The following is a 72,089-nucleotide window of genomic DNA, read 5'->3' as shown; positions in this document are numbered from 1 at the left end:
AGATGTATAGAATGAACTGGTGCAAAACATTGTGAGACTAAAGTCTTAGGGATTGATAAGTAAAACACAGAGAAAGACCATCTGCCTGCCACCTCCTCTGGCAGACGTAACCTGCTGTGCTATCTACGTCAGGAAATCCCAGTTTAAATCAAAGTCCTCCAGCCAAGTTGCTAACTTTGTGCATGGTGGACAATGGGACATTGAAATAATTGCTCTCTTTGGCCCTGAACCTTCGCTGCTGATAGTAGTTGGGGATCCCACGAACATCGATGAGGCTGTCCTGTGACACTGTAAATTGGAGGGTTGAAGGATCCCTTGAAATCAACCTCTTGATACCTTTTCCACCTTCAGATCTGCATTTTCTTACCTCTGTATTTTGCCTCTAGAAGCAAATAAAGCCACACCAGCACTCTACATTGTTGTTTTACAGAGTATGTTTATCCAAACTGTGCTAGGAGGCCAGGTGATATCCCCAGCTGACATACCTGTGAGCTGAAAAGAACAGTCAGAGGTATGGTAGAAGGGAAGGGTGTCAGTATAAAAAATGGCAAGCACTGCAGAGTGAGAAAAACCTATACCTCTTTACTTCCAATTCTATTGTAGGAAATGGGAATGGAATGAAATCTCCAAGATAGAGATTAAAAAGCAGTTGAAGATGCTTCAGAACCATAACAAGAGTAAAGACTATAGTCTTGAAAAAATTTGCTTGAACTAATTTTTAGGATGATTGGCAACATGAAGTTAGCAATAGATAGGATAAGCTTTTAAAATTGAGAGACAAATGGAATCCTTTACCAACCCTCATAGTTCATTCCTCCATTGAGTTCTCCTGTCAATAGGATTATAAGTATGTTAACTGTTAACTGAAAGAGTTTATTACAAATTTTTATTCAGCTGGATTGAATATCCAGTGAATTCAACTGGACTATAGAGCTCAGGGATTGAATTTGAATTCTCTTTGAATTACTGTTTAGAAGGAGCAAAAGCTATCAAGATTTGAACAGTCTTAAGGCAAATATTCCTCTAAAAAGACAAAGAGATAGAAAATGAAAGGAGCAGCAGTTGCCTCCACCATGACTGCATAATGTAGGCATTACATAACTACTAAGGTATTATCTTGTCTCAGCTTTCCAGGAAGCTGATGATGTCATGTATGTGGGAAAGGCAGAAGCACAAAAGGGTCAGACAGCAGAGAAATGGAAATGACCATGGTCAGGGAACTTGTGGGCTCAGCTTGGATAATCTCTGTTCTGGAAAGGAAATGGCATCTGTGATTCTGCCCAGAGGCAGCAAATCTGAGATGTTCTGGGTGCATCAGAGGAATGTCACATGCTTTACTTGGCAGAAAACAGATATTATGAATTTGTTTGTATATGAAGAAACTGATTAAAAATGACTCAATCATCTTTTAGTATTGTGTGAATAGCTTAGACAATCCCAAATTTATTTTACTGAGTAAATTGCAAGAGGAATTTACTGAGTAAATATGTATGAGAGGAATCAAGGGAAATTGTAATTTGTAATCAGTAACTTAATTGAATGAACTCTTCCCACATCAACAAAAATGAATTTTAAATCACCAGATTAGATAACAACAACCTTTAAATATGTAGCTGAATATTTGCTCGAAGTTTCTGGTGGAAATGTTTTGTGTTAGCCCAAGGATGAATATGACCTGAAATATTTCAACACCAATGCATGCAGCATGAAGAACAAAGAAGAGGAGCTTGAAGTTTTGGCCTAGTCCCAGAGATCTGATCTCACTGCCATAAGTGAAACCTGGTGGGATGAGTCCTATGGCTGGAGTGCCCTACCGGAAGGTTACAGGCTCTTCAGGATGGACAGGCAGGGCAGAAGAGGCAGAGGGGTATAATATTACACTGTGTGTAATAGAAGCGTTAGAATGTATAGATCTCACAACTGGCAATGTCTCTGGTAAGAATCTAGGGGCAAATAAATAATGCAAATGTCATTGTGGAAGTCTACTTTAGACCTCCCAGCCAGGATGATGATGCCAACGAATTATTCTTTGAGGAATTAAGGGAAACTTCCAGGTCAACTGCCCTTGTCCTTATGGGGGACTTCTACTTGCCAGAAATTAATGGAGCACCACACAGCTGGTACAAACCGAGCCAGAAGATTCCTAAAAATATGGATGACATTGTTATGGAACAGGTCCCAAGGGAAAGATGCCCTCCTTGATCTACTGCTTGTCAACAGAGCGGATCTCGTGAGCAAAGTGGAGATTGGCACGCATCGTGGTTACAGTGACCATGGACCAAATGAGTTTAAAATCTCTTTTGACAAGGCAAAAAGTGCCAGCAAAACATCAGCTCTGGACGTGAGGAGAGCAGGCTTCAGGCTCCTCAGGGAATTAGTAAGTAAGGTCTTGTGGGAAAATGTTTTTGCAGATGCTGGGGTCCATCAGTGATGGTCACTTTTTACATATCACCTCCTAAGGGCATAGGAGCAGGCAATTCCCAAATGTTGGAAGTCAAGCAAGTGAGGCAGAAGGTCAGCTTGGCTAAGAGGAATCTTCTGTTGGAAAAAAGGCAAAAAGGATGCCCAGTGGAAGCATGGTCAAGTGACACGGGAAGAATTCAGAGATGCTGCTTGTTGCTATAGGGAGAAAATTTGTGCAGCCAAAATTCAGCTGGAGTTGAAGCTGTCAGAAACGTGAGGGACAATAGAAAGAGTTTTTTTCAAATACATTAATGGCAATAGGCAGTATAGAAATATCAGTAGCCCATTACAGGATGAGGATGGTCACCTCAAAAACAGGGACAGACAAAAGCAGAGGTGTTTAACACATTCTTTGACTCTGTTTTCAACACAGATGATGGACCAAGGGGGTCTCAGTGCCCCGAGCTGGAGGACCATGACTGTGAGAATGACCAGCTCCAAACTGACCCTGAAATTGTGTGGGATCTGCTGCTCCTGCTGGCTCCCTACAAATCTGTGGGGCCTGATGGGGTTCATCCAAGAATCCTCAAAGAGTTGGCTGATGTCATTGCAAAACCTCTCTTGATAATTTTTGAGCTGTCTTGGGAATCCAGAGAGGTCCCAGCTGACTAGAAGCTGGTGAACATCGTCCTGATTTTCAAGAAGGGCAAGAAGGAGGACCCTGGAAGCTACAGGCCCATGAGTTTCACTTCAGTGCCTGGTAAACTTATGGAGAAGATTATTCTCAGGGGTACTGTAAAACACCTGAAAGACAACACTGTCATGGATCATAGCCAGCAGGGCTTCATGAGAGGGAAGTCCTGCTTATCAAACCTGATTTTCTTCTATGACAAGGTAACCCACTTAGTTGATCAGGGGAAGCTAGCTGATGTAATCTTTTTGGATTTCAGTAAAGCTTTCAATACTGTCTCTCAGAAGATCCTTCTGGACAAACTGTCCAGCACACAGCTGGATAAACACATAATGGGCTGGGTGATCAATTGGCTCATGAGTCTAGCACAGATGGTAATAGTGAATGGGGTAACATCAGACTTGGGACCTGTCACTAGTGGGGGTCCACAGGGCTCCATCTTAGGCCCTGTGCTCTTCAACATCTTCATAAATGGCTTGGACAAAGGAATACTAAGCAAGTTAGTAGATGACACTGTGAGGAGCTGTTGACTCCCTCGAAGGCAGAGAGGCCCTGCAGAGAGACCTCATCAAATTAGAGGACTGGGCAATCACCAACCATATGGAGTTCAACAAGGAAAAGTGCTGGATTCTGCACCTGGGATGGGGCAACCCTAGGTGTATGTACAGACTGGGGAATGAGAAGCTGGAAAGCACTGCTGTGGAAAGGTACCTGGGGGTCCTGGTCAAAGGCAAGTTGAATATGAGTCAACAGTGCCCTGGCAGCCAGGAGACCAACTGTGTCCTGGGGGGCATCAGGAAAAGCATCGCCAGCCAGTAGAGGGAAGGGATTGTCCTGCTCTGCTCTGCACTGGAGTGGCCTCACCTTGAATATTGTGCGCAGTTTTGGGCAGAGCAATATAAGAAAGATATTAAGCTTTTAGAGAGCATCCAAAGGAGGTCAATGAAGATGATGAAGGGCCTTGAGGGGAAGCAGCATGAGGAGCAACTGAGGTCACTTGGTCTATTCAGCCTGGAGAAGAGGAGACTGAGAGGAGACCTCATTGCGGTCTCCAACTTCCTCATGAAGGGAAGAGGAAGGGCAGGCACTGATCTCTTCTCTGTGGTGACCAGTGATGGGACCCAAAGGCGTGACCTGAAGTTGTGTCAGAGGAGGTTTAGGCTGGATATTAGAAAAAGATTCTTCACTCAGATACTGGAACAGGCTCCTCAGGGAAGTGGTCACATCACCAAGCCTGTCAGAGTTCAAGAAGCATTTGGATGATACTCTCAGGCACATGGTGTGACTCTTGGGGATGGTCCTGTGCAGAGCCAAAAGTTGGACTCAGTGATCCTTGTGGGTCCCTTCCAACTTGGCATATTCTGTGATTATGTGATTCTGTGACCTGGTAATCCAGAAAAAAAAAATAACTTACTGGCATAATACAGGGACTGGCCACCACCACCAGCATATCCCAGTCACAAGACATCTCAGAATTAAATCTATAACTCCTTTAAATTCAGATAGTGGTGTATTGAGTTCTTGTTTAAGACTAGTGATTCATGCCACTACTCTTGGAAATAAAGCAGAAGCTCAGACCAGAAATTACTATTTCACTGGTGCCTTTTACCAGGCACTAGAGCGCCTCTAGGACTGTTAATTTATAAATTACACATATATATAAGTATATCTTCATAGATGACACAACTCACATGAGAGCACACAACCCGAGTTTCAGAGAGCTATGGTTGGAAGTACATTCTTTGGAAAAATGTTTCTATTTGAAGTGGTAGAGTCACCATCCTGGATGTACTAAAAAAAAAAAGTGTGGATGCGGCACTTGACGCCATGGTTTAATGGTGGACATGGTGGCAATGTTAGATTGACAGTTGGACTTGATGATCTTAAAAGTCTTTTCAAACCTTTACAATTCTATGAAAATTCTGTAAATGACTTTAAAAGGTGGGGGTTTTTGTTTGAAATGATGAATCTACTCACCCACTTTTACGTATTTGCAGTTAAATAAATGCTACAACATATTTATGATATATGTTTATTACATGTAGCACTTTAAATATATTGAATGCATCATTGCATGTGTTATATTTATACTCATGTATGTGTTATAAAATTACTATTTTCTTGTGGTTGGAGATATACGTATGTGTGTGTTTCTGCAGAAAGAGTGCAGAGATTTGGGTCAGAATATCATATGAGCACTGTTGTCTTTTGACACTTTTCCTTTAAAATACCAGCAAATTATATTTATTTTCTGAACAGATTCAACACAGACTTTTCCTTTCTCCAATATTAATAATCTTGACTCCTACAGCATTTCAAAATTCTGCCAACTCTCTAATCGATGTGTTGAAAGGATTTTCCTATTAGAATTTTATTTGTGTTTCTTGGTGAGATGTTTGAACCTTAGCATATAATCAACAGTTTGCCAAAACATAAGTTCGGTGGGATATCTTAGTTTTATACAGAAGCTTTTCTGGATTCACACCTTTTTTTTTTTTTTTTGTCTATGCCTTAGTGAATTTAAAATAAAATTCTGATGAACCATGCTGACAAAAGTGAATATAAAACTTATGATCCTGTGCCCTAAAAATAAGTATCCTGCTTTATAATAAATTCGAGATTATGGGGAAAATGTGCTGGAGGATAGTATGGAGCTTGGAGCAGGAAGATGTGTTCTGAAACAATGTAACAGTTTATTTTTAAATTACAAGTTTTTTCTCTACAGAATTACAAAAGTTGCTGTACTTGGATTAAGGAAAGACGCGATACATTTTGGAATAGATTTTTTATTTAGAATATTTCTCCTGTAATTTGCTTCGATCTCATCAAGACACATGGGTAAGCATTGCTAGAGGGGGATCCTCTGTCTCAATCCCATAAAACAACATTATTTGCGAACATATTGGAAAAAACTAAAAAATCAAAAAATTACAAAAAGCTGCATGTCCATCTCTCTTTGCAATAATGTCCATCTTCAAGCAACCAGTGTCACGTGTCAGTATCTGCCAGAACTTCATTTTAGGGACAAAACCACAGATAAGGACTTCTTCCCATGTCCAAGCTCAAACTAGTAAAATCGAGGTGGGGGGTTTGATCTCTGGATGGGCCATTCACTAAGAGTTGAACTTAATGATCCTCGTGGGTCCCTTCCAACTCAAAAAATTCTGTCTTTCTATGAGCAGTAGTTTTGACACCCCCAGAAAAAAAAAATAAATTTGGAGAGAAGTAGAAAAGCTATTGGACTACCCTTTTATTCTGTGAGTTTTTTTCCTCCTCACATTTGTCTGTATGTTCGTATTTCACTGCCTGGTCTCCCTAATCCTTGTGCTGGTGACTGAATGGTTTTGTTGATGGCTTTGCAAGCAGCACTGCGGTGGACAGTTTTATCAAGTAAGGATATGTGTGAGAAAGAGGGCAAGGAGGAAACAAGAAGCATTTTTCTGAACCCCAGTATATTGTCTTTGCAGCCAGACAGTTTTTGAAGGACAAGATATCTGTGTAACTGATGAAGAAAGCATTGCTGTTTAATGGACACTTTGTAAAGAAGCGTAGGTCATTGACAAGGTATGCTGCTGACTCTGGCTTCTTCCGTTTTCTTTATGATGGTGGATCATCTAATACATATGTGTCATCGTAGCTCCTAAAACAGTGATTCAGTTTACAATTAGAATCAAGGGCCTCTAGCTTGGAGGTATTTTTTAAACCCACATGTCTGGATTCACAAGTACAACCAGTTATGAGATCTGTTGAAAACACTAGAATAAAAGCAATATTTTAATTTCAATAAGAAAAGGAAGAAGGGAATGAAGCTTTGTGAAAATATCTAGAATTTGCTAGCCTTTGCCTTCAGCTCTGTTTCTAGAGACTGCTTAGTGAGATGACACCTAGCAGGATGATTACTCATGGTAAGAGGGAAAAAATTCTCACCCAGGGGGCATTATTGTGTCCTGTATGCATAAAACTGTTGGTCCAGGATAGCTCTGATGCTACAGGTTTCCTGACCTGACTGCTCAGTGGGGGTTTCTTGCATTGCTACATAGGAAAGCTACTCTCTTCTAAAGGCAGCATTTGTCTCTGCTTGTGCTCTGTTTTATTAGTCATTAGCAGTAAATGCATCAGTTACCACTTCTTGGGCAACAGCAATGACTAAGCCTACAATGGAAATCCAGTCTTCTCACAGTTCCTTCCTTCTCAGCTTTTGCTACACAAGATTTCATGAAGTTCATGATGTGCAATCTTTCTTAGCTTAGGTTTCTTTACAGACAGCTGACTTAGATGTGAGAAACCCAGAACTCATTCATTTAATAAAATTTGGCAACACTTTATTTCAAGAAAGAGGTAAAATAGAAATTAATATCCATTTTGAAATAAATTATACAGGATCTCTTCTTGTTTTTCATAGGTTTCTCTGCTGGCAAAAGGAAAGCAAACCAATGTCTCTTGGTTAAAGTACATAATTCTTTAAGCTTCTCCCTCCATCTCTTCAAAGACACATGATGCTAGGTAAATTACTTGGAACTGAAATAATCAGAAAATAATTTAAGAAGTCTTAAAAAATCACAATAAACCTAAAAAAAATAGGAGATTTAACTTGACTTAACAATGCTCCTGAAATACTCAAGCGCACTTATTCCAGGAACTCAGTTTATCCTCTTGCATTGAACTATGCAGTTTAGGTATAATTATGGAAAAAATAATAAATCACCAGGAGTTAACAGTAGTTATTAAACCACGTGCTCAACTAGAATCATGATTTTGGCTCCTCAGTAAGCAGGCAGCTTCAGTTAGAAACAAACCTCAAAACACTTAAAACATGCCACTCTAAATCAGAAAAGCTGAGAGAACAATGTCATACTAAGTAAGGGAGGGAATAAAACTACCTGCTTGTTGTCCACAGCCAAGCAAGGAGAAACAGATAAGTCTCTAATGCCCACATGTTAACTATTACCTTGACAAAAATCTCGCTTACCCTCTCAGTGCACAGGCTTATTGACAAATAGATGGAGCACACGAGCTGACTGCAAAACTCCCTGTACTCTTTCTCAGAAAAGTTACTCCTGTGGTGTAAATTTCATCACCTTTAAACATATGGGTGTGGCAAATCAGGTAATCTAAAAACACTAACCCAGAACTTTCAAAACTCTTAAGTTGGCAATTGCTTCATGGGCTGGGAAATCTGGAGGTTGAGGATCACTATAGTTCCCTGGGGCTGGACTTACACAGAGCCTCAGGGACTTTACAGCCAAAGAGAGGAAGTAGTTTTACTAGCAGTTTGCTTCTAACTTTCTGATCCTTGGAGAACCACTGGGTTTTCAAGAGAGAAGAAATTCTTAAAGTCTGTTTCCCCCCACAATGCAACGTCACAGGAAAATATTTTTGCTACAAATGTTTACACAAGTGTAAGTGTCTGAAAAAAACACACCAAAAAGAGGGGGTACACTGTGAGCAGGGATTGCAGAAGCATGGAGTGTCCGCAGCTCGTATTGTGCAAAGAGAATAAGCCATTCACAGTTGAGACTAAATTTCTGTGTCCTAATGGCAAGTTATCCCATAAGCTTTTTACTGGGCAGCCCTGCCAGCTTACAGATCTGTGCCCCAGGATGGCAGTGTGCTATTGTAACAGCATGGCACACCCCCTCAGGGCATTGCGAACACAGCTAAAAATATTGCCACAGAATAAACAAACAGGGATCAGTACACAGTTTGCGTACCAATAGATGTCAGTGTTGCATATCTTATGTAGCTTTACAGTTCTGGCAAACGGGGAAGGTCTGTATATGTGTCCTGTTTAATTTCATGGATTCTTGTCTATGCTTTTTTTATATCTAAGCCTGTCCATAGAAAAAAGGGCAAGTAAACTAGGGCATCTGCTGTCTAGGGCTTCATCAGTTACATAGTTATAAATAAGTTTTGTCTGTCAAATAACAGTAAAAACAGACCTTTACCATTGATCTGGTTGAATTTGCAGGCTTGACAATTAGTAATACCATCTGCAATCCAGTTCCTAATCAGACTTCAGAGAGAGCACAGAGGTGAAATGGAGGAGCCACAGAGCTGCACAGAGCAGCCCACAGCTGCTTCAATGTCACAGTTGGTGCTGAGATACTATCTGCTCATGTGCCATATTGTTGTGGGCATATGTAACTGAGAACAGGACTTGGCATGGCTTTTTGGCAACCCCTGCATCTGACTAATGCTCTAAGAGAAATACCAGAGCACTCCTCTGCTAAAGCACTGAGAAAAGGTGCCTCTTCCACACCAGATACATCAGCTGGAAACTCCACTCTGCAGCAAGGAGAATTTTTCTGGAGTTTTTGTTTCCTCATTAAGGGTTTGTTTTCCCTTCCTTACCAGATCAGTCTTCCTGGCCATCTCCTTTCACTGCACCCCCCACTCGTGCTCTGGTATCTGTGGTTACGTAGCAGGGGAATCACAGAAAATGTTACTATAATTAATGTGCCACTGCAGGATCCTGCCCTGCCTGTGTTTTCATTCTTGGCTAGTGACTCATCTCCTCTTTTATTCCCCCTTATGGCAATCAACATGCATCAGTGCCTTTACCCCAAATGGTAATGTTTTTATTAGGGACAGTAAACATAACCCCTTGCTTGGCGATGCCAGATAGAAGACAAGAGGTTTTGATCCTACCACCATCACCAGAAAATCTGAAGAGGTTTTTTTGCCTCTTGAATTTCCTGCATCTTATTAGACTATCCAGTGCACATCTGTAACAGCTCACAACCAGGCCTGTCAGCACACGGTTCATTAAAAAGCCGTGGCTGCCAGCTTCTTTTGGCTGAAATCTTTCCCTTCACAGTGTAATACAAACACCAGTCTGTGCACTGAGTACCTTTGTGGGAGCTTGAGGGGAATGAAAGCAATCTTATCTGACAGTTCTGTTCTCTGTGGGGGTCAGTGTATACTGATGTGCAATTGCCTCTGTGCTCCTCAAGAGTGGGAAAGTGGAAAATCCCCATGGATGAGACTCTGACCTGAGGAATTTGCTTTGTAAATTACATGGAAGTGTCCAAGGGGAGAGAAGGTTTTGTTCTCCTGTACTTTTTTTATTATCATTTTCTCTCCTCCCCCTATCATATCGTATCATGTAATCTCTGCAACTTTCAAGGTATATACTTAAAAATAACAAAAAAAAAAAAAAAAAGGAAAAATATATGAGGATTTAAGTCAGGGCTGTTATTTCCAATTCCTCTTTTCTATGCTCTAAATAAAAATCCCTTCTGGCAAATTATTAGAATTTAATTCTTGGAACATGTGAGCTACTAAACTTACATCAAAAGCCAGAATACCTCAAACTTAAGCTGCCTTGAAACCTTTGTCATCCCAATAACAAAAGTTGGAGATGCAGACCGAGTATCATCACCTTGCTCTGCTAATACTGCTCTTCTCCAGGAATCTCAAACATTTCCTGCATTGGGGATCCAGAGAATTTCTCATGAAAACATTGCTCAAGACCTGTTTTGGCTAAAAGCATATTAATTTATGGTGACTTAAAAATATATGACTGTCTGTTAAAGCATTAAAAAACACTGAGAGTTTTGTGAGCCTATATTAAAGAAAGAGGAAAGGTGGCTTTTTTTTAATACTTGGAAATTGGGTGGTTCTTTTGTAATTTTTTTTTAAATAGTAAAAGTGTTAAAATCAGGTAATCAAATCAAATAGGGATGGAAACATAGGTGACACTTTTCCTCCTCCAGACCCAATTTGTCCCGTAAGAAAGAGCATCAGAAGGGCAAGGCTTGCTTAGAAGGCCCACATAAGGTACTGCCAGTAGCCCTGGACCACAGTGGTCTCCTTTGGGAGAAGGGACTGGAAGAGGTGTCCCATTCGAGAGAGCACTGCAAAGGATTCCCTGGGAGGGTGCAGGTGCTGGCTGTGCTGGGCAGGTGCAGAGTGGCACACACATCCTCATCATGACAAAATCAGCAAGCACTGGGAGAGGCATGTTGAGGGTGGGCAGTGGCTGTGAGCTGTCACGGCCAGAGGTCAGGGCAGCACCAGACAAAGCACAGGGGACCAGAAGCTGTGGCTTCCTGTCATTGTCCTCCCTTTCCTCTTCCACACATCTATGTCCATCCACTTTCCATAAAACTTTCTTTCGCATCCTACCTGAGCAACTTGGTAAGTGTAAGTAGGGTGATCATCAGGGTGCGAGGTGCTCTATGGCTCTGCCTGACAAGAAGGGCTCTGCAAATTGCACAAGCTCTTCCTGCTGCTAGCTTTAGATGTTGTGGCCTCAGCCCACGTTATTAAGCCAAGCGCTTTTCCCTCAATGAGACAGGCACACCTGGGGACAGAGCAGTCTCACTCAGGGGGTGAGATGGCTCTATGTAATGTGCTGCAGAGAATAACCAGCACATTTTACTTGCATAAATTTTTTTAAATCAAGAATTTTAAAAACAGAAATAAATCTTTCAGTTTTTGCTTGAACAAAATATTCAAAATATTTGGCTTAGATGAAATGATTTTTTAGTAGTTGCATTTTCACTCTGGCTTCCCCCAAAACAGTTTGGGAGAGAATGTATTTGCAATGTCTTTGCAATTGCAATTTGTTAGTGAAGAAATTGCCATGGGAGAATTAATGATGTCAGGTAAGACACGGAGTGAGTTTTGGAAACCTTCTGATCCACATCCTGGCACTGATCCCAGTGTATCTAACAAAGTAACTACTCCTGCAGACACAGACTGTAGTCTTCTCAAAGCTTTGGTGTGGTATGGCAGACCGTCTTACTTCAAAACTTGGAACCTTTTCATGTGTTTGAGACATTATTGTATTTCATGTGCTTGAAAGTATTCAGGCAGGACTGAAGTTGGAGGTGCTAGTCATTTCATAAACAACTTTGGGAAATACCTCCCCCTCTCTTGACAGGTTTACCATTTATTCTGGAGCAAGATAGGACAAGAGAATGTGATGAGCTTAAAGAAGGAAGGCCACATGAAAGACAGATGGCTAATGTCCTTGTAGAACATAATTTACGCCTTGAGTCTCATGAAATATTTCCAGAAAACACCCACATCTGACTATCACTCAGTTCAATCTTTAATGGTTGCCAAGTTTTTTGAAGGTTAAAATAGTGCAGAGTCCTGAATAAAGATTTGGAGACATTTTTGTTCGTGTATATTCAGCTAACCATGTCCTTCACGTGTTTAAAGGTTTGGGTTTTTTTCCTGTTTTATTTTTTGCTAAACTGATCTCATTTGGGAACAGGATTCTCCTTGTTTCATCAGAAAGAGGCTGGCATATTTTAGAGGCAATTGTCCAAATAATAAATATGGTAACAATTAGAGTAAAGCCCCATCTGACTTTGACTTGCCATCAAACTAGGGTTACACACAGTAACTGCATCTCAATATTGAAAGTTCCCAAACCTTTCTAGTTCTAACAGTTGATCCGGATAATTTTATCTCTCTCCCTCAAAAAAATGAAAGACAGCAAGCCCACTTTTTGTATGACTCTCTTTCCAGGGAAACATTATTTCAAGTAATATGGTCTCCCTAAGTGAGGTCTTGCTAGGTTTAGTGAAGGATGGAAACACCAGGGTACCATAGTTTCTTTCTCCATTGCAGCATCTGCAACTGAGACATTGGCTAAAATCTGGGGCAATCTGAGAAGAAATAGTTGAAGTGAAGGAAATTCCATCAAGTTTTGGGGAAAACAGAATTACTGGGCTAAAAAAAAAATAAAAAAAATATATAATGCAATAGATAGTTTTTAACAGTGTACTTCTATTTATAAATCACTTGTAATCAAATAACAGAACCTGTTGTATTAACAACATTAAAAAAAATTTATCAAAGCCTGTGTGAGACACTGAAATGATATTTGGCTTAAATATTGTTAAAATCACTGAAGGACTTTTGTCCACTGTAGCAAACTGTGTAAAGAAGCAACTGCTCACCAAAGCTGTGAGACACTGGATTATTCTATGAATTATTGGCTTGGACCAACTCAAGGTGGGGAGTGGGGGAGGAGGAGGGACAGGTCGAATTTCACAGAGGTCAGGTAATACCCTATTCCAAATCCCAGACCCTGTAAGGGTCCTGGGGCATCCCCGGGAGAGCTGTCAGTCAATGGACACTGGGAGCACTGCCCAGCCACACGTCATAGCCCCTAATCCAGCCTCAGATTGGCTAGCACACCTGAAGTCCTGCCTGGGTGCATAGGGGGGCCAAAGCAAATAAAAGCAGCAACATGTGCTTTCAATCTTTGTTCGAACCCTGCCACCTGGACACATGGAAGCTGGACTCTCACAGGACTCTGGTGGCAGCTATAATTTTCTCAATTTCTCTCTCTTTCTTTACTTCTCCTAATCTCTTAATATTTTGAGTAATTTAGGACCGGATGGACTGGATTTTGCTAAATTGTATATGTTAGCATGTGCTAAGTCAATGCTTTGTGGAATGCTTTATTTTGGTTGTATGTTGCCCTTTAAAGTTTTGCCAAGTTCCCTTGTTTTCTGAAGTTTACTGGTAAAAGTACCCCCTGAGAAAATGTGTGCAGCTTTTCTTCTTTGCGCTCTCTCTTAAGATGTTAAAAGACCTGAAGGCTCTTCTAATAATCCAGAGGGTGGATATTGCTGGAACCTTGTATATTTTTAAAGTAAAACCCTTTGGTGAGCTTGTAGCTTGGGTCTTACAGAAGCCTGCCTCTACTAAATTGGACTGTGAGGGGACCTTGAGGCAAGATAAAGGTGGTACTATTGTTCAGATATCCCAGGAGAAGAATGTATCCACAAGTGTGAAAGACTGGAACGCTAATGGCTCAGACAATAAAAGTGCAAGCTGACAATGTGTAAAGTAATTACCCAGGTGCTGAGGGTGTGCACACCAGACAGCTCAGGCTACAAGCTGGGTGTTGAACAAGATAAGGAAAGAGGCAAATCCTTCGGGGCGGGGTAGTGTTTCTTTGTCCTTACACAAATGACTCAGCTGTGATAACTCCCCTACAGGGAAGCATCGAGACAATTCATGCATAGCCTGAAGATATTCATCTCCCCTCACGGGCCATAGTGGACACTGTGTGTATCTGTAATTTCTTAGAAGTCTGAGAAATATCTCTAGTTAAAATTTAGAAGATGGTCAAATACAGTGAAAAAAAGAACTTTATTAACAGTGTGCTGGGTGCACGAACTCATGACCTGGTTCGAGAGCACATCTGGATAGGAGGGATGAGCCCTTTTAAGACCCTTCGATTAGCATAACCACTTCCTCGTTGCTCCCATGCCAGGCCTCACTCTTTTCTTCCTTAAAAGGCAGTCTTTGCTTTCTGGTGCCGTCCATTGGTTGTCCTCATCCGTCAGGTTGTTTCCCTGCCCCCCGGCCGCATGGTTCCCTGGCAGTGAGCCCAGGCTGGTCTCACCACCTTACATTCTTCCCGGTTTGCCTTGGCACAGTAAGCAAACAGAACAGTAAGTAACAATAAGTAGCAGTAAGCAGGCAGAACTATAAGCAGAGCAATAGGCAACACCAAGCAGAACTGTATGTAGCAGCAAGTAGGCAGCAGCAATAAGCAACTTCAAGTAGAACCACAAGCAGTCCACTAGTCCTTGACCACAAATTAGTTCTCCAATCCTTTAAATAAAACGGTTCCCAAGTGCCCCAGCATGAGGCAGCCATGAAAACTCCTGCTTGTAATAAAACCGTCTTATTTATTTCCTACAGAAGGTGTCAAAGACTCATGAAATATCCCATAATCCAGTATGACATCATCTACTGTAAGACTCCCCACCCTACGGGGTGGTACCAGGGGTGTTCTCACCTAGCCCAAACCCAATGAAAGCCACACTTGGGCTTCTTCCCTCATGGCACAGACTTCACTCATCACACGTTCTTCTTTTCTCACACACACGAGCTTCTTCCTTCATCACGCAGACTTCTCTCACAAAATAGACTTCTTCCTTCACCATATGGGACTTCCTTCACCACCACTGGCTTTTTCCCTAACTACCCTCGGCTTCCCTCAACAGATCCAGACTTCAGCCACCACTTTGACAAGAGTGGGACTCTCATCTCTGAGAAGACCACATGAAGAGAATCCATGGGACGCTGTCAGAATCCATGAAGTGGTAATACTTTTTCTGCTTAATCTGTCTCTCTGTCACTCTTTTTCTCTCCCCCTTTCTCTCTTTCTCCTATTTTTTCTATCTCTCTCTACCTTACATTTACTGTTAAATAAAATATGTACTATTTATTTTGGTATATGGTCTCTTTGCACCTTAATTCAGGCAGAAGCATCTCTCTAATGTTAAAGAAACTGATCATAACAGCTTGTTTTCTTTTCCTTGTGCTTTTGGGTTTTTTAATTAAAAATCTGAGACTCAGCTTAAATATGACGTGTTAGCAAAGTTTAATATAAACACGTGTGAATGTTTACTTGAATATGTCACTGCTGGTGGTATTATGTTTGAGTGTATTTAACAGGAAAGAGGATAAAATGCAGTTTTAGATGTACTATACTCCCCATAAAGATGAAGAGAAGCTAAAAAATGTCGTGGCAAAAGATGAACGTCAGTGAAATGCATTTTAAATGTCACCACATAACACAGTTCTTGACTGATGTTTGGCAGTAACTATGTGATAACATCTAAGGCAGGATAAGCCATGCTGCTGTTGGCTTGAGGTAGTTTTTAAGGACACTCATTGTGGGGGTGTTGGCCTGTGGTGGGTGGCACTTCTGGGCTCCTTCAGTGCTGAGCGTTTCCTAATACTGACTGGGGTCCTGACCAGCAGTGGGGCACTACTGCCCCTGTTTTTCTGAGAATGTTGTGCAACTGTGGGATGGCTGGGGCAGAATGAAGATCTGAAGCCTTCAAAGAGAAACTATACCTTGTGGAAGAAAGGAAGCCTCTGGTAAAGCAGTGAGATGAAGAAAGGTTTAATTTTGCTGTAAGTATTTTCAGAGAAGCTGGTTTGAGTTGTGTACCTTTTCGTAACATCATCTCTTATGGAAGCTGGGGGGCAGCCTGTGGGGTCCAGACAGACCTGCTGCTGCTTTCATAGCCTGAGCTGTCTGAGCTTTTCAAGTGCAAGGAGTTCAACGGCTTTCACCAGAGGTATGGCTAGAAGGCCTAGACATAAAAACGAACGAAGGTTTATCTACTGACAAACAGAATAAATACGTGTGAGTAACTGACATCATGTGGACATGTGCAGTCTGTGAGTCAAGTGAGGGCTTAAGTGTCCAACTAAGCTGAAAAGAGAAATTGCATTATGATGAATGTCAGAATAAAAAGCTACTTTCGACTCTGCAAAATGGAACTAAAATGCTGAAAGCAAATGGAATTTTCTCATGGTTCATTCCATTTTTTGCTTAGATTCTTTCCAAACTTCTTATCATGAAGCAATCTCTAATGTATCTAAACATACACTAATATATATTTTATAAATATATAATTATATATCCATTTAAGTATACTTTCATTTATATATTCAAAATTTATGCTCTCGTCTGTTCTATAAATGAGGCAGATTAGACATTTTCCTCTGAGAAAAAGCACATCTGTAACTGTGTTAATTTGTGAGAAACAGTTAAGAAGTGATGCAAAGATTAAATATTGGTGGTGGATGCAGAAAAATTTATCAGAATCAAAATGCACTGTCACACAGTACATCTAAGTTTATGAGTGTAAAATAATTACAGCAGGGCACTAAGATATACCCTAAATAAAAAAGAAAAAAAAAAGAGAGAAAGAATGCATTAAAACAACACTGGAGGAGTCCCAAAAGAATCGGCATAAATACATGGAAAAAGTTGTTCCAGATCTCAAAGTACACGTGAAATAAGAAATTGAAGAAAATAGACATTTAAGTCTTTATTGGGAATCCTATTTATTCCAACTAAAACTATGTTACTGAATATTAAGAAGTAAGTCACATTACAGATATCTCTTCACATTGCTCTAGCATCACAAAAGTAACCCACTAAAATTTTGTTTTCATATTCAGTGTTGCTGATATACACTTCATTTACAGTAAATAAAACACATGTAGTGGGTTTATAACCAAGAATATTAGTGTTACATAAAGTCTTAGTTGTTTGGTTGAGTTTCCTCTGAAGAAACACACACACTGCATTGCCAGGTGTATGTTCATATGAATAACAGATGTGAAAATGGGAACTCTACTTACCATTTTTAGTGTGATGTCACAAAAAACAGGCATTGTATGAGAATGTCAGAGACATAATTTATTTTGATTCCTGAAGATATTAACTCTTAGTTTAAAATTCCCCTCATGACCATCCAAGAGTGAAAAAAACCACCGGATTCTCCTAATTCACTCATTATTGTAAGCCATTTTGGATGCAACCTGTACCTTTCTTTTCTCTTTTGCACATTCAGGATAAATATTTCCTGTTTCCTTAATGTTTTTCCTTCACTCCATACCTTGCACTGCTAATACCTAGACGAAGAAACTCCTTTGCTTCATAGGCTCTTCCTCTTTCTTGAGAACTCCTTGTCTGCAAGGGTGGGCTTCCCAGTGCCTTTCCAGTCAGGATCTCCAAAAATCGTTTTCAGGACTGATAAGTTAACCTAGCAATATCTATAAAAAAGATCAAATATTCAGAGTGGAACTCCTTTCACCTGATGTAAATGTATAATCTGACTGGACATTGAGACTTATTTGAATTTATGGTAAGAACTAAGCTCTTCCCTGGTGTAGTTCACTGTCTGCTCTAACAGACATTTGGAAACAGATGAGTTGTGTCCAAGAGCATTTTAAAGGCAATCTGATTGATTGCTTTAGACCCAAATGTCTGTAGTTAAGTGGTAAATGTCCCACAGCAGTTCCTCTTTCCCCCTTGTTTCCCTCTTGGTAGAATACCATGTGCATTTTCCAGGAATGCTGTCTGTGGTGGACCAACTGAGGATATATTTTTGTAATCATGGGTGAACTTGAACAATAATTTCCACAAAAATAGCCATATTCAGGTCATTCTTTCAAACCTCAAGGACCACAACAAAAGGGTGATTGACTGCAAGGTGGTTTTGCTTTGGACAAGGTAGGAGAGAGAGGGCAGTAGTAACAGATGATGTTCATAAGGATTAGAAAGAAATGAGAATGTTACTCCTATGGAAACAGCAGCGCAAGGAAAAATATATTGGTCAATTCAAAGAAGTCCACAAAATCTATTTGTTGAGCTAACATGACTTTAAAACATCTTTCTGTGAATGCATTCAGCAAAGATTGGCATCTTCAGGAGAATTACAGGCAGGGTTAGTGAGTTTGCTTTGGAGCATGTGATACTGATGTCACTGGGCAGGCTGGGGATGTGTGCGCTTCCCTAAGGGCACAGCAAATTATTATTTCCAGATGGAAAGAAATGCTTCAGAAAACAGTTTCTGGACATAACCGTTGATGAGCCAGGTAGGAAATAAATGCTGAAATGAGATAACTGTTAGGGTCTTGGGTAGATAGGAGCTGCCTGCAGTCTGGTGACAAAGCACAGCACAGAGGCAGATGGAAGCAATCCAGTATAAATGATTAATTTACTGAGTGCAATGATCAGTCTCCTGCTGAGAAATTTTTGATAATTTTAGGAAGTAATCCTTTCGCATTGCTATTGCTTTTGGCACTTTCCTTCTCATCTCTGTCAGCCCTTTTGCATCAGATCATGTGGTGCAGCATCTGCTGTGTGTGCTAGGGAAGGTGTTTGAGGAGGAAAAGCAGTCCAGGCAACTGGAAGAGAACAGTCAGGGAGAGCTATAACCCTGGAAAATGTCAGGGCAATGGACAATCTGCAGTGAGGCTTGTTATAGGGCAGCTGGACAGTGATAAAGAATAGCAAGGCAACTGGATTATTCTACCTTTGCATGGAAAACTACAATTCCTTTACAAGTAGCTAAGGATCAGGACTTAACAAAATAAGCTCCTCAAGCACATTTTATAAGACGAAACTATATGCTGTTTGTGACCTTGTTGCCTAACTGTTTCTCTTCTTTACTATGTTGATGATCTTAGAAACATCTTAATGTGTCAGACATGGAGAAGATGTGTATTACTGAAGTTTAGTTTGTCCTACATACAGCAGCATGGATACACCGAAAGAGGTCAAGTAATGTACTGACTTTCATCCACTGTCTTGTCCAGTTCATTTACAGTTTGGATACAGTTGTAGTGACTGCCAAGCCACATTTCTCCAGTATTATACAAGTCCATTTTCAAACAGAAGAGCTTGGAAATACCTTGGAAAAGCTGCCACTATATTTCCTGCTTCAGAAAGACACAACCACATCTCCAGGTGAACTGTATGAACTCTTCTGCTCTTCATGGAATCACAGAATAGTTAGGGTTGGGAGAGACCTGAAAGATCACCTAGTCTCAATCTCCCTACCATGGGCAGAGACACCTTCCACAGACCAGGTTGCCCAAAGCCCCATCCAACCTGACCTTGAACACTTCCACGGATGGGGCATCCACAACTTCTCTGGGCAACCCATGCCAGTGCCTCACCACCCTCACAGTAATTTTCTCCCTAGTATCTCGTCTGAATCTATTCTCTTTCAGCTCGAAGTCATCAACCTTTGTCCTATCACTTCAGTCCTTGTAAAAAGTCCCTCCCTGCTTTCTTGTAGGTCCCCTTTAGGTAGGCTGTTTGTTTCTCCTTAGAAAAGACAAGTTCCCTGGGCAGAGTGCCCATGGTAGCAGGCAGCAGGTGAGCCCTAAATGCAGGCAGAGCTGGAGCATTGCTATGACAAAATGCTTCTTCATGGAAAGGGAGACATAAGCCTCATCCAGAGAATATATTTAACCTTTGAAATTCAAATTCCACTCCATCTAGTGATTATCATCTGTCCTGCTGATATTCACATGGTAGGATCTAGCAGAACAAGACCTGGCTAGATTTTTAAATTGGTGTTACAGTGCAGCCATTTTCCTAGAACAGCCACAGTCCAGCAGAACAGTTTCACTTCCAACTCTCCAGCAATGTCAGGTGAGCAGACCTGAACAATTCCACGTATTTTCTTAACATTTCCCTTACGAATTAGGTGAAATCACCAACCATTAAAATTGCCACTTGCAGACTCATAAGTGAAAATTCAGCAGTACAATGTGCAGTGATGGTAGCCAAAAGAGGACTGAGTAGGTATTGTCTGCCATAGATTGTTTTGTGGAATTTTGCAAACTCTTTAAATTTTAATGAAACTCATAAATCTAATCCAGGTACACATTGATGTACTGGCATTTCAGCTGACCCTAAAAAACTCCAGTTGTTCTTTTCTCCCCTCTTTTCAAAAGAAGAAGATAATTACTAAAAGTACAAGGATTGTGAATTGCAATTTTAATGAAAGTTTTTCTACTTGCCATAGAGACAGCATTATTAAATAACCCTCTTTATTAGGATGCGTACTTTGCAGGCTTTAGATTACCATAAATTGAAATTTTATAGATTGCAGAGCTAAATAGATATTTTGGAAAAAAATGGGATGATAAGCATTATCTTAATTTACTGTTTTGTAAACAGCATTATTCATGTATTGCCGACAGGTATTTCAAACTGAAATAGCACGTTTCTCACGATGTGGGAAACATTGACACCCATGGGGACTGGTGGACTTCATTGCACATAAAACTAGACAATTAACTCTTTAAGGCCATAAAGACAATTGGGTCCTCCGCACTCCAGTTCAACTACTTATCCGATCTCCAGGGCTTCAGTCTGTATTCATAATTAACATTGTAACTAGTGTAACAATGGCAGTTTCAATCAAATTTAACAGCTATGTTCCAGCTACAATAGAGTGAAGTGATTAATTTCAGTGGTTAAGAAACTGAAGTAGTTAAGACTCTGAAGGAGGGCAACTATTTGCTTTGGCAAATTTAAAGCAAGTGTCTGGGCTAAGTTCTTGTCTAGTCATGAACGAGGCCTTTGGTGTTCCTTGACAAGTATGGGCTGATGTGTTTCCTTCACAATAATAAGTGCACATTAGGTAGCATTTTTAGTGCCAGAATCAGTGAAATTCTTCTCCTGTTGGGAGAGGCTAGATTTGGTCAATAATAAAGTTAGATGCTTTCTTAATCCAGAATACTTCTTTTTTATCAAAGATTTTTATATGTTTTGTTATTAATACTATACAAATTCAAATTAAAACTAAACAGCCCTTCTCTAGTTTAAAATACTTATTGGCAAATTAGGAATAATGCTGTTTGGAAAACAGTAAATTGATAGAATGTTTTGTCATGGTTTAGAAATGGTACTTTCCAATTTAGTGGTCCCACTGAGACTCTCCAAACCACGCCGCTGCTCGATTGCTCTCCCTCCTTTTTCCCCTCCCCCTGTGGCCAGCTGGAGGGCAGAATTAGAGGCACAAAAGATAAAGATCATGGATTGAGATGAGAACAATTTACTGGAAACAGCAATGAGATAAGAAAACAAACAGCAACAGCAGCAATATTAATAACAAAGCTGTACAAAAGAGAGAGGGATTCATGTGCAAAATGCTCACTGAAGAGCCCGACCTGACCTGCCTGCAGTCACACCACCATGACCACTCCCTCTGGTTCTGAATTGGTGCCACCCAACTGCTCCCTCTGGCTCGGAACCAGGATGTGGTGGTGCATTCCCCCTTTAATGTTTACTTGACTGGTAGGAACCTCTTCTCTTCAGAAGAGACTCCCCTCCCCCACCCCCATCAATGACATGAGCCGGTATAGAATAACCTCTGGATTCTGGCCATGCCCCTTCCTGGCTACTGCAAAAATTCCCCCGTCCTGGCTGGAACCAGGACATGTTTATAATCACATGCTTTTGCCAAAATATTTGTTCTGTGCTGCCATATACCCCAGGTGTCAGAGTTAAAAGCCTCCCCTAATCCTGCACAATCCGGGGCTGGAGTTCTCCAAATGTGCCCACAATTTGGTGGGTCACTGCTGGTGTGGCTGTGGACCTCACCTCTAAAATGCCTACCACAAGCATAGGGGTGAAGAGAACACATTAGCCCATTCTTGCCAAGGAACACCTAAAACCTCGTTTGTGATCAGACAAGAAGCACTTAGCTCAGACATTTGCTTAATTCCAGCGCTGATCTAAGCCTCCTATGGAATTATTAAAATATGACATCCCAGAAAAGAGAGTGAAGACTTCAGAAAAGGCATTCATGAGGCATTTGGAAGAAAACAACTGAGTGTTTACTTGGTGGGGTCAACAAATCCTCTGCTTTTAAAATGTGTCCTCATAAGCTTTTCTGTCAGGGCAGGTATTGGGGATTTTGCTGTTTCCTTGTTCACACTGTTGTGTTGGGCAGGACTTGTTTCTGTCTGGTATTTTTCTCAGGTTGGCAGCTGATCTTTTAAACAGGACTGTGATATGAGTGGCTTTTAGTATTGTTTGTATTGAGATAAATCAGTAAAATATGTTTGTATGTTACATAACACCTCACTTGTGAACTTTGGTAAATCAACACCATTTACTTCAATTGTGTATTTATTTCTGCTTCTTAATCATATCCGAGCACAGGACGTTTCTGCAGCACAGCTCTCTCCCCACACGACTGTTGCAGCCCACAGCAGTGCACACACGCTCCTTCCATCATGCTCCTTCTGGCTCCAGCCAAAACCCATACCTGCCTTTCCATGAGGAATGATCTTTAACATAACAGAGCTGTCCAGATACTGAGGCTGTCCTGCTATTGCAGCATGAGAATGCTCTGTGTAAGCAAGTGAGATGAACATGCCAAAAGGGATGCAAGTGTAGTCACTTTTTTCCCATGGTAGGTAATGCTGACCTCTGAAATGGCAAACAGGAGGAAACACAGTTCACAGAACTTATTCTTCTAGGCTGACCATACTGCAGCTCTTCCAGCATTCCAGGTCAAATACTACATATTTCCTCGCTCCTCTTGCCCCAGAGCTAGTAAATAATTCCAACCACAGGGGAAGGAAGCATGTTCTGGATTTGTCTCCATTATCTGCATGGATGTGAACACAGTATTTTCCACAGAGATGCTCTATTAACTAGCCCCTGACATTAGAGGACTCATTATGTTACAGAGCCTAGTGACTTTTATCTCCTCTATTTATATATTTAAATTTATTTCTTTTTTACTTCATCTTACTCGTTACTGTGACAGATCATAATGAATTGCAATATTACAAAGATTTGTTATTCATATATACATCTACCCAAAAAAGTACAAAATTACTTTATTTCTCCAAAAGTTCTCATTCTGCCTCAGGGTCACCATGAGCAGGTAATATCTTTGGCACCATGAGAGGGAACTCTCTCCCTGGTGCAGGGCCAGGGCAGATGCCCATCTCCTTGGCCCTGCTGCCACAGGTGGGCCCAGCACGTGGACAACACATGACCATCACATGACAAGTGTGTTCCTGGGTGATTTTTGCCCAATTCTCTTTCTCATTACCACTTTTCATTCTTTTGGTGCTTCCCAGTAATACACAATGGAAACAGTTCCCCACTCTGAGGATCTTACTGGGCCTCAACCTCCATGAGTAACATCCAGCCTGATCCTTACGGATCCTAGAACAATCCACAGATCCTCAAGGTGCCTAAGAGCTGTAAACTGGTTGGATAGTTCTTATTCTGCCTCGAGGTCACCATGAGCAGGGAACCCTCTCCTTGGTGCAGGATCACCACAGACGCCTGTCCACTTGGCACTGCTGCAGCAGGTGGTCTGAGAGGGAACTGGGCAAAAAACACCCACTGCTAAGGAAAGTAGTGGATACAGCGTATGCTGAAGTTACTTCTCTTTTTTATTTTCAAAACTGAGAATCAAAATCTAGTGCTTGTAATTTTAACTCCAGTGCAGAAACAAAACAGGGAAAAGGGATTTAATTGGAGCCCACATTAGATAATTGGGAATGTTATAAGGGCAGCAGTTCCGTAGTATCTGCCTATCACAAGAAATTGAAGAAATCACATGAGAGGGGTGCCTGAATGAATGAAAACTCCTCTTGAAACAGTCCCTGAGAAAAACTCTGAGGGAGAGCAACTATATTTATTTTGGCAAACCTGAGATCAGAATTTGTTTTTCTTTTGAGTGTTTTATTCCCCTCACAGATCCTGATGTTGGAAAATAATAGAAATGAAGAAAGGAGATAGCAATTACTGTAAGTTTTGTTTGCTGCAATCTGGAAATTATAAAGTACTGCAGGTTGCTCCAGGCCATAAATCCTAACCCAAAGCCACGTGCAAAGCCTTGGAAAATTAAAATGCTGCAATTGGGTTTAACCAGCCAAAAAATCCCAGCTGCTGAGTCACTCTAACTACACAGTATATATTCTTCAACTGTTAAAGGATGTATTGCAGCACCCTGAGGAATAACCAATTATTAAAGTACATGGGTAAACAGGTTTTGTCAACACCTCAAACAATCTTTAAAATTATTCATAGAATCATTTAGATTGTCAGAGACCGTTTAAATTGTCAAGTCCAACTCTTAACCTGACACTGTAAAAACCCCTAAATCATGTCCCTAAGTACCATGTCTATTCAAAATAAAAAAATCGCAGATTGAAAACCACTTTTTTTTTTTAAAGAAAAGTTATATGTATGGCTGACATGAGTCCACTCCAAAAGAAGCTATCTTAGCTCCCCCCACAAGACTTCTAAAATTATCCTAATGGATGCAAAGAACAGTTAAACTTTGTTGAGTCAGCATTTGAAAAATACTCAGCAAAACAATGGTATCTTTTATATCAGTTTATCTTGATATGGAAAGCTTGTAACTATTACAATTATTGTCTGAAATACAATATTGAATCTCCGAGAAATGTGTGAAGTACAGTAATACCAGAAATGTGGCCTAAAGCGAGGAAAAAACCCACAAACCCACAAATCCACCCCCCTCTCTTTAAATTTAATACAAAGGCTTTTATTTGGAATCTCAGTTGTCAGTAAGAATTGACAGTCATCTTTAACTTCAGATGACTTCATAACTGTATCTGGCTAGTGAAGAAGAGGGCAAGCACAAGCATCAACTTGCTGTTTAATCACTATCACACTGATATTGCCTTGGTCCATGGCAGCTGGCATGGGCCAGGGTTTGGGGAGACAGCGAGAGCAGGGTGCCCACCTCAGCTGTGGTGTGGGTGAGACTAATTCAGGTCTGGCTCCTTCCAAATCTCATGACACCCCAAGCTGCTCAGCACATTCAGCCCCTAGGACTGCCCTGTGAACCTGCTCCATCAGCACAGGCACAGTCAATGTTAATCCTCCGCACAGCTTTTCATGTCTTCCCATAAAAAAAAAAAAAATTTAAACCTCTGTAAGTAGCACTAATTAGAGACTTGTGCATTTACAAGGGCATAGTAGTGTCCTTCCTTTGCTAGTAACTGGCTGTGGGTGCCCTGCTCAACCACCCTGCCGTTCTGGATCACCACAATGATGTCTGCTGTCTGCACGGTTGACAGGCGATGAGCAATGACGATGCAGGTTCGACCTTGCCGGGCATTATCCAGAGCTTTCTGGACAATCTGCACACAGATATCATGAGAATGCTGTTAGCATCTGGAAAGTCGTAACTCGTCATGAGAACTACATTTGATTCTCACTCTGTGTTATCACTTGAATATATCTCCCACAGATACACAAGTCAGCGCATACAGGAGACCCTAACTCAACAGGGTTTCTCATTAGGGCCAGTGAGCCTGATCAAACAAGCATGAGACACAGAGAAGTGGGTTCTTGGTCATCTAGCATCACTTGGAATACAAATTCAATATTTAGCATCAAATACAGCTAATAGGAAGACAACTGAGGAGAATCAGCTCCACATGGTGTTTTTTCTACTTTATTTAGTAGATGTGTACAACTTCCTAGTGTAGTTCACAACTTTCAGGTGGAAAAGCTACCACAACACACCTGCCCTGTTGTTTCACAGTTGAGCATTTGTAACATGTTTGCATTAATTTCATTCTAAAGAAATCAGCTAGCCATGTGCATAGACAAATATTCTACAAAATAATCATTACTCACCTTTTCACTTTCTGTGTCAAGAGCAGAGGTAGCTTCATCCAGAAGCAGAACAGCAGGATTACGAACCAGAGCACGAGCAATTGCTATTCTTTGTTTTTGACCTCCAGAAAGTTGTGTTCCTTTATCACCCACCCGAGTATTATATTTCTGGATGTTGAAAAATAGAAAAGATCAACTGTGAATACTCTTACAGAAGGAAGATTAGAAAAGTAAAATTTTATGCCTGGCTATAAGTTATTAGTTATTTCCATCTTGAAAGAAAGGGTTAGTGCAAGTAGTTTTAATAAAGCTAGGACTTTATAAACATCTCTAGTATGAGCAGTTATATATACAGCCACACATATTTATACACAGTCTGAAAATTTATTCCTCCAAAAAGTGGCATATATCTTGAATGGTACTAGCAGTGATACAGTACTGAGGTGTCCACAGAGCATATTATCATAAGAGTAACTGGAGATTTAATGCTTACTATACACATGAAGAACTTGCATTTCTTGTGAATAAAGAATCCTAAACATCATTAGTCATAATGAAGACAAAATATTTTTCAGCATGATTACATCATTTTCAGATACACAGAACTACAGTGAAAACAAACTATCAAAGCATTTTTCCTTGTTAGAGCCAAATTCTTGGCAGGCATGAAGGTCAAATGTCATGTCATTCACTTCTGATTTATTGCCCCTTTGAATTTATCAAGAAATGCTCCTGTGCATGTCCCTTCAGTTAGAAATAGACCACTTCATTTTACTAAATTATTTTAGAAAAATAAGATTTCTTTCTCAGAATAACAGTTTCTGCTGTCAAAGGAAAAATATATAAAAAAAATTATGGTCCCCCGCCCCCCCCAAATATTCTGCTTTGTCTACCACTACATTCTGGAAATCTAGGCTTTTTTTTTTGAACAAACTAAAAGGGGTTTTAAGCTTGAAAGACACTGACATTTTAAAACATAAATTCTATACTTTTTCTTATTAAGAGAAACAAAAGTGTGCATTGTTAATTTATCTGTGTAAGTGAGCACTACATATATTTCTCCATATCATTCCAAAAATCTGGTTATCACACTGTTGAAAGAAGATCACTGTCTCTTACCTCTGGCAGTTTTTCAATGAAGGCGTGAATATTTGCTGCCTTAGCTGCTTCTTCAATTTCCTCCTGACTAACCACCCTACTGTTGTCTCCATAACTAATGTTTTCGGCAATGCTGCAGTCAAACAAAACAGGCTCCTGTGACACCAGGCCCAGTCTGGACCTCAGCCATTGTAAATGCAGTGATCTGGTATCAAATCCATCTGCTAGCTAGAAAAAGCAACAGAAACATGATGCCAAGCTGGCTACAGAGCTCATCCACAGATACACACTGTAAACAGGAAACATGAATGGTAAGAGGAAGCCCATTACATGTTAGATTCCCAGATGAAATCAAGTCAGTTTTTTGCATGCAAAGAGGAAAGGAACCAGTAGAATAGATGAAATAGTTCCTTTCATTAGTTTTTAATTTTGTGTGGTTTTTCTTCCATTTCCCCGCAGATGGAAACAACATGCAGATCACAGGCTGTTATTGCAGTCCTTCCAGCCCTACTGACCACCAGGAAGCTCACAGGAAAGCCTGCCCCTTAAGAAGCTGAACACAACAATAATATTCTCAGCTGAAGGCCTTTACCTTAATCTTACAACCTCCAAGGAAGCTTCTTTAGACTTTCCATGCCCATTAACAGGGATTGCATCAAAATGCCCATTGTCACTTTCTGATGGTGATATAGTAATATCTATATGAGATTACATTTGTGTTATGTGAAGCATGTATCTATGCCCCTAATTTGTGAATTCATATCAGCAAGAAAATTCACACACTGACAAGCAAGAGACATAAATGTTATGCCCCTGTGTGACCAGGGTGTGGGGAGGTAATGCAGTCTCACGTGGTCATGGTCATTGCTTTCCCTGATGAGATCTGTGCCCTGAGCCTGCACACCATGCCAACATGGGTGCTGGAGCTGCTACATGTGGGCAAATGCACAAGGCAGGCAATGACAGGGGTTCTGGGTTTGTCTACAACTGCACTGGAGCCACAGACTCAGTAATGTACACCTCTAAAAAAGGCATCCTAACAGAGATACTGCCAGGATTGTCAAATGCCTATGAAACCTTGGAAGATAAAGAGTCCTGTAGATTTAATTGTTATTAATAGCCACACAAGTCTATTTTTACCACTTGTCCTTCCACAGGGTCATAAAACCTCTCCAAGAGCTGAATGGATGTGCTTTTTCCACAGCCGCTGCTTCCTACTAATGCGAGAGTCTGTCCTTTGTTAACCTTCACACTGAGTCCTTGCAAAACTTGAACTTCTGGCCTTGTTGGATATACAAAATGGATGTTTCTGAATTCAATGTTGCCTTCAAAATGGCTCTGAAAAGCAGGAGAGAGTTCACATGCTCATATTACTGTTTACTAGCTTTAACTATAACACTTGTTAAGACTTGATTATTAAAGTAAGAGAACTGAGAGAGTTTGGGAGGGTTTTTTCAAAAGAGCTTTTGAAGTTCTTTTAAAATTGCATATTGAACTTGCATATTTAAAATTGCATAGTACTAGTTGTACGATGATCTGCAGATGTAAATCACTAGATCCTTATGAAGGAGTTTTCTGCATGTCTTGTACCTATTTTTCACTTCACCTTTGAAAAGAATATTGATAGACAAATAAACAACATTTGTATTTTTCATTTCTAACACATTTAGTTGAGGCTCTTCCATTTATTATATAAACTATATCATTTGCTTTTCTGATATCACACTGCAGAGGTAGCACAATTTGAGTGAATGTAACACAAGGTCAAAATCAGAGATTAAGACAGCAGAGCTAAATCCTTTGGTAGGTAATTCATGGGCATGGAGGACAAGTTGTGCTTTAAAAAGATGTGATAGTTAACTGTCCATTCTAGCCAGGCTGATATTTAAGGAGAAGCGAAAGAAAGGGGGCACAAGCTAAGGTTATTGCTTCTCCTATTCTTTGAGGTATGAGCCAGTCCTATGTACATACTTGCAGCATCACTGGTACAATGCTCTCACAGCAAACGATGACCTAATTTAACAGGCTCAAAGCTTTGCTTTGCTGACGTCACAGGCATCAGTGCTATTCAAGTCCGGTCTATACTAGAAATGCTTTCACTTAAGCTTTATTTTATTGGAGACCTTCTGCCAAGTCTTTCAATGTTTGTGCCAGAGAACCTTGTTTCAAGAAGGTATGTGAGTGTGCTGAGAATTTTAAAGGCTGAAAATCCTGTATATAAACTTAAAGTTACAGAAACTGGATTATGGCTTCCTAAGTAGAGGCTACCATCTAAAACCTACCAGGGAAGTTAATTTTAAACTTAGATGAACCTGGATGTGCAAATATAAATCTTCCAGAACATGTAAATTGAAAGCATTTCATGCAGAAATTTGACAAGTGTTGAGGTCAGCCTCCCTAATGACAATTTTGGATTAAGGTTAGGCTTTTTGGGGATTTTTTGAGTATGCTTTGGTTTTTTTACTTGTCATTATTGTTGGTTTTTCCTTGTTGTGTCATTTCCTACCCAACTTTATAGCAAACCAAATTATTCATTAAGTTCACTTTGACTTCACAAGAACACATTTTTACTTGTAAGAGTTTTCACCATTTGAATAGGACGGATTCTGGCAAAACTGTTCTGTCTCTAAAGGAACTAGTCTCTCATTTACAAAGCAGAATAATGCATTTGTATTTTATTTCTCCTATAAACTCTTACAAAGACAACACAACTTTTATTGGAATTGACATTTATCAGTGTTTTCCTGAAACCATTTAAGATGTCGGTCAGTAGAATGAAAAGTATTTTTTTGCTTAGTTAGAGAAAAACTACCTTATAGGCTACACACTTTTTTACTGAAACTCAGAAATAATGAGTAAATGCCACTATCTTATATAACATCTGTCTTTTCATAGAATCACAGAACAGATTGGGTTGGAAGGGACCTTAAAAATCACCTACTTCCAATCCCCCTGCCATGGAATGGACACCTTTCACAAGAACAGCTTGCTCAGCCTGGCCTTGAACATCTCCAGGGATATGCATCTACAGCTTCTCTGGGCAACCTGTTCCAGTGCCTCACCACCCTCACAGTAAGCATTTTTTCCTAGTATCTAATTTAAACCTCCTCTCTCTCTCAGTTTGAAGCCATTATCCCTTGTCCTTTCATTCTTGTAAAAAATCTCTTCCCATCTTTCTTGTAGGCTCCTTTCAGGTACTAGAAGGCCACTATTAGGTCACCCTAACTTTGTCACCCTTTGTGACACCCTAAAAACTATGACATTAATTTAGTTTGTTACAACATCTTTTCTGAAAAAAAGACTCCCCCCAAACACCTCCCCCACCAAATCAAAAAAAATCCCCAAATCTCCCAAAACCCCAAGCCAAAATACCCCCAATGCTTACCAGTTTTTCACCTTCTTCATTGTAACTGTCAATTACAGGTTTTCTGTCCAATAGTTGAAAGATTTTTCTGGCTGACATTTTAGCTTTGCCATAGTCTGGTGCCAGAGAAGCAGACTGACCAACATTCATAGCTGCAAATAGGACAGAAGAAAAGACTCTAAAAGGCAAAAGAAAAAGCACAATTAATTTCAGGGAGAACAATATACTTATTTCCTCACGTGTAAAACAAATGTTCAGGATAAAGTTTTTAGCATCTTTAGGTTATGACATTTCTGGAGTTCCTCACCCCCCAGAATGTCATCCAGTATTAGGTAGTTCTATTTGTTCCCACAGCTACTTTACAGGTGAACAGTGGTATCACGTCACTTCTCTATGTAATGCCCTCTGCCTCAAAGGAACATCGAAGGCCAAAGGCTTCATCAGAGTAGGTGTGCTGAGCTTGCTGCTCACTCTTGCTGCTTCACTGCCCAAATATTCACCTTTCCCCAAAACAGCCTTTATGCACAAAGAACACTCTCAACCAGACTGAATTTCTGAATCTCTATGCCCTGTTACCTCTGTAATTTGATAAAATAATTTGCATGCATTGAAGTGACTATCCCATGTACTGATTTTGGTTTTTTTTACATTTTATAAAGTATACTCACATAAATACATTTTCAAAGTTGGTCAGACAATTAGCAATGAGCCATGCTCCAAATCTGAAGACTGCAGCATTAATAAAGTACTCCGCGCTTTGAGCTACTCCATAGTTAAATCCATAGAAAGGGGCTTTTTTCAGAGAATCTCTGACAAAGAAAGACACTTTCCATAAATAACTCGTAAAAGAGAAAACAGCAGGCACTGGGGGTTACCCAGACTTCTGGATTAAAGTTTTCAGGCAATACAGCTCACCCCCTGAAAACACAACAAATCAGCCCAGAACACATATGCATTCACAAGAACCTCTGCCAGACTCTAAGTGCCCCCCCCCCCCCCCCCTCGACTTCATGACACAGAACTGCCCTTAGGACAGAAAGCAATGAGATCCTTGATCCTCAGCTTTGTTAATTTGAATCCCCTCCCTTTGTTTTTACAGTAGGGCAGGTTACTAAAACAGTTAAAATAAAATAAATTAATAACTACCCCATATGACCCATTTTATTAAGGAAACAAGCAGGCTCCAGCTCAGCCTAAGAGCCACCTGCAGACTTCTGCCAGGTCATCCCATCTGAGCAGAAAGACCTCTCATCCTGATTCAGAGAGGGGCCATATTGCTGGGTATCCCCACAGGGATTCAGACAAAGCCACTATTTTTCAATCCATCCCTCTGGAGAAGATTCATTTTGTATAACTAGTTGAACACACACTGAATCAGAGTCTGGAGCACTCTCTGCCCTCATTGTTTAGGATGTTCTCTGAGAAAGAGGAAATCTTTCTAGTCTGAGCTGTAAATCAGAGACCTGTGACAGCTCAGCCTAGCATCCTGGTCAAATCTAGGCTATTACCAGTTCACCAGACATTGAATTTTAACACCATTTTGGCTCAGAACAGATTGAAATACATTTTTTTCCAATACCTTTCTTTACATTAGTTATTTGGAGGAGTAAAGAAACAAGTGGATTTTGGGCTATCTTGTTTAAGTAAAATGGAGCTAGAAAAATCTTACATCCCTGGTGATTCAATTCATTTCAGTGAAGACCAGTCAGTGGGATGTAGCAGGTCAAACTAGGGAAACATATGAAGTTCATTTCAAGGTTTCAAAGTCATATGAGGGGAACAAAACTGATTTATATTATAAAGTGTGCGGTGGAACTGTCAGTTCCTGACTTAAGTAGTATCAATGTATCCCTTTCAATATACTGAAATGGAGTGACCATATGTCCTATATTGTAGGCATACACATGCAAACACAATATTCTGTAACATATAGAATCATAGAATATTCAGTATAAAGTGTACTAAGAAAGAATCATTAAACAAAAAAGAGTCCCACCTATATGGACCATTCAAACTAGTAATATATTTTTCATAAAATGTTTCTTCCCTGGTCAGTGAAGCTACAGTTCTTATGTTTTCAACCGATTCTGTTGAAATCTAAATGGGGAGATAAAACAAATATGACGTAATCCCTTACAACTGCAATCTACAACATATCTCCTAAACACTTGATCTCTAGCATTTATTATTTTAGATCAGAACATGCTTGCTTAAGGGAGGAGGTTGATGTCTATTCCCAGGGGAAGGAAAGCCCCAAGCAATGAAATTATTCCCTCCATAGCCGTGAAACATGGTGAGGGCTGAAGCCAACAATATATCTGAGTTCAGAACCTTGGACCAGCATGCAGGAAGCATTCAGCAGCATCTGCTCTAACGCATGGGTTGTGGCCCTGATGAATTAAACCCAATTTAATAAAATAAGAACCAACATCAGTCATCTGGCTACAGCTTGCTCTTTTGCATGGACTACTTCTGTCTTCTGGAAAAGCTCTATCAGGTGAATGAAGACAGTACTCTGAAACTCTTGAGTGCATTAATGGTTTGCCTCTATGATAGAATAAAAAGGTACCAAATTTGCAGTGCTTCTGGTTGCAGCAGAGCAGTGCAGAGCTACACTGCTCACCTCAGGCACAAGGCACACCACTGCTGGGAATTCTACTGCTACAGCTGTCACTACCCAGAAATCCACTGTGGAGGCTTTAAAATGCATTTCTATTGCCTAATTTACAGATGGTTAGTGTTATCTATGTTTTGCTTTTCTTGAGGATGTATAAACATTCCCCTCAACCCCCACCCTGCCCTGTCCCCTCTTTCCCCTTCATTTATCTTGGACAATTGAGTCAGCTATAATATAACTACAATATTGTCCTTAAAAGTGATCTCACACCATGACCCTGTAGTTAAAATTGAAGAACTTACTCTTCCGGCCTCTTCCAAAGCTTTTTGATCTTTTGCGGCATGACCAGACATGGACTTAGCACTCACAGCATTTGTAACAATAATGTAAGGAATGCAGGCCAGGATAAGCAAAGTTAGCTGCCAGCCATAAACAAATGCAATAATGATGGCAGTCACAAGGGTAAAGACAGCCATAGTCATCAGTGCAAGTCGGCTTCCGGTTGCCTAAGAAAACCCCAGAAACCCCCCAAATATTTGTCATTAGATTTTTCCTTTTGTTACTTATATCACCACTTCAAATTGGTTTATAGTCAAGGTCAAAGGTTCCATTGGAAAACGAAACTGTGTGTGGTAGTGTGCATGGACATTATGCACCTACTTACGTAAGCATTCCTAGACATTCTTCAAACCTGCCAGCATTCAGGCCTTCAAGGGATGTTAAAGTGGAGAGTTGGTCATGACAGTAGTTTAATGAATTATGCATCTGGGACTTCATGTACTATGCAAGGCACGGGACACTGTGACCACTGTTGGAGTAAGGCAAGTTGGTGGCTGGGTCTCCAGCATTAGGCAACAGGGGTTTGATTCTAACAACAGCCATCCATTGACCCACCACACTAATGGTGGTGGAAAATACTCATCCTCAAGTTCTCAACTGCTGCACTTTAGGTTGGGTTCTCAGAGGAAAAAAAAAAAAAAAATCTGAATTTGGCCACTGCAGAAATGCTTTGTCTCTGTGGGATAATGAGTAGGAAAGATTAACTACTACTGAAGAACTCCCATCTCCTCCCAGCCCATGTAACCTTTTCATCAAAAACTTTTTAAGATGAGAGATGATTAGCATCCAGCATCTGGGTGGGCTCTGATTTGCAGAAAAAAGTCCTGCAAACAGTCCTGTGGAAATAGTTCATCTTCCAAAATTTGGCATGATGGGAAAAAAAACAAAAATCCTTGGGCGGGAAGCAAAAGGAATCCTTGCTTTTGCCAAAGACTTTCCTGCCATGAAAAGGCTTTTCTTGTTCAATAAAATTTAAAATAGTAATAACTAAACTAATGCTAGGGTGAACTGTTGCCATATGTTCTAGGAGTTACACATAAAGATGGATTTGGAAACTTCAGACAGTGCAGCATGAGGGATGGTACTGACTTACTGACATTCTGTAGCTCTCCAGAGAAAACAACAGCTGTACATGCCCTTAGGTGCTTTCTGTAGTAGGGGACCATGTGCACCCCTCCTTTCAACTGTCCTGACAGGGTGATATAGTTCAGTGCCACTGAAAAACCAAACTTTCAAAAGATGAAAATGACTAAATTTTTTCAAAGACTCTTTTCTCACTGCAAGCCCATAATGAAGGATGACAAGAGAGAAACAAAAGTCTCTGGAGACTGAAAAATGTAGGGATTAAAGAATTTTTCAAGGTACAAATTTTAAGGGAAAAAAATAAAAAAAGACATCTTAAAATAAACTAGTAAACTTTACCCCTCAAGTCCTGCAGTGATTTCCACTATCCTATCCCCACCCCCAAAAGAGAAGGGAATAGAGAGAGATGTTTGGCAGATTGTCAGGCTCTGCTGATGAGGTGAGCAGTTGGAGGAATTGTACAGAATTTGCCATATTCTCCTACCAGTGTCCAGCTCTCTCATATCAGTGCCTTTAGTCATTCACTTCCTTGACCATCGCCCTTCCCTGGTGTTCTTTATTAATGCCAGGGTATTTCTTACTGTTTGGTCTGTTTTTTGTGAAGCACATTTTGTGGGGATGGGAAGAGTTCTCTTCATTGAGGTCAGCAAGGGTTTGCATCGTCTGCAGGTGCAAACCTCTTTATAGCACTCAGGTGACACCCATCATAAAGTGTAAAAACCTGGGGTCCAATGACTGTGGCCCAAGCACATATGCAGATTTCACTTTGAATGGTGAAATGGTCTACAGTTATTACATACTTAGCTTAAAGACTTGCGGGAGGGACATGAAAGGTACATGAACATCTGCTGGATTTTTGATAGTTCTCATAAATTATCAGCTGGGGAATCCCTTCCAGTATGTTTGCAGCACACAATGTAAATCCACCTGCCAGTCTGTAAGTTAGATTTACTACCTCGTGTTCTGAAATAATCCTGTGTCCCTTGCCAATCACAATTAATATTTCTAAGGAAAAAAATACCTTAAAAAAGAATCAACATACCCCTTTGACTTGGGAAGCATCTGTAGCAAGACGAGTTAGCAGAACACCAACAGCATTTTTCTGATCATCATACCATCCAATATCCTGTAAGGAAAGACACTTAGTTTTGTTTCAAAAATTACATGAAAGTACAAGTCATGATGACTAACTGAATATTCTTTCTCTGTAGTCAGCACTTCAAAGTGAACTAAAAGAAAAAGCTTAAAAAGTATTATTCTTTTGAGAACATCTAATTGTTCCCAATCAAAGTGTTATTGGCTGCGATGTTTTTTCCAGTGTGCCCATTTAGAAACTTTTATTATAAATCCCTTTTACTCAGACATTCCTTGGGCCTGAAGACGTTAACTATTCTCTTCCTATGAATTATCTATTCCATCAACTATAGAATCATAGAATATCCTGAGTTGGAAGGGACCCAAAAGGATTTGTACATACTGAAAGAAAATGAGACCCTTTTACCTCCAAAGGCTACAGTAGGTGGTTTTTTCCTCACCAATTTATTGTCTTCTAGTCCCTTTCAGATTTTTCTACGAACACACAGGTTCTTGTCCCCAGTGGGTGCGTGGAGTGCCAAGGTACATATTCACATGATTATTACAAAATGAGAATTCTGTGATTCTCAAATAACAAAATTGCACAATTTAACAGGAAGGGTTTAACATAAATACTTCATTCTTCTCATGGGTAATAGTGAAATTTGATTTTTTTCCAGTATTTGCTATAGATTGCATTATGTAGATCTAAATATAAATAATTAAATGGATTAGATTTACATCTATATATTATATACTTGTATCATGACCACCCAAGCAAAGGGAAGTTAAACTTTTTTGGTAATCCTTGCACACACAGATAGCTGCATACTGTGTGCATATTAGCATGCCAGAAATATGCATGTTTGCAATGACACTCCTTCAAAATTAAACTACTTGCAGTAGCAGCATTCAACCAAATTGCACATGGATTAGGACATTTCCAGGAGAGTCGTACTTTTTCCCAAGCTAGTGGTAGAAGAGACATGCTTTTGTTTTCTTTTCTCCAGACTACACGTGGACCTTATAACAGTCTTCAAAGGACACCTAGTTCTCTTTATACCCTAGCTGCGTAATTCATACCTGCTGAAGTAATGCTTTGAAGGACAAAGAGCGCAGTCTCATTGTTAGCATTTCTCCAGACTTCCCAAACATGAATCCCTGGGGGAGCAAAAGGAGTCATATTTTCTCATCTGGTGCAGTAAGTCTGTTAATAAATCTGCACAACAAAAGCAATTACACCAAAAAGCATCCTACAACCCCCTGTGAATATACATTCATCTAGGAAAAGCATCCTTCACATTCCTGGAACATAAAACTGTTTTCCCACAGAAAGAGAGCAACATGTCAAGGAAGGCAGGAGCTTCATTGTAATACCTTATTCCTATGCCCCAACAGCAGTACAAGATAAATCAACCTAATCCAGTCATTGGCCTCCCTACTCTTGACTGCGACCAGAGACATTCTCTCACAGAAGTCATACCATGGATTTTATGATATGGACATAAATGGGCACAAAGTATTTCCTGAAATCTGTAAAGGAGTCGTAAGAGGACAGCAAATGGAGTTTACTTGATGGTATGGAAAGCACTGCCTGGTATGGAAGGAGTCTATTTTATACTTACTTTGGCAAGAACCTATAGACTGTCAGTGAGAAATGTCAGTATTAACTTTGACTTTTAAGGGCAGATCCTCAACTTTGATTTCAATCATGCTGAATTCACATTGCCTTCAATGTCTTATTTAAACCAACAGCAAATACAGACATATATCTTTAAGTAAACATAACCATAAACCCCACATATCTCAGAGAGAACTGGCACTTCTGTATATTTTTAAAGCTCTGATTGGTTTTTTGCTTCTCAGACTGCATTAACATGAGTTATATCTGCAGCCTCATGGGGAATTAAGAACTTTTAACATTTCAGTGTAGTGACACTTACTTGGATTATGTATGCTGCTAAGATAATCACTCCAAGTAAAAGAAACATCAAAGAAAGGACCAAAGTATTTTTATTCCTCTTTATTGGATCTCTTTCTTGAAAAGCCTACGCAAGAAAAATAAAAACAAACCACAAAAATGAGTACATAGACGAGTGTCAGTTACGTAAACCAGCCTTCATCTCAAGAAGCTTGTCTACTTTAATTTTTCTTAGCAGGTAATCTGGATCTCGAAATCAATTTGCAGTCAACTTTCTGTTTAAGGACCAGGACAAAGTCCAGATTTCCATTTAACCTACATCACACTAATTTGTTACCTCAGCTCCATCAATGTTCCTCCTCTCCTGTGCTAGTCAGATGCAGTTCCACCACGCTGTGCCTCTAGAGGAACCCTTTAACATTTTGCCATGGATTCATTTATACAAGTTAAGACCATCCAGAGACTTACAGAGGAAGAACTGGCTGAGTGGTTGAGCATGAGGGAAGCTCAGGATTGCAACATCCATTTGTCAAAAAAACCCCAAAAACCAAAGGAAAACAAACAAACCCCAAACCTGAAACACCCTAAACCCCCCAAAAAACCTGAAAAAACAACAGCCAAAAAACTTACCCCAATGATTTTTCCAAATATAACAGCAAATGCAGGATGGACCCCACCTATGACAGCAGCAGCAATCACTCCCACCAGTACATAGAACCACTCAGGTTTGTTCAGAGCCAGGATTCTTAAGTAAGACACATCAGGGAGATTTTCTTCCTAAAAGAAGAAAAGAATCAGTAAAAAACTTCAGGCTTTCCTTGGAAAGTTGTAAAACATAAAATTCCCCAGAAAGTGGGTGCTCATTAGGCTTGGAGCAGTGAACTGTCTTGGGAAGCAGCTGAAAGCCCTCTTTGTGCACTAAGACCAAGCAAACATGCTGGAGATCTGCTGCTTTGCTGTTTCATATCCTAGAATGTCAACTGCACTGTAAAAATTTGAAGGTAAAAAACTTAACAGAAGGCTAAGTCGTGAGGGGAGAAGGGCGAGGACAGTTAATTGAAAGTCCAATAGGACTGGTCACCATGAATGGCAACTAGCACTGCAATCATTATAAAGAACTAAAAGTCTCACTGTTCAGAGCACAGAAAAGATGTTTCAGTTCAGCTAAATGTTAGTGGGCTGGCAGTGGTACAACTGGGTAGAGAGTTCATTTTTCTTTTTTGTAAACTATAGCCTATGCATCATTACCAAAAGCATGAAAGAGGCATATGTAAGAGTCAGCCTGTATTTGCTTTGAAAGTACAAAAAATGTCCTGTCCTGCATAACAAATTTATTCAAGTGCCTATGCCTCCACAGGGGGAATTCTGGAAAAGCAAAAAGTGAAAACATCAGAAAGGAGACAAAATATTAGTCAGGATTACAAGCAAGTTGCTCTTGCTTCCTGGTTATTTTATCCCGTGTTTCAGATGCTGAATGAGGGTGGCTAACCCTCAACTATAAAAGTGGGTTGATCTTTTTGAAATAATTACAACTGCTGGATGCTTGACTTCTTAATTTTTTCTGAATGTGATAAATGTGAGCACAGACACCCACTACTTCCTCTGAGGTCTTAAGCAGTATTAATACAGAGCCAAAAAGTATCTTTTGAGGTTGCATAACTTTTTATGTGATAATAGGAATGGATCCAGCTCCTTCGTTCTACTTGAAATATGTATTAGCTGGAAGCTATATTTTAGTGAGAAGGAATATATGTATAGATAAAAATCATACTAAAGCTTCCATAAATATTTTAAATAATCAGATGATGTATTACAGATGAGATCTTAAGTTGTTACGTTTAAAAGGATTCATGGTTTTACTTTGGAATTTAGATTTTATTTCTTCACTTCAAGAGTCCTGAAATCAGGTCAAAAAACTAAAAAAAAACCTCCAAACCCACCAAAATACAGCAAACAACTCTTCCAATGCATTTCATGAAAAAAAAAGTTGTAGTTCGAGTAATACAAAATAGAAAAAAATCAAAATCAAGTTTATTGAGCTGCTTACTGTAAGTCTGATCCAGAATCTATTAGAAATCAGCTCTTATTGATGCCATGAGCAAGTTTTACTCAACTTTGACAAAACAAAGTTCTGTTTCTAAAACCTGAATTTCCTATATGTCTTTTATTTATATATGATATTTGTCAACTAAACTGTTTATCTGGAAAAAAAATCTCTAGAACTGGAGCATATACAGAGAGAATAACGGATCTTTTAAATAAAATTTTGTTCAAAATATTAGAGTTTTGATTCTTTTTTAAAGTTTGACATAAATGTAGTATGATACTCCAAAGTACCTTGAATTTTGGTATGCACACCCCAGGGATAGCATTATTCACCAATATTTGCAACTGTGTGTACCAGGAAGCAAAGAATGCTGCAAATGAAATCTCACAACTAGTTTTAATTAGATAGAATTGAAACATCAATAATAGTGAAATAACAGAGTTAATTGTATGAAGCGTGACAAATCAATAGCACAAGTTTTTTCCAGTTCCACACTAACTCAGTAGTGTTAAAAGGAAGATTTTTGGTAAGACACAAGTGCTTGTCCCCAGATTCCTAGGACAAATACTCAGTCTGGTGTGTACTGACTGTAATAGCACCAGAGTGAAGGTTACATGGCAGCCAGTTATTTAAAAGTAGTCAAAGTTATGTGCTTTTTGGTTTTGTTGTTTTTTAGTTTTTTGTTTATGTTATCATTAAAATTCTAAACTGAAATTCTAATACCAACCTCCAGCTCATTTTTTTCCTTCCTTTTTCCAAAGAACTTCTTAGATTTGCTCTTATATCTGCTGGATCTTCTTCGAATGCTGCCTCTGCTAGAGATCACAGATTCTTCAAAGTGATCTTGAAGAGTCAGGTCTTCCACAAGATTTATGTTTTTCTCATATTCTTCAGCCTCTGTGCCTTCACTATCTTCTGATGTACCATCATCTTGAACATCATTGCTACAACCCTAGTGAGAATTCAGGATATGCAATTATAAGGTATTTTGAGCAAAAAAAGGAAGAGTAAATTTTTTTGCTCATGAATACTGCTGTTTTAATTGTGTGTTGCCTATAGGATACATTATTTCAATCTGCAAGAGTAGACTATTCGATCCTGATTTTTTTGTTCCTCTTTTCCTTTAGCAGTCTATGGAATCCACCTGGAATCTAACACCTCTGTGGTTACGAACATAATTATGTAGTCTGTGCCTTCAACTCACTTATGTTTTTGACATATTGGGTTATGTAAATGTGAAACACTTATTGGTAAAACCCCCAAGAATTGCAATTCTCTGTCTCTGCCCAGACTGGTGTGACTGAGCAGCCGCCAGCTGGACAACATGCAGGAAGTAGAGAGAGGAAATGGCTCCACCTACCATCATTTGAGAGCTTTGTGAAATGGAGAAAGAAAATAAATAAATTTGCCCTTACCTGCTGCATTACAAGAGAATAGTAGACTCCCTTCTGCAACATGAGTTCACTGTGTGTTCCTTGTTCAACCACGACGCCTTTCTCAAAACCAGCAATAGTGTCAGCAGTCCTGATGGTAGACAGTCTGTGAGCAATCACAATGGTGGTACGTCCAGCCCGAGCCTTACAGAAATACAAAAAAAAAATAATAAATCAATGTACAAATGCGCAAGAAAACAGCACAGAAATAAAACAAAGTTATTTTAGTGATTTGTAATATAAAATAAAAATCAAAGTTTCAATAATAATTTTCTTTTCTAAAAGCAAAGAATTTTTCTTCCTGGTTTCATGTCCCTTGTTTAACAGTCTAAGGACACCTTCATTTGACTAATTTAGGTAGACAAAGCCACATTAATCTTTTTAGACAGGCAATACAGGTATTAAAGACTATAAGGTTATTTGACTTTTTATGAAACTTGAACTGTTTGAGCTAAAGTGCTCATAAAGTGTTTCCATGCGTATGTAAGGATGAGGGGGAAAGGCAGTAAGAATAGTTAGATCTTTCTGAAAATAAAGCTAGGATAGCAAGTATATAAAGAATGGATATTTTCTTTATGTACTGCCCATGCATATTTTTGGAAGTACAACAACAGCATGATTTCTGACAAGGCTTAGCAGCAAAGTGCAGAGGAGTGGAGCACAACTGGGGTCAGAAATGGGTTTGAGGTACTCCATAAAGCACTTTCCCAGTCTTTTGAAATAACCTAATTTGAAAATAATCCTGTTGGGATTTGGCAGAAAGAGCTGCTGAAGTCCCAGTCAGCAGGTTACATGTTCCACCCCTCTCCAGCTCCCTCCTGCAGACCAGTGGCACACACAGTCCTCGTGCAGCAAAGTAGCACGTGCCAGGTTGCAACTGCTGTAGAGGTCAGCTTCCCTCGTCCCTGATGCCTGGAGCAGATGGTGGCAGGAGGAGAAATCCAAGGGGACCTCATGCAACAAGCATGCTCTGTGGTCCAGAGGCCTGCTGGAAGTTACTTGCTACATCATATGGACACAGGAACAGGGGCATGAAGATGAAGGCAGCTGCAGTGGATGATGCTTCCACAGACATTCGAATTCTTCCCCTATGCCTGCCATTAAGTTGTCATGGATTTGATGCAAGTCACTGAAAGTCTGTCACAGGAGGTCTGCAGTGCAGTTTTCATGCCTGTGCCCTAATGCCTAGAGCCTTCACCACTGCAGCTGTGAGTTGTGATCAGAACAAGCAAAATACTTTAAAAGATTCAGAGTTATCTGAAAAAGAGCAGACTACAAACAGGTGTACATTACTGCCCAGAGTGAGCACTCATGAGGTTAATATCTCTGCTCTTCAGCTGTAAAAATAACGAACAATATTAGCATCATTTTTTCCACTCAGGGATGAAATTCCATTTGGGGACTACACTGATGGATATCAAAAAGCTGTGAAAAGATGATTAAGTTATAATTCAAGGCTCATTTTGGTGTATTCTGAGAACATGTTGAAGGATGAGGAATTCTATACAGAACAGTCCACTTAATTAAATGACCTCCCTCTTTGTTATGCACTAAATGAAGCAATGAGCTTCTAGAAAAAGTATTTGATCATGAAATTAAAGAACATGCAGAAGAAAGCTAAATTATGCCTAAAGCATCAATCATTTTAGTGTTAAATTCTGCAGCAATTATATAATGAATATAAAAACTATATATTATTTTTGCATCTACATGTTACCTCAATATTAATATCAGTAGAATCATGTGAATATAACAAACAGCTGCATTTTACCTCAGATTTAAATTGACTGGCAATGAAGATGGCAAATTCTGTATTTCCCTTGAGTCATACTAGTAATTTATATCTCTCTGCATAACTACTGTAATGAAAAGCAGGATTTTTCCCTTAGTTTTTAAAAGTACATTAAAATAAATATTAACAAAAGAAAAAACACTAGAGCCCAATTGTGAAGTTCTTTTTCAGTCAAACCCTTTAGATTGCACTACATGTTGTTGGAAACTGCTGATGAAAGAGGGCTGTGAGGAAGGTATTGTGTGCTTATCAGAGACATGGGTACAAGCTCTGACAGCTCTCTCTGCAGCAGCACCCACCCTAGAGCTGTGGGGCTGATAAAAAGAAGTGTGGGGCAGAGACTCAAGTATTTGTAACTGGCTCTGCTTTTGTCCTCTGGTTTGCACTGTCTCTGAAAAGAAAGAAAATGGCTAAATCCCAAGTGCTGTCTGAAAATTATGAAGCAACTATTCAATGAAGAACAAATACTAGGAATATCATATATAAATTTCTATATATATACATGAAAAAGGCTATTCAGTCCTCATACCTTGCCTTGATAAGATGCCATCAATATTTGACCAGCAAATGAACAACTATTATTTGAGAAAGAGAGGGGAGGTTCACAGTCAGTTTCTCATGTCTAAGTGTCTTTGTAATTAGTAATAATGCAAAGCCAAAAATCCTAAAAAGCAAACATGATGCCCATGTAAATTTTTGATAGTTCAAACTCCCTGTTAAAACACTGAAATTGATCGTCCATCCAAGTTTTATTTTCCAGTGTCCTCAGTTCCAGTGGAAACCTGCACTGAAAATCAAACATTGATTTTTCTTAAGTGCTGTTGAGCTTTTTCATGGCAGTTGGTAGTTTCAGTAACACGAGTCCTACCTTATCAAGAGCTGCTTGTACTATGGATTCACTCTGAGTATCTAATGCAGACGTAGCTTCATCCAGAAGAAGAATCTTGGGATTTCTTGCTAGGGCACGAGCAATAGCTATTCGCTGCTTCTGTCCTCCACTCAGCTGAGCCCCTCTTTCCCCTACCATGGTGTTAAATTTCTGAGAAAGGAGAGAACAAAACAGAAGTTGTGGGACATCCCAAATGAAATCCTCACTCCTCTGTGCAATGTAAACACTCAGTTTCTAGACAGGAGGTAGCTTGATCCATGTGACTTGAGCATTGACAGAGCAAACATGGAACTATATCCATCCAGCTAGCCCTTAGCCAAACTCTCCTACCCCCACTGCACACTTAGGTGCCTAATTTTGAACTTATGGTTCTTTAAAAACACGATCTTTCTTGCTCACTCAGAGAGTGCTCCAAACCCTGGGCTTTCTCCAGGCGAGCCTGTAAAAGAAATCTCTGCATTTACTGAGAACTGCCTACCTTTCCAAAAGGGTTGGAATGATAGGGACAAACCAGGGCCTATAAAGTTGCCTCCTGAACCTGAGACATCCCACTTGGGGCCATTGCTTGGTTCTTACTGACTCTGTCACTTACTCTGAAGTGGTAAGTCTCAAAGTCCAGTCACTCCACCAATTTGCTATTGAATGTACAGACAGTTTCTGACAAAGGGTTTTGGATTTCTGGATCTTCTCTTTAAAAGCCCAACTCTTCCCATGCCTCATGAGATGATTAAGGATGGCAATATAGCTGTGAAGCTCTCTTTCTCCTCAGTTAAGGCATCGCCATGTTTTCCCAGACTTCAGCAGAAGTCCTTTGAGAGCAACCAAAGGAACAATATCTAGTCGAAAAACTCCCTAAACTGAAAGCTGCTGGAGGCTATAAGAGTATTTTGAGAAGTTGCAGTGTATCCTAAATTTCCATGCTGTCCTTCTCAGAAACAGGACACCAGCCTAAATGGACCTTCCATTCTTACACGCAAAAGAAGTTAATGAACTTACATCAGGCAGTCTAGATATAAAGTCAAAAGCATTGGCTTCCTTGGCTGCTCGCTCAATTTCAGCATCAGAAATGTCTTCTCTGCCATAACGAATGTTTTCAGCTATTGTGGTTGCAAACAAAACAGGCTCCTGACTCACAATTCCAATATTTTCTCGTAGCCACTTTACATTAAGTGTCCGAATATCCTGACCATCTAAGGTAATCTAAGAGGAAAAGAGTATGTTAAAGAAGTTGAGGAAATGCATTGTGTTCCTAATTAAGCAACTAATTACCATGACTTGAGTATCAGTTACAAGGTCAAGAAAGAAAAAAATGTTTTCTTTAGTAGAAAACTATGTTGGGGAGAAGCTACAACTGCAGTTTTTCTATCCACTGTACAAGCCGGGAAATGGTGAGCAGCAGCATAAACAGAGAAGATATTGGGGTTTTTGGTGGTTTTTTTTTGGTTGTTGTGGTGGGGTTTTTTGTTGTTTTTTTTTTGTTTGTTTTTTTGGTCTGTTTGTTTTCCCCCAATAACCATCCTATCTGAGCTTGCTTAAGACTTTTCCAGCTTCTTTGCATAATTTTTACCCGGTTCTCATGCCCCTGTGTCAGTTTGTTCTCCTCACAGTTGTGGCTACAAAATTGCCTCTGTGGCTGTGCTTTACATCAGACCAAAGAAATAATCCATGTTGACTAAAAAGAAAGGGCAAGTTATTTTTATCCTAGATAATTTGCAATGTGGTCATATGAACATTGGCACAGCAAAATCAGGGATGGGGTAGGAATGAACAGCCACAGAAACACTGAAAAACATGTCAATAACAGTAGCCTTGGTACATTATGCACTGATAGTTCAATGTTTAATATTTAAAATGTTTACCTACTTTTAACTAGCAGTAGCAAGTAAGTAGCATTCCTCAAATATCTAGAATAAAAACTACATTTTCCTTAAAAACATATGGTTTATTTTCCCCCTTTTCCTTTGGAAATTTCTTATGAGAAGTATTTACCATTTACTGACTGGATTTAGCATTTAGTGATGAAACATACATACAAAGCGTAACGATGGAAACTTTCGCTGTGGGTTAGCAGATAGAGGGAAAAAAAACTAGCCAAGCAAACAACCATATAAAATAGAAAAATTCTCTCCAGGTTTTAGTTAACATGCAATGAAAAGGAAGCAAAATACAGCAGAACATTGCTAGATTATGTTTTGCTTAAAAAAGCGTACAGAATTTTACAAGTCAACTGTTGATAAAAATTATTTTAAATTCAGATCTTGCATATATTAAAAGACTTGTGGCATTTGCTATTTGTGGCACAGTACTGTAAGAATGAGCAGAATAACAAAGTTAAACCAACAGGAGAAGATATTTCATTTGAAATTTAAATTGTGGAAATACAGATGCTGCAGACATATGCTCAAATTCAGCACAAATAGAAAACAAGGTTCAGTCAATATGGGAAACTCATGCTTGTCCTAATAGCTCTCAGTTTTTACAGTTTACATACAAACACTCACTTCTCCCTGGTCAGGATCATAGAATCTCTGCAGCAACTGAACAGTAGTGCTTTTTCCACAGCCACTGGAACCAACTAAAGCAATGGTCTTCCCAGTTTGAACTTTCAAGTTTAGACCTTTGAGGATCTGGGTATAAACAAAAAAACAAACATATCTTAGTTTGACAAGTTTGGTTAGAGAACAGTTTGTCAAGATAACTTCAGTAATAATCAAGGCAGTAGTAAGGGCCATAGTCTAAAGTTAATATAATATTAATAAGTTAATTGTACCTGAGAATATTTTGAAGCACTGATAGGAAAAAGGCTGCATCTATGCTTGTGAAGTGCATTAGCCTTTGAAACAGGATGGCTAAAAGCAATCTGTCTTTTGGGAACAGTCCCTGCATCCTTCTGGCTACCAAACCAAGCCTGTGAATTATCTGAGAAGATTGATAACTGGAACAGGTCAAGTTCATGCCAAGAAACATTTTAAGAGTTGCCTTGCATAGACCATTGCATTCCAGTTCCTGGGAAAATTCCCCAGCACACTCAAATCAACAAATACAAAGTTAGCCACAATACTCTAAGTTTGATAGCTCATTTTCTCCAGTTTGTGTGATCTCATAGTAGGCTTGGGATCTTCCATTTTCCTGCTGTCCTTCATTTTCCAGAGCTTAGCCAATGGCATAACACTCAATTACAAATATCACAGAAAAATATTTTTCAGGTGCTAAACATGATAGTTGAGAAACAAACTTGCCTTCTTCTATTTTTAGAATATAAATGGCTGTTTTGACCAGGTAACTGCTGGAAAGCCCTTAGTAAATCTCATTCCTTATTGTTAACAGACTCAGCAACCTGGGGAGTAGTTACAGATTAATGGTATCTTTGTTGCTATTTTCACATTAAGGAACATTTTACCTCAAAAGATGTCCATGTCATATACAAGTAATGCTGTGTAGCTGCCAAAATATTTGGCTGCTATGGGAACTTCTCTTGTTTATACCAGGCTGATTTATAATTTTGCCTACAAATGTTTTTGCAATGAGAGATTAAAACAGTTGCAATATTCCTCTCCTTTCCCTGTCTTACATCCAGCAGGGTTTGTATCTCCAAGAAGCTGATATCCTGGTGCCTGCATTATCAAGAAAGAACCATATTCTGGATACCATAGTATCTCCAGAGGCAAATAGTCACAACCACATAATAGGCTATTTCTAACTCATCAGACAAGGTGTCGCCAAGATTAAAACTAGAAATATCTAGACTCCTTAGATCTCTTTGATTTGGTTTAATGTGGACAGGGGAGATTATACTGTATTGCATCAATTGCTTGAGAGATTGTGGATAACTTCTACACACCTTTGCTGATTCCTTTTGGATATATTAAATAACATTGATGCTCTTAGTATGGAGAGCTGCTGACTTAGATCAGAAACATGAAGTGACAGAGCAGAGTCTTCATACTTCTTCCTAAAAATGCTGCTCAGGTTGATAAGCTATGTTATGGGTCTGCATGCCAAATGGGAGGGAAGTAAGAACTCTTCCCAAACCTAAGAGGGACAGAAGATGCATTGCACCAACTTAGAGTTAGGGAAGGAAGGCCAGCTCTGAGTCTGCCCTTCAGCTGCCCCAGTGTCCTGGAAACACACTTGATACCCAATGGGACAGATCTCAGATGACTGAGGTAGGAAGAGCCATCTAAAGAAATAGCCACAGTGATATGAAGCTCCCCATTCTCACCAGTAATCAGCACATCGAGCTTTTAATTGTTGGCATTTGAAAGCTCTATTCCAATCTCTTTCTTCATCAAGTAAGCAACAACAGCAGCAAATTCCTTTTTCTTTTATCTTTATCAAGGTGTTCAAAAGATTATAAACTGTTGAATATGGCAAAGAGGTCATACTAATTGTGTCAGCAAAAAAGTAATTAATCACCATGAGATGATGTACATAGGTCACACTAAGGGAAATTGAACTGGCAAAGAACAGGGAGAACAGTTTATCCAACAGCAATTTTAATATCTGCTCAATATAACTTTTGACTTCCAAATCTATATTTAGGATGATACCTTTCAATCCATTTGATAACATATTGTTGTAAAGCCTACCTCACAGATTATTTTTCACATGGGATATCATAGCAACTCTGAATGACCAAGGAACTGGAAAAAGCCAGTTCCTGACTTAACTGTTTAAAGTCTGGAAGTTTTAATTTTGAAAAATCTTTTTTGATTTATCAGAGTGCTTGTTCACAGAAATTCAGACTAGGAGCAATACATATTCTAAGATTTTTCCTGCAGAAGAGAATTGTGAACAGACAGACAATGATAGTAGATCTAGAGCTTTGTGCACTATTGAGGGAAAAATAATGTCCACTCCCCCAAACAGGAATGCATTTGGTATTCTAGAACAACAAGATTAGACAAAGATATGGACATAGGCTGAAGAATTTCAGTACAGCAATCTAAACCAAACACTTACTTTAACATCAGGTCTCGCTGGGTAACTGAAATGGATGTTTCTGAATTCAATTTCTCCTATGAGTTTGTCTGGTTTGTAGCCTTCCTTGGAACTGCTGTCTATGAGCCGTTTCTGGAAAGAGGTTTTTAAAATCTATTACTGTTATGTCACTTTTGGAACTGTTATTTCTGGTAGCTACATTGTTGTTTACTCTCTCAGCTGCTGGTTTACACTGCAGTATACCATTGCAGAGTTGCTGCATTTTACTCGGTAGATGCTGATTACAGGGGAACATGTAACTGTAAATTCTACTTTGACAAATACAGAAGATTTTCAAATGCAACAAAGTCCACAGCAGAAAAACTGTAATTGCAGAACTTAACTGCATTAACTTGCAGCCAAAAAATGGCCCTCAGTAATCTGTACAGGAAGATTTTATACTCACATCAAGAAGAACAGTGTAGCCATTTCTCTATGAACTTTTTAGTCCTACTTGCTTAAAATATTTTACATATACAGACATGCAATTGCTGCATAGCACAGCAAGACCAAGATAATAATGTGGAAAACTTTTTCATACCAACATCAGCATCACAGATTATTAATATTGTAACTTTCAATAGCAATACTAATCCCCTCCTCATCAACTCCTTCCACAATAAACCACAGTTCAGTTGCAATTCTGCACATATGCATTTTTTAAAAATTAGTACAGTGCCTTACCATTTTTCCTCTGGATCTGAAAGTCTAATACTAGAGAAAGACCTCAACCATGTATCTCAGATAAACATGGTAGGTTTCCCAGCATTCATTACAACAAATAAAGAGGTTGTGTCCTTCATATGAACTATTATGTGTTTCTGTGGTAGGCATCTATCAAGTTTATGGTTTTGGGGCTTTAGAGTGCTTTTGTTATATCTCAAGAGGAAAAAAAAAAAGAGAGGGAGGGGAAATCAAGTGTGGTTGAAAGCCTTGTATTCTACTTAGATATTTACCTTATTGATAATCTTATATACTTCATAGGCAGCTCCACGTGCCTTAGCCACACTCTCCAGGTTGGGAGCTGCCTGGCCCAGGGAGAAAGCTCCAACAAGCACAGAGAAGAACACCTGTGGGAGATGGAGTGAGCATCACACTTAATGCTTACAAAGTCACCAGTGCCCACATGTGCACTCAAAAGACTTTGGCATTTAACCCTTTTCAGAAAAATTAAATACAAAAGTGAAAGGTGCATTTCACAGTTGCTTGTACGTACACTCCATTCTCCTGGAGTAAATTATAACTACTGACACATGCCTTTGTGGCATGAATTACTTTTCTTTTTAACGTTCTTGCATTTTCTATTATGTACAAATATCTTTCTCTGTTGTTTTTCAGATGTTCCCAAAGTTAAGAGGTTCACAAAATTTAATCCAGATTTTCTTAACACACAATTCACTTAACATGCTGTGAGGAAGCATACTGAGGAGAGTGTGAAAGTTAAGCATGTAGCCAAACTTTTGATGATAATAAGATAGCTAAATATCCCCAAACCATTACCAACATAAGACATATTGGTAAGGTACTGTTAAAAACACATAAGTAAACAACAACAAAATGCACAGAAGACATTGTGGCTAAATGAGATCTTGAGAACTTCCCCATACGCATTTAGCACCCCAGTGAGATCCATTTCATCTCTGTTTAGGCAGAATTTTGTTGGCAGTCCAGATCACTTGTCTTCACTTTTTAACCACCAGCTCTTGGTTGTTCATCCTACTCTACAAATATAGTCCAAGACAAGTGAGAAAAGTGCAGATACTTTTGCCTCTGCATTGATTAGAGTGGGAATACAAGGTGTCCTGTTCAAGTTTGTTATATCAAAAGCTAGGCAAGATGAATACCTTGCAGTTCTTTTATACCAAGTGAGTCTGTAACAGCTAATTTAGCAAGCACGAGGCAGAAAATAGATACACCACTTGTATAACTATTTTCCTGAAGTTACAGAACATTTTTCAAACCTGCATTGATGTACTTACAATTAAGAGACGGCCAATGTCATAATGTTCATCCTCAGCAATGAGCTTGGTTCCATACCAAAATGCAAGTGCATAGGACCCAAAGATAACAAACTGTGAAACACCTAGACATGTGTTGGTGGTAATGGATTTTTTCACTCCAACATGTTTAGCCGTCTCTAAGTTAGCATTGTATCTGAAAGTGAATAAGGAAAAATTTGACAGGTACTATATGCCATTCTGATTGCTATTTCCCAGTGCCCTTTTCTTAATTAAAAAGATTTATGTAATAAAACTAAAATCTCAAAGAGAATACAGATTATTTTTTTAACAGAGGACTATTAGGGATATAATTCATCTGAATAAATCTACTCTGACATATGCTGGCAACATTGGCATACTTATGTGTTATGGAAGACAGATTAAGAAAACAATTGAGCATCATGACTTTGTTATCATGACGGAAGACACAATACCTGCCTTGAATCACTTGTTTCCATTAATCCTGAAAGAAAACCTTGAAAAAGATTTATCAATGTTATCTACCAGAGGAAAGGTTTAGTCTTCCATGTTTTAAAAAGGCAAAATAAAAATAAACCCCCCCAACAACCCCAGGCACTAGGGAAGGAGGTAAATGAGAGAGAGCTCCCTCTGATACCAGAGTTGTTCTCTTACAAGCCATTCTGGGAAGTCAAGCATCTTTCCCTTAGGTTAGTTTACTGATTAATACAGCAAAACAGGAAACAGAAGTGGACACAGAAGATCAGTATAAAGACTGACAAGTTCAGTGTGAGAATGATTTCTTCTAAGGATACTTCAAATTCGTTAATCTATAGCTTACAGCTAGTAGTTTTCATTTACTCAAGCTCATTATGGAAAGTGTAATCTAGGAATTGTGTATTGTTTTACTTCCAGTGACATGCTCGGCAGCTTGCACTTTTTTCCCCAATGTGTATTTTCTATACAATATATTCCCGTACTAGGAAGACATACAACTCAGTCAGCTGAGAAGCAATCTTTAAAAACTGCATTAATTTTGTTCATGTAAATGTCTCACATGTCATCAATGCTGCATTTCTTAGTCAAATACATTTAATGTTCTGACTTAGTTGTGCTCTTCAAACCAGGCCCTAACCTTTGAGTCAGCAGCATCACAGGTCTTCCAGGGAAATGGGTACTGGGCTTAAGCAGTGTGACAAATACATGTGATCACTCAGTTACAGAGGAAAAGACAAGCCACTGCCACAAAGAGAAGATGACTGAAGGTCCCTTGCAAGAATAAACATTTGTGGTCAGTAGAGACACTGTGCAGCAAAAGGATGCTTTTCCATCTCCAAGACCAGCATTCAAGAGTAGCATAGGAGTCACAAACCCATATCTGCAAAATGCCCTAGTCAGTCCCTGATAGGAGTTTGTCTGTTCCTAGTAGAGCCACCATGGGGTTTTTTTGATTTGGTGGGGGTTTTCTGTTTGCTTTTTTGTTTGTTTGTTTGTTTTTACATAGCTTTAGAAGAGGTTGACCAGTCAACCACATAAAGGAAAGGTCCTACTGTCATGGAGTTACTCAGGTATCAGTTATTTTGTCTTTAGACAAAGTAGTCTGGAGCAGCTCCTACCATTAGATTTTCAGACACTGGTAATTGCAGAAGATGGAGAGGAGGGGGGACAACTGATCTAGATCATCTTAAGGGGTTTTTTTGCCTTTACTGTGTACGCAGAAAGTGTTGCATCTTAAGAATAATTCCCAGTAAGCAGGATACAGACCTCAATCCTTAGAAGCAGACAAATAAAGGCTGTAGGACACTGAGCTAGGGCTGACATCATTTTAGAAATTTTGCACGAGACCAAGGCAAACATAAGAGTTGAAAAAGATACAAGAGTTTCATGAATCAGGTCTTCTGGGTTGCCTTTCCCAGCTGCATGGAATCAGTGATGCCCTTTATTTGTATACTGAATGTTATTGTTTAGGCTTGTTATCTGATATATATGTGAATAAGTTCATGGCCAGCCACAACCACTTTACCTTTTATATATGACTAGGGCCAACACTGATCAACTACAAGTGGTATTTGCAAATCATGAAAGTAGTAAAAATCAACAATGTGATTTTACTTATGGTTGTTATCCAGTGTAGCTTACATATAAGTTCAAATATCAGAACAGAGCACTCGTGCTCTATAAGATAAGCAACTGATCATCACTCTGCTGTATCAGACTACTAGGTGAAGACAGCCCTTCCACCACTCCCACATTAAGTTCAACTCCAGATCTCAATCAGAGGAGAAATTTTAATCTATGCTGCAATGATAGCACAAAGTAGCCTGTATTCACTGACTAGGTCTACTTACGCATCTTTGTTTTCAGGTGATTTGTCCATTGACAGAAAGATAAAATTATTCTAAGGAGAATGTTATTCTTTTGCCTCTCCCCAAAAAATAAAAAAAACCCACCTAAACAAACCAAATCCTCACAACCCAAATTCCCTTTCCATATTTTAAATATAATTATTAGTTAAAAACTTACTTTTCTAATGCCTTCTGCTGTCCATTGAAAGCCACAACAGTCCTGATTGCTGTCAAAATTTCTTCTGCCACAGCTCCTGCTTTGGCGTAAGCAGACAGCTCTTTAGCAGTAAGCGATGCCAGGAGCTGGAAAGTTGAAAACCAGATGTTATTGCAGCCTACTGAAAGGATGAGATTTTAGGAAAGTGGAGGTCAACTCCTCTGAGTTCCCCCCAAATCCAGCTCAATGTATCATTGTATCCTCATTACAGTCACATGCTACACAAGCATAAGATGAGCTTCATGACTGATCTGCTTTTCTCCCAAGCTGAGGACAGAGAGCCTATGAGCTCCACTAGGATGTGTGTAGGAGCAGAGAGGTGTGCCATAGTTGCTCTGGAGTGTGCCAGCAGACATTGAAGTAAGCAGGTCAGTCGCTTTACAGCCTCTAACATTCTTCTTCCTAGCTTATTTGAAATGCTTTAATGAGGAAAATAAAGCCCCACAGACTCATATATGAGCCATACCCATTAATGTGGCTACAACAGCACAAAATGAGAAAATGTTTTCCTATCTGGAAGGGAACCCTCTCCAGATATTTTGCTGATTTATATCACTACAGTCTACAGCAGCTGTATCTATGTCCTAGGATCTACTCTGTATGCAGCATGCAACTTGGTAAATCATTTGCAAGAGACATGGTACATGTAAGTGCTGACTGAAAGAACTTGAAAAGTATGTGTTGGGAGAGAAAAGTGAGGGTCACAGGCATGTGCTTGGGCTTCCCCAATGCTCTGCATGAGGAAATCCCTGTGCAAGGAAGATTCTCTGATGCACATTACCCTCCTGTAACATGGCATAAGGACAGAATATGCAGGCAGAAGGAACATGACTTACAAGTATGTGCTTGGGAACGCAGAGAAGGGCTACGAAAAGAACAGAAATCATAAAGTAAATGTGGGGCCAACCTCACAACTTAGAAACCATTCTACTTTTCTTCCATTCTCTCCCCCTTTCCTGTGCATAAGAGTTGTAATGTTTTTCTAGTATTTGTTTATTAATCCACACACACTTACAGTTGACCAAATTCCTGCTGATGCAGCAAGAAGAGGGCTGACTGCCAAAATCACCAGTGTGAGCTTCCACCCATAGATGAATCCTATAATAATCCCTGTCAGAAATGTGCTAAAAAACTGTAAAAATATACAGATCTTGTCTCCGATGCCTTGGTGGATGGTGTTGATGTCCCTTTAAATAATAATAAAAAAAGATTTGTTAGCTTGGAATGCCTTTCATTGTGATTCCCTCCCCCTCCTTTTCATGCTGTGTGGCCTAATGTCAGAAGCTTTGCCATTTCCTAACTGGCACAGTCAAATTTCTAACCACAGCTACTGGACTGTACCATTAGGCTCTTCTGTAGCCAAAACACAGCAGAAACCTCCTATTTTAAAGGGTTCATTTACTGTATTTTCATTTACTGTACTTTTCATCATTCTCTGCTGTTTCTATGCCCTGTCACTGGGTCACAAATGACCTAGCTCCCTTATCAGGCATCCAAATGGAACAGTATAAGTAAACAGTCAAGGAGCCTCCGCATCCAACATGACCATCTCCAAACAATTTCTTCTGTTCAGCTCTGATGCATTTCATGTTCTGAGTTTTAGCTACAGACTCAGATGAAGGGTTACCTCCATTCCATCAGAAAATTATTTGGAATAACTGCCATTTTTCATAATTTCCATTTTCTCTTTCCAGAACCCATAAATACTAGAGTTGAGAGTGGTTTCATTTAAGCTTCTCTTACACCCTTCAGGACACAGCTCTGTCCAAAGCTACTTTAAAATCCAGAAAAAAAATATTTAAAAAATTCTGCTCATGCATACAGTCCCATAGCATCTTGAGGCTTACAGTACTTATCCCTAAGTCTATTTAAGTTTATGGAAAAGCTCCAAAGACTAACTGCTTGGACAGAGTTCAGCCTGAGATCTGACTGGATGCAAGTACAAGCTCATTTTCATTCAGTAAAATGTCAGAGCTTTCAGTGTTTGTAAACTAGGTGGAGGCAGCAGAGGTGTTTATCTAGCACTGACTGCCACATACTTTATGGACATTAGAAAGCCAATGTCAGGCATTTCACAGCAAAAACCCTTCCAATGCCTGTATCACAGATACTTCACAAATGAAGCTGAAAAGGATTTTTTTTTTTTTCTTAACTCTCTGTAGGGTATTCCACATAGATAAATGGCAGTTTTCTTTTCAAATGTGTGTATGCTTGGGGGTGTGTGTATGCGTGTAAAAAAAGAGCAGAGCCCTCACTCTGTCAGTCTGGTGTTCAGCATTCCTATCTGGGTAGTATCAAACCAAGCCATCTCCTGATGGAGCACCGCAAAAAAGAACTTCTGTCGGATCCTTGCTGTTTGCCTTGTAGCAGCAACCAAAAACGTCCATACTTGGATGGTGCTCAGGATCAACACAGCAAAGCCAATTCCCACGTAATAGTAAGCAAACCTGGAATAAGGGAACAAAAGCCCATGTGACCCCACTGTATCTTGCGAGACAAGTTAGACACACAAAGCAACAACTAGTCTTGATTTATCATACTAAATTAAATACTGAAGCCTGTGATGCATTATTGGGAAATCTTTTTGAGAAGGCAAACATTTGGCTTCTGCTCAAAGAGATAACACAGTAAAAGAAAATTCTCCGATACTCTACTAACAGGAAAACTACAAAGACTCTTACTTTGTCATGTCACCTTCTATATCCACACCTGGAACTGATGGGCAGCTGGAACTGTTTACTGAAGTATCTGTTAAGGGGAAATAAAAAGCAGTAATGTTTGTGAAAGTGCTATATGTAGAAGATAATTCATGGCAATATGGGGTCATCAGTTTGGGAATGTTTTGTATTTTGCAAGTGGGGTCTTGCAAAATACAAAATGATTTGGCAAATACACATTTACTTTTAAGCAATTAATGTCTGATAACTGATGATACAGAAGTTGGTCATGGTCCTTACTATCTCACCAAAGTTGAAGTTCATTAATAAAGAGCACACCTAATGCTTTGGTTCTGTCCTGGTCTTGTCATTAAAGATTGATTAAAATGACTGGATTATTTCCAGCAGGATGAATGTTTCTCATTATATATTTGTTAGATATGTACAAATGCATAGTCTGGGGGAAAAAAAGCATCTTAGCCCTTGTAGTAAAACATAACCAATATGCAGAGAATTCTAATTTTAACTTTTTACCGTTTGATTCCACACCACTTAGCACAAAGCTGTTCGTCATCTCTCCAAAGATAATGATCATAAGTGGCATTCCAGTACCATTTGCAGCAGCTGCGATCAAACCAACTATCATCAAAAGGACATCCATCCAGTCAGCATAGCAAAACTGTGTGAGCATTAGAAAAAAAGAGAAAAAAAAAAGAGTGACATTGCACCTGACAGTTCATGTATTTGCTACAGTACAGTACACCTACAGAACAGTTTTGTTTCTACCAACATGTTCTAAAGTAACAACATTCCAACTGAAAGTAAACTCAGAATATAAGAATCTTGTAGTAGTTCAATACATCTTTAAACCAGTACTGAGTAAGACTGCTAAGAGAATATTGGCAGAACATGGATTCTCCATTTAGAAAAAACTACATGTTTGTAAGTGATGATGACCTTTGTACAATACCATTTTGTGTTCCATTAAGTTACATATTTACTAAGATAATGCCTTTACAATGTAAACAAGAGTGAGTTATTGACCAGAACTTGCCTTATATCTACCAGTAGAAAATTATTTTAGCAGAGATAGGCTCATCTACCCTTGAATATTTGTTTGATTTAAAGAAGGATGTGAATTTAAACTGCCATAGCTATCCTAGGATGTGGTTAATCTGAAATCAGAGTATTTTATTCCTGACTGTCCTAACCCTCTTAACAAGGTGTAAATGGACATGGAATAAACCAGAAAAGAAACTTCTCTGTTCCAGAATAAGCAAGTCCATATATAAGAGCTATTTGGGAACAGCTGCTGTATAGAAAACTGGCACAAAACTGTATTACTGGTTCTCAGAGAGCAGATCCCTAAGATGTCAGACACAGGATAAACCATTTGTAACTAGAGGTAAGGCAAGGGCCTGTGCAGTCCTAGAACAGCCTCAGTAGGGGTGAGCTTCATCTTCCAACAGCACTAAGGTTGAACTGCTGTCAGTGCCACCAATCCACCAAGAGGGGAATCTGATGTAACAGTGCAAAACTTAAAAGAGATTTAGAATCAGTAGGTCTCAGGCTTTTTCTCAGGTTTTTCATTGCCTATTAATTGCACTTCATAAGCAACTCACAATGACAAATAAAGAAAAGAAAAAATAAAACAGACCATTAAACTGGACACTAACCAATTCAAAAATGCCAACCATTTGTTTTTCTGACTTCTCATTTTCTTTCCTAGAGGAAAAGACAAAAGACTAATTAAGGTAGGGGTTTGTTTTTTTTGTTTTTTTTTTTTTTTGTAAAGCTGTACGAAACTCTTCTTTTCCTTCCCCTGCCCCCATAAGACAAGTTTACCAGCAGCCAACGTCTTGAGTTCAAATAATACCTACTTTTTTCTCTTGAGCTTTAATTTGTCACTTTGTTCAAGATGTTCTTCACGTTGGAAAGAGGGATTGTCATATCCCTTGCTTGTAGATTCTGTTAAATAAAAAGCAGACTTTTTTAAACTTAATAATCTAACTATTGCACCAATTTCCTGCACCTTTCACTGCTGAGACCTTTGCATTTAAAGAGTTTTCCTCATGTCCTTGAAAGAGCCTGGTGAATTTTTCTTGAAACTTCCTTTCTATTCAGTTCTTCTTTACTCCAGAAAAAAGCTTCCACTTCCATTTCCAAGAGTGAAACAAAAGAAAGAGTTAATTAATTCTTCAAACGCTTACAGAAGTGAATGCGAATGAGAAGAAGCCCTGATGAAATGAGTGGATTTCCTTAGAGTGAAGGTTATAACCCCACAGAAGAGATGGAAGTTAACTGAAGAAACATGTCTTTGCCTGTAATAATCATCCTTTTTTCTTTCTATTGCAGTAGTTGCCACATGTTCCACTTTCTTTGGGCTAGAGGCTTCAGAAACCAACACGAAAGACAAGTCCTTCCCTGGGAATCTTATAATTATAAATTCATATAAAATGAGATGTAATAAGTATCTAAAGAAACTGATGAGCAACCACAGTAGGGAACCAGCTGTAAAACGTGGGGAGAAAACGGGCTCCCCACAGCAGCAACTCCCTATTTAATTTACATTTACCTTAACTTTAACTGCTGATTCACTATGAATAGAATTTTCTACACAGTGTTTTTAATGTCAGTCAGTCTACAATAACTGGTTTAGACAACCATTTAAAAACAACAATGTGCTTCCATCTTAGCTTACCTCAGCAGCATTTTCATGCCAAGGTAAGGACCCTCCTAAATAGTTTTACTCACATAAATGACTTTTGTTGAACTTGATGGAATGATTCATGCAGAAACGCTTTACAGGTGTGGCTTTAGTTCAGTGGAAACTCATCATGTTATCTCCTACAAAACCACTATAACATTAAGGAAAGCTTTATAGTGCATCTTTGGATTCAAAGCTGTGGAATATATGAACACCTACAAGTGTTCATGCCTACCAGCATCAGAGATGTCCTTTTCTGTGGAATTTACAAAATGGTCCTTCATTGTTCTTCTTTGTTGTATGCTTATGAGGAAGTCACATTAATCAAAACCTGCATTTAAAAATCAACATTTAGAGTTAGTAAATATTTAAAGAGTTCACATTTGTGGATTTTTCCATGACTCATTACATCTTGGTCTCAACTTTATTCTATTTAAATACAACAACTAAAAAGAAAATAAAATATAAAACAGTATGACAAAATAACTACTATTAATGAGATATTAGGAACAGTGCACACTTTTACAAGCGGACCTAGCTCAGTAGCCTGCCTTAGTAGTCTTCTTTACTAAACCCTGAGGTCATACAGAAATTACTGCGGATGATCTATTATAGAATCGAGGATTTCCCTCATTACTTTATGTTTGATTAGAACTAATTGAGCACTTATAATATGATCATTATTACAGTGATAAAGACATGTACTCATTATGCCATATGGTACTAGGAGAGATTTAGAGGCAGCAAATGACTGGTGCTCCAAGTCTCCCTAGACTTTTCTTCTTGATCTATCAAATATACTGGTTAAAAAACACCAAACAACAACAAAAACCTCCAAAACCCCAAATGAAAAGCCACACATGAATTTGATGAAGGCTAAAGTAATAATGACAACAAAATGCCTAATCGACTTCGGATTTTAAAAAGAAATAAATAAATAAATAAATAAATAATTACACCATTTTTGTTCGAGTGCTGACTGTGCTTTCTCCCTCAGGTTATTTCAGCTTACCTTCACAGCCCACGCTGCGCACACACGGATAGGCTGGTGCCTGTGGCCACCGACGGCCACCTCGGTCCCTGCAGGGCGGGTCGGCCGCCGCCCGCCCGGGTGTTATAGCGGCGGGCACCGCCCTCCCTCCTCCGGCTCGGGTTTCAGGTGAAGGTCGGCGCCGCAGCAGGGCTGAGCCCCTAAGAAGATGCCGCCCGGCGGCTCCCGCCCTCTGCAGGTCCCTCGGAAACCGGCCGCCGCCTCCGGCCCTTCACACCGCGCACGGCGAGCAGCTTGGCCCCCTTACTGGGGCATCGCTTCCACCCTGAGTCCCGCAGAATGGTTAATGTTAGAAGAGACCACTGGAGTTCAGCCAGTCCAACCTCCCTGCTCAAGCAGTCTCCTAGAGCACGTTACTCAGTTTTAATCCATCCAGATGGATTTTGAATATCTGTAGGGAAGGAGACTCCACAACTTCTCTGGGTAACCTGTTCCAGTGCTTGGTTACCCACACAGTAAAGAAGTTCTTCCTCATGTTTAAGTGGAATTTCCTGTGCATCAGTTTCTGCCCATTTCTTCATGTCCTGTTGCTTGGCACCACTGAGCAGAGCCTGGCTCCATCCTCTTGCACCCTCTTGTCAGATACTTAGAGACATTGATAAGATCCACTCTTGGTCGTCTCTTCTCCAGGTTAAACATGCTCAACTTCCTTAGCCCTTCCTCATAAGTGAGATGCTCCAATACCCTCATCATCTTCATAGCCTTATGCTGGACCCACTCCAGGAGCTCCATGTCTCTCTTGTACTTAGAAGCACAGAACCAGACACAGAGTCTCATCATTACTTGAACTGAAAGAATTTTAGTTTAGAAAACTCTGCCGCTAAGCAGAGGTGAGGGATTATTTGAATGTCCCTCTTGTTCAAGGAAACATTCAGGCTTGCAAAAGCCATCTGCAAGGTCATTCCTCATTTGCAGAATTGCATCACTGCCTCTGGTGAATTTCAACTAAGAATAAAGATATGCTGATGAATTTGAACTGAGAAAAGTTATTAAAAGCAGTGTTTTCATTTTTCTACATCTTAATGGCATGAAGAGCAAAGCCAGCTAAATTCATTATTGTTTTCAGAGAAGCTAAGGAACATATTTCGCTCATTTAGTTCTCACCTCCTCCCCACAATTTGTGTGGGGTTTTATTTTATCAAAAGTAACACTGTTTCTTGTTTAGGTTTAGCTCAGAAGGTGATTGGCTTTTTTTTTTCTTTCCTCTGAAGAAATCAGGTAACCAAACTAGATTTTCTGCGCAATCCTAAAAATAACAGTTCTTCATCTTCCCCACTGGCACATGTTATAGTCTGTATAATTTGCTTCCAGTATACAATTTGCTTCCAGTAATGCCTTTAATGTTTATGAAAAATAAACTCCTAGTTGTTTTTCCATCCACTCACATACTATTATCACAGAGCCGAGTCCCAAATAATTTAACTATTTACTCAGTTGAAGAAACTAGTTCAAGTAACAAGTTAGGACTCAGCCTAACTTAAGCTTCCCTTTTCTGCCAGGATTGAGAATATGTTTTATACATTGGTTGTGATGCCCTGGGAGAACCTCAGAAGAAAAGGCATTATTAGGTGTTATTGTCTCCTGCCCATCGGGACCCTACATGTTCACTTAGAGTCAAACTCCTACATGTCAGACCTATGACTTTTTTAGTGCTTTCTTGTCTCATTAGCATTACCAGGGGTTATATTACTGACTTATATTACATATATATATGTAATTTTTATTGGCCTGGAGAAAAGGAGGCTTAAGGGAGCTCTTACTGCTCTTTACAACTATGTGAAAGGAGTTTGTAGCCAGGTGAGGGTCAGTCTCTTCTCCTGAGTAATAAGTGACAGCATGAAAGGAAGTGGCCTCAAGTTGCTGTAGAAGAGGTTTAGTCTGGATGTTATGAAAAATTTCTTCACCACAGGCATTGCCAAGCATCGGAACGGGCTGCCCAGGGAAGTTGTTATGTCACCATCCCTGAAGGCATTTAAAAGGCGTTAAGCTGTGGCACTTAGGGATGTGGTTTAGTGGTGGACTTGAGAGTGCTGGGTTGAACTCAATGATCTTAGATTTTTTCACACCTAAATGGTTCTATGATTCTATGACTCAGCGTTAAGCCTGCATTATGCACATACACATCTGTGTTCTCTGTTCAAAAAAATTACTGAGAGGCTTTGACTTCTGCTGCTGAGAAGAATATGAATTTACAGATTTTTAAAAGAGACAGAACAGCTAAAGTAGTTCATTGTCCCAGCCCCAAATTTCAGAACTGTATGCAGTATTTCTTTCCCCAAAGGCAACAGTTTTATTTCTTGTTCATCTCAAGAAGAGTGAGAATATCTCCTCACAACATCTCATTTTTTTGTTAAAAAAGGCAATAAACTATTATTTTCAAAATAAACTATCTTTGCATTTAAAATATATAAGACATAGGGACATCTCACCTAGAAAGCAAATGCCTGTTGTGGGACTGAGAGCACACAGATAGTGAAGTAGAGGAATATGGGTAGCATGAACGAAAAAAGTCACTTAGACCACTTTTCAGAACGGCTAGATACACATCTCAGTTGGCATCACTGGCACTTAGGGAGTGATTTGTACCTTCAAAACACAGACACTTTCAGTTTTCAAAGCTTCATTATCAGTTACTCACACACAGTAACCATGAAGTGTCAATTACAATTCAGATCCATTGCTCTGCACACCACAGGCCTGATAGGAAAGAGCCTCAGGGTTCCCCTGCATAGAAAAGTCTGTCCAAAAAAGATGCGTGAGTTGAGCAGAGCTAAGTGATCATACAGAAAAGAGAATCGTGGGGTGTTGAGAAGAAATTTGTTGTCTTTTCTTTCTCTCCTCTCTCCATTTCTTCCTTTGGAAGTGATGCTGTACTCCATACAAGTTAATGAGTATCTTCAAAGGGGAAAAAATCCCACCCAAACTATAAATGAACAGATTAAAAGAGAAAACAAACAAAAGGAGGAGTAAGAAACTGTCTCCTGGAAAAAGATTCCCCATCAAAACTACTGAGGAACATGGTCTTGTAGTCTAATTATTATTAATTATTATTAATTATTATATGGTCTTGTAGTCTAACTATTCTGTGCTTCAGTACAAAATAAATTAGCATATTTTGACATTTTTGCAGAAGCAAAAATTCTGGATTAAAACACATATGCTAAACAAAGAAGACTTCCATCAATAAAAGAAGTTGGAGAAACAACATAAAAAACTGTAGTTTACAATAATACCCTTGTAATTTTGGGGGGAATACCTTATAATAAAATATCATAATGCAATTTGGAGAGAAAACACTGTTTCTTCTTTTATCAAAAATATTTCTGTATCTTTGGAAAATACTAGCTGCATCTGAAAAGTATCCTATTCCAAACAGCCAATGTACACCCATGCCTCCATGTGTTTGGTTCCTGTGTCCAAAAGTGGTCACTGACAGCAAGAGCAAAATTAAACACAGTCATGTATCATTAATTAACACCAGCCATAACTGACAGTATTAAAAAACACATCTGCTTTAAAGATGTATTAACCATAAGCACAACATTATTAAAAAAAATCAAATAAAACACCCTACCATAAAAATCCCGTAATGCAAGTTAGAAATGAGAACTCATTTCCCAAGAAAAGCATTAACCCTGAAAAGAATGCAATACATGGTATGCAAAACCCGTAGACACCCAACTTTACTGGAGTGTTTCCTCAGAATAAGAGTCAAATACAAAGCAGGTGTAGTGTGTATTTCACAGGTGTTATAGCTCCTTACTGTTTTTTGACTTCTGCAACAGACCAGAAGAGCATCAGAAAGACACCTAGCCTGCACCTGGAAGCCACACGTGGGGAGTCAGGGCTAGTATTTGACCTGTTACCTTAATTACAGCTGATCACCTACATGTTTTATGCAGCTGGGTTGTAATTCACAGGGTGGAGCTGCTATAAAAGACCTTTTTCTTTCTGTATTGCACTTTAGTCTTAATTGCTTTGTGATTTTTGCATATGTGTTCTACCTGTGACTCAACCTGAAAAGACTTGGCACAATCACTTTAATATAAGAAAGTCCCATTTTCTTATTTATTTGTCAGAAACCAACCCAAAAATTGAAAACTGGTATTGTAGGTTTGGGAGGTTAGTCACCATTAGCTGTTACCAAGTCTCATACACCTATAAGAGTTCAAGGACATACATGTTGTACTCAAGCTCAACAGTACTGTTATTAATAATCACTAGTAGTAGCTGTAGTCATGGCACAGTACTTGAAGTTGGTAGATTGGGTCATATTTTGGTGGACACAAAAGGAACAGCTCATTAAAGGCAGCAGCTAACTAAAATGTTGTAATTCTCCAAACCAAACCAGTGTTTTAGGTATGCTACTATAACATTGGCAACTGCAGAGCTATTGGTAATTTGGTGAAGTGAATGAAGAAGGTCTTGGTAGAAGTAAGTGTTGGAAGAATTAAAAATAAGGTAAAGAAATATGTCCCAATACTTGAACTTTCTGAGAAAGACTGAGCTATGTTGTCCAGAAGTCCTAATGCTGTTGCAAAACCATTATTTGTGGTTTCCAAGAAATTAGGGAGCAGGAACACATATGATTCTTTTAACTAAACTGTGACATCAAAGATAGCTATTTAATTATAACAGTTTCTAACCAGAACAACATGTAAAACTATTTTAGCCTCAATAAATTCTTGCAAGTTCTCTGTAGTACACATTTTCTCAAAGTACAAAAACAAAGAAATGCATCTTATTCTGTCCTATGAAGTTTGTGGATCTGTTTTAGGAGACACTTAAGTGATAAGTGTGAAGAATTTGGCAGAATTACTATAATCCTTCTTGCCTTTAAAAAAAAGATCAAGTCAATGAGGCTCATTTTTTTATGAAAGAGAGCTAATACCAATTTTTTTTCCTATTCTAAGTAATAGAATGGTAGAAGTAGTAAGATCATAGTAAGCACAGAAGGCAGTCATTCTGCTGAACACTTTGTATACCCTAAGCAGGAAAATCGATAAAGCCCTATAGGGATAATTTAGAGGACTGGATGCCATTATACACCTGTTTCAGAGAGACATTGAGAAAGAAGGGAAAAGGGTAGAGGAACTGCCTTATGTAAGCAAGCTCTTAGCTCTAGGGCCTTTCCTCTGTATCAGGAGAAAGACAGCCAAGCAATTTTGGTCCATCAGACCAGGAGTATTAGGCGGTCAACACGGACAAAAAGTAAAAAATGCCTCTTAAATTCTTAGAGAGTGCCAGAAACAGAATTTTCTTTCAAGAGGTGAGAGAAGTAACTTGAGATGGGCTTTTCTACATTTCAGCCTAAGAAGTACAGAGAGATCAAGGAAGAAGATCTACATGAAAATGTCAGTGACATTATGAACTTCATGATTCTTTAGAAAAAAGAGAGGATCGATAACTGAATAGAGAAAAGTATAGGATTGTTGTTAGTCATGGAAAGGCAGTCTAAGGGCAAAGGTGATAAAAAATGCTGACAATTAATACAAATTTGTTATGGACTTGAAACACAAATAAGACATCATTCTTTCATACAGAAGCACAAGATCCCTGTGTAGGAATAATCTTTCAATAAGTAAAAGTTGAGAAAGACTTTATAGGCAGTTTTTCTTCAGAATAGCATCTAGGAGATATACTGAAAGGAAAATTGAACAGAAGCCAACAGTGTCAAACTGCAGTGAAAAAAAGAATATTTCACAAAAGCACAGAAGAGTCATATGTAGAACACATGGAGTAGTGTTTTCTCTATGTAGCACTGTTAAGTCCTCAGCTGAAGTGCTGTGTCTAATTTTGGTTGTTTCAAGAAAGATGTGGGTGATAGGAATTAGAGAAGAAAGCAAAATTGAAGGCCTATAAAAGACATGACCTCTGAGGAAAGACAGATGGAATTGGGTTTGGTGTAGTGGAAAATGTTCAAATCATTTAAGAAAAGTCTGAGAGACTGCTGCAAAACCAATATAATCCAGTGTCTTCCTTATCTCCTCTGGTACTGAATTACACTAAGAAAGACAAACCCCCCAGATATTGGGAAAATGGCATTAACTCTATGGATAGTTATTCACTACACCAAATTACTGTTGAAACTGTTGGCATCTAAATTGTTGAATTTTTTTCTTTTTTTTTCTTTTCAAGTCAAGCAATTGCCTACAAGGTAAAATTTAGTATAGATGTTTTGCCTTGAAGATTGGGGAAAGATGAAATTGTCATCTGAGATCTTCATCAAGTCTATTTTCTCTGTTGTGGTGAAAAAGATAATGAAGTGCAAAATGGAATAAAAGTGGTATGTCTTGTGTTGTGATTAAAGACATGAGGTTAGGTATGAACTGAGTCTGTGGAAAAGCTGGCAACAGTTTTGGTGAAGGTTTCTTCTGGTGAAAGATGGGAAAACAGACAAATGACAGAATGACTATACAAACATCTCTGTATCCTGGGATGAGTCATTGACATGGAATATATATTAATTTCTAGGCTTCTTTTTGGACTTCACTTTCAGATGAAAATGGGCTTTGGTTTTGATAATAGTTTATTTCTGAGTTTTCTTCCAAGAACTAATTTTTATAGAACAGTTTTGATTCTTTCCACCTTCTTCTGTCCTGGAACATTTTCCTCGTGCCTTCATTTCTGCACTGTCATTAAATATCCTGGAGCATACGATGCTTATCCTGAACTTTAGTCTATAGAAATATTTCTCTGTGTTTTTGCTTTTCATATAACTTCACTGTGATACAGCTCTGCACTCATACACAGCATTATGGATGGTTAAAAGACAAGAATTAAACAGTATGTATTAGGGTTTTGGGTGTAACTCCTTGAGATGCCAAGGAAACTCAGATGAAGTGTAGTCCGTAGATATGTGGCCATCCAGAGGGGCTATCTCTGAGCAAAAGGGATAAAAGCTCTTGAAACCATGAAGGCCATGGACCTCTTCTGGAGTTAGATATTTTTAGCAGTGTAGACATAGCTGCTGATATGGTTTGTTCACTGGTAGGATTTCATATTGTTTTACAAACATAACCCTGGAATGAACAAAGACTCAGTCCTATCTCACATCAAAAAATTAGGTGATGGTGAATTACCAACAGTTCACATACAAAAATGTGAAGAAAATATCAGATGTTTTGATTACAAGGGTAGCATTAGCCAAGCTCCTTTCTTTGATCTGAATAACATTTTGAATGTGATGCACAGTGCCGGACAGGGTATGAGCAGCACAGAGAATTTAATTTCACTTATTTTTTAATCTCAGACTTTCAGAAGGAATTATCAAATGACAACTACTTTATTGAGGAAATGGATGTGCTGGAGCAGTCCAGAGAAGAACATAAAGGCTGGTGAAGGGACTTGAACACAAGTCCTATGAGGAGAGGCTGAGGGAGCTGGGGCTGTTTAGCCTGGAGAAGAGGAGGCTCAGGGGAGATCTCATCATTCTCTACAACTCCCTGAAAGGAGGTTGTAGCCAGGTGGGGGTTGGTCTCTTCTCCCAGGCAGCTATCAGTAAGACAAGAGGGCACAGTCTTAAGCTCTGCCAGGGGAGGTTTAGGTTGGATATCAGGAAGAAATTCTTTACAAAAAGGGTAATCAGGCATTGGAATAGGCTGCCCAGGGAAGTGGTGGATTCTCTCTCCCTGGAGGTTTTTAAGATGAGACTGGATGTGGCACTTAGTGCCATGGTCTAGTAACCACGGTGGTGTTGGATCAAGGACTGGACTTGATGATCTTGGAGGTCCATTCCAACCCAGCTGATTCTATGATTCTATGATTTTAAATATTTGTATATCTCAACACAATGCCAAATCTTGAGGAAAAGGACCTCTTTCTTTTTTGCTCTAGCCTTCCCCCCTCCAATACTATAACATTTTGTACATACATATAATGTAAAAAACATGACTGATTCAAATAGGTGTTATTCATACAGGTAGTATGAATACTGAACAATGTTCTGATCAATTGTTTATATGCTCTCAAGGGTCAGTGAATGGAATCATTTTCATCTAGAGGAACCAGCATAAACATCTCTGCTCTCTGAGCATGCACTTCATGACTCTAATGAGTACACTGTTGAGTGTTTCTCTTGCTAGGGCAAGCCATGGTTAAAATGGAGATTTGGTTTGTTTTTTTCTTCCTAAAGGTATGTGCAAACAGCGACCTTTCACTGATCCTATTTAATCTAGAAAAAGGAAAGCTGAAAAGCAGAGGCGGAAGAAAAGTGTTTGAAAATATATATATAAGGCATTTAACCCTAACTGAAATAAAACACTTAAGGCAAATAAAAATGGGCTTTCTATTTAAATAAAGTATATGGACACTTCCTCCCTGATGGAGAGGATAGGTATATCAGGACTGGGCTGGTCCTGATGCCATGCAGTTTGGAACACAGTTTCTCTTAAATCACCTGCTCCCCCATCCAGCTCCACACCATGGTTGTCCTCTCTTCTGAGAGATGCAGCACTTGCCTGTGCAGCTGGTATCACCACTTCCCTCACTCCAAACCCATATTTTTCCTTTGTTTAGAAGTTCCAAAACTTTTTCCATGCCTTGAGTGTTGAAAATCCTAGCTGTCTCCTACCGTTACATTTCATAGTCACCTCCAAGTTATATGGTCCCTGAGTGCACAAATGGTAAAAAGTATCCTAGAGTTAATGAGAAATTGTCTTTGAGCAGAGGACATGGGGAGAATTTTTGAAGGCAGCTGCCTTGTACTGCTTATGTGTAAACAATTGATCACCAGAATAAATTACCCTGATTATAAACCTGGCTCAAATCTCTTGGGTTGGAAAAATGTTGCTTCAGCTCATAAAGTTGCATTATGTGGTCACAATATTGTTTTGCCTTGGAGTAGTTTGGTTTTTTCCATAACAGACCATTCACATGTACTTGGCCATATTCTCTATTGAGGAAAATATTTTGGCACTTCAGTCAAAAGCAGTAGGATTTCTGCCAACTGGTGACTCCTGCATTTCAGACTACAGTGTCTGGTGGCTAGTTCTGATGCTGGCTACCATGGCACTGAGTTCTGGTTCAGAGGGAACAGTGTCTGAAAGGGCTGGGGTGAGGAACACAGTACTACACCCACCTGTCACATAGATAACTTGTGATAAGAGGCAGGGTGAGAACTCCATGTCCCAAAGCTGATTTAGTCAAACTCCAGTGCTTAAGAGGAAAATACTGGCATCTTCTAAATTTCCTTCCCTTTTGAGAAGGTAGGCTCTCAGTTATCACTACAATCTCCTTTTTCTACTTTTTTCTCCTTCCACTTTGAGAAGTGACAGTATTCACTGACCTTAGTTATCTGCATACACTGCAGACTGGGAGCTAAAACTACATCCTTTCCCTGTAAGTCCCTGATCCAGTCCTTCAACCGAGAGGTGAGCAGAGTTTAGGAGCAAGTTTTGTCCAGTGTAATGTTTAGGAATTTAAGAATGTGCACTCCCAAAGGTGAAGGAAGGCCTTCATGTGGACTGGGGAGTGCTTAGTTAACTAAAGGGGCTAGTGAAATACAGATCCTGGGGTTTGTCATGTTGGTGTAAACTCTAGAACAGGACTCTCTGTACTGTTTTCATGCAGTGCTGAACTTTGAGCTCTGTGTTTGCAATATTAAATTAGTTATGTAAGTGTACATTTCTGTATGCATCACTGCACAGTCATTCCTTTCACCAAACTTTCCTTCTGTTGTATTACTTTCTAAACATATTACAAGGACATGAACTTCTGGTTGGATCTAAATAAACGTGGCTAACAAAAAGATCTGATGAAGGATATTTCCTTTTAAAGAGGATTTGGTGCTTCCAAGGTATGCACAAGAACATGTGTGGATAGCTCTTAAAGATTCAGGAAATTATTAGGCTTTTCAAAGTAGCAACAGCCTACCAAAAAAGATTAGACCACCAGAGACTAGTTTTTGAAATATATTCCTTAATGTACCTGTGATTAGAAGAGAAGGAGTAGGAACATTGAAAAATAATTGTAACTGCTGCCTGTATTTGTAATTCTTCCTTATTCTTTTCAAAAGGATGTCAAATTATCTCTATGATACCACCAAAAGCTATTTGAAGCTCCTGAATGGTCTCATAATTGCCTAATGAATGACTTAGTACAGGAATAAATTCAGGTAGTGCATCAGTTACTTAACTGGCCCATAAAATAGCTTACATGCAGAGAAGCCATACTTCATTTTAAGAGATCTGTAGCTACATTGTAGAATGATAGTAAAATAGACATTCTAAAAAATAACTATTTGAGATCAGTTTCACCAAAAGTAAACTCAAAGAAAAAGAAGAAATTCAGTTTTAAAATAGTTGCTACTCAAATATTGCTTTGATTTATTAGTCAATACAAATTTTTTTAGGTCAATGAAAAAGGATAAAAAGACTTTTTCCTCCTGTTCCTCCTCATAGCAGTCTATGTCATTCCCTAAGTCCCAGTTGTACCAATCTGATGATCTGATACTTATGGAAATAATTAGAAGATCCCAGCTGCACTACCCATTACTAAATATCCTTAAAGTCAATACGCACTGTATGTTTCCCTTTTTGATGTCATTCAGAAAAGCTTTTAATGAATTGCAAGTAAATTCTTACCATATGTCCAAGAGAGCAATCAGGAGGAACTTTCAGATAGTATCACTATGAATGCATTGGATTATTTTTCTCTGTTTACATTGTATGCTATCAATACCAATAAAAAAACAATCTGAACATTTATCATTCACTTTTACACCTCCAAACCATTTGTATTGTAATACCATGAGATACAACATTTGTAATGTCGCCCTACCTATAAACCTGATAAAAATGAATCTAAGCTCAGTTATTTTTTCCTGAGAACTCAGAGATTTATGTATGTTTTAATCAAGAAAGCTATTATTGTCCCTTTTCCAGCCCCAGACCCTGGCATGAAGGTATCCAGCCTTAACCAGACTCCAGCAGGGAACAATCCCTCCCTCGCCAAAAGCACGTGGAAGTTCAGCCATGGAACAAAACAAAGCCAAGATTTACTGAAGGGCTAAAAACAATCAAGAGTGAGGGCAAAAAGCTCTTCTCCACCAGCAGCTCAGCATACAGTGGGATGCACAACATTTAAATTGCTGCTTTTGCTGGATGTACGTCATGGGTGCGGCTCTGAGTCTCCCAGAGGAAAAGGGTGCTCCAGTGCCAGGAGACAAGCCCTGCTGTCACAGGAGAGAGGAGATGCAATCACGCTGGTGGGACATCCAGTTATCTGGTGGGGCACTTTGAGTCCTGCTTTTGGTCCAGTTAATGCTGTCTAGTTAGGTAAACAGCATGGAGCAGTTTTACAGGCAAGATTAGACACCTGATGATTAGCAAATTCTCCTTGCTAGTGAGGAACGACTGAAATCATCTTGGGAAAATTACAGGTCTGCATTTGGCTCTTCTACAACCTACACTGGAAATGGGATCCAGTGGATAGACTCAAACACCTACATTTATGTGACAACATGTTGATGTCTGCATATGAGCTGCATGTCCAAATTCCCATTATAGCCAACAGGGGTCTAGTCAATAATGTAGACAACTATATTACAGTGAGCTGACCAGTTTTCTATCTCATTCTATAGACTATATCTTCATTGACAGTCATGGGACTTGGATATCTTATAAGTAGACACCTAAAATGATGCATCTGAATGTGAGAATTGTGTCCCACTTTGAATATAAGCATACATCACAGCATTTCCTTTAATGTCATTCCATCTTTCCCTAGAGGGCAGTCTGTAAAGAAAATGGTTAATGATGGTCAAAACTTTCAGTTTGCATGCTCTTTGTTTAAATAAACCAAATCTATAATCCATTTGGCTCTAGCATCCTCTTGAAATGTTGCACTGGAGGAATCACAGTAGTCTTAGTTAACATTCCCATGGAGACTAAAATGTTAGGTTGAGCTTCAGATAAGTGTTCCTCTTGCTGTCTGAGACTCAGTGCATAAGGTTCACTCTTTCAAAAATAGAACATCTGACTTGGTTAAACTTGGTGTTATAAAAAGCTGTGCTTGTGGGTGTTTCCTTCTGATGATTTTTATTTCACGTGCCAACAAGTGTTTTGACAATAATATTAGTTTAAGATAACCAACAACATCGAAAAAACCCCTTCTGACTTTGGTAAGTATTATGGACTTGCACTTAGTGATTTGAGTATTTACATGCAGAAAAGTCGTGTGATTTGTTGTGTCAATGGTCAGAGATATGAAAAGAGAGTAGCTAAAATACACAATTAAAAAAAAATTCTCCTGCTTTGATGGTCTGTTTATAAAAAGCCAGGAATATTACTGTGTTGGATAAAATTTGCTGCCACTGAAGTCTCCAATAAAATGTCCTTGTTGAGGAGAAAAGACTGCGGTATCACAGGCAAGACTTATTATGCCCATTAAGATGAACTTAATACAAGAAAAGTAGAAAATTAAATTTATCTATACCAATATACCAATATATTAACCACTGTAACTGCCAAAAAAGAGTCACTAATTGAATAGA

At 39.2% G+C, this 72,089-nt stretch overlaps 1 protein-coding gene and 1 long non-coding RNA gene across 2 annotated transcripts in view; both read right to left on the bottom strand.

Moving 5' to 3' along the window:
* Positions 1 to 8,125, bottom strand: part of LOC113945237 — a 15,650-nt gene extending 7,525 nt beyond the window's left edge. The window contains exons 1-2 of the long non-coding RNA XR_003527007.1: positions 8,064 to 8,125; positions 368 to 492 (exon numbers count right to left, since the gene is read on the bottom strand). This is a non-coding gene — a long non-coding RNA (uncharacterized LOC113945237). The remainder of the gene's footprint in view (positions 1 to 367; positions 493 to 8,063) is intronic.
* Positions 8,126 to 25,247: 17,122 nt separating this feature from the next.
* On the bottom strand, positions 25,248 to 59,632 carry ABCB5 (ATP binding cassette subfamily B member 5). The gene is made up of 29 exons (XM_027639214.1): positions 59,558 to 59,632; positions 58,781 to 58,876; positions 57,719 to 57,806; positions 57,515 to 57,563; positions 56,373 to 56,517; positions 55,863 to 55,929; positions 55,437 to 55,628; positions 54,197 to 54,368; positions 53,143 to 53,267; positions 50,641 to 50,815; positions 49,618 to 49,731; positions 48,644 to 48,754; positions 46,183 to 46,308; positions 44,678 to 44,881; positions 43,661 to 43,831; positions 40,983 to 41,144; positions 40,295 to 40,519; positions 38,151 to 38,297; positions 37,543 to 37,647; positions 36,683 to 36,760; positions 35,568 to 35,651; positions 33,406 to 33,609; positions 32,483 to 32,583; positions 31,155 to 31,295; positions 30,508 to 30,664; positions 28,263 to 28,460; positions 27,144 to 27,350; positions 26,046 to 26,192; positions 25,248 to 25,543 (listed from the first exon to the last, which is right to left on the bottom strand). The coding sequence occupies exons 2-29, from the start codon at positions 58,827 to 58,829 to the stop codon at positions 25,346 to 25,348; spliced, it is 3,942 nt and encodes a 1,313-aa protein (XP_027495015.1). The 5' UTR covers positions 58,830 to 58,876; positions 59,558 to 59,632; the 3' UTR covers positions 25,248 to 25,345.
* Between the last annotated feature and the right edge of the window lie 12,457 nt (positions 59,633 to 72,089).

This window comes from Corapipo altera, unplaced genomic scaffold (genome assembly GCF_003945725.1).
Source record: "Corapipo altera isolate COAL_440 unplaced genomic scaffold, ASM394572v1 44, whole genome shotgun sequence".
In the NCBI taxonomy this organism is placed as follows: domain Eukaryota; kingdom Metazoa; phylum Chordata; class Aves; order Passeriformes; family Pipridae; genus Corapipo; species Corapipo altera.
This window is presented reverse-complemented; position numbering and strand designations above follow the sequence as displayed.

What these genes read in the sequence shown, in the direction of transcription:
- ABCB5 (XM_027639214.1), bottom strand. Translation starts at nt 58,829, where the DNA reads ATGAAGGACCATTTTGTAAATTCCACAGAAAAGGACATCTCTGATGCT. An exon ending in TCAAAGCATTACTTCAGCAG is followed by an intron (nt 35,652 to 36,682) that starts GTATGAATTACG and finishes CTTTCCTTACAG; the next exon opens with GATATTGGATGGTATGATGA. An exon ending in TTGACACAGAAAGTGAAAAG is followed by an intron (nt 25,544 to 26,045) that starts GTGAGTAATGAT and finishes ATCTGTGTGCAG; the next exon opens with ATTGTCCAGAAAGCTCTGGA.